The sequence below is a fragment of the Budorcas taxicolor genome, chromosome 6 (assembly GCF_023091745.1).
Source record: "Budorcas taxicolor isolate Tak-1 chromosome 6, Takin1.1, whole genome shotgun sequence".
NCBI classification, from domain to species: Eukaryota; Metazoa; Chordata; class Mammalia; order Artiodactyla; family Bovidae; genus Budorcas; species Budorcas taxicolor.
The window spans coordinates 22,275,995-22,335,428 of NC_068915.1; the positions used below are offsets into that span (position 1 = coordinate 22,275,995).

The window sequence follows — 59,434 nt, forward strand, 5'->3', positions numbered from 1 at the left end:
CATTTCATTAAAAACTTTCATTATTAAAATTGTTTGCCTTTTAAAAAATAGATACTTGAAACACATTCTTATCAAGTACTTAAAATTAAAACTTGAAATCTTTAATTTTGTCCTCAACAGTAACTCAAGAATTGAAAGATACTTTTAAGGCAAAGATACTCTCCCTCAAAGAAGCAAAGATCACAGAGAAGGTAGAAACAACAGATATTTTAAAATAAGCTTTTCCAGAAAAAATTCTTCCCTTGATGTGGTTCTAGTTCACTCTTTTTTTTCCTAGTTAATTCTTATTCAAAATAAAAGCTATTTTATTTTGCTTAAATGTTGGACCTACAGACCTTTCTAATGGACCATGTATAAAGACACTATGCTGATAGATGTAGGTTTTAAGTTTAAATCTTTTTGCAGGAGTTGACTGAGTGGAGTAAATCAATTATGGAAATTATCTCAAATGTACTAGTTCAGTGCATGAAATAAAGAACTGAGTTTTCTAATATATGCTTTTAAGATATGGCCCAGGATTATGAGCTACTGAGAAGTATTAAATTTTTTGTGTTACGATTTTTAAAACTCATGCACATGACTTTGGTTAATAACTTTAAAAATAACTATTTGGACTATTTAGCCTATTCAGATATCTGACTTGACTGTGATTAAACTTTATGATAACAAATTAATCCCACTTAACTGTGTTTGCTTTCAAATGGACTTATAGTATTTTTCTTTTCTTTTTTTTTCAAATTACTTTTAAATATTAGCATGTACACTGAAGAACCACAAAATGAACACTTGGAGGATGAAAATGTCCAGTCATCTACAACTCCTGAGGTAAAGGCTTAAAACTATATTGTAACATATGATATAAAAACCTATCTAACATTAAAATTTATTTTTAAAGTTAATAAGTTTTTTCATATATTTGGTTTAAAAATGAGAAGTGGTCATTTAAAAATAACTAGTTTTAATAGGCCCTAAGAAAAGAAATGAAAACATGATAAGAGGTGACTGTAGATTATTTTAGAACTAAAGCAGATTTTAGGAATAATAGAAATTCAGCTTATTATTTTTGCCATGTCCGGAATAAACTGAGTAGAGTATAAGAGGTAAAGAAAAATGTAAATTAATTAAAATGTTCTGCTGTACATTTGAAAAGACCCAGGTTTTCATATTTGCAAGTGTATAGAGTAAGTCATTAGAGTAAGTCATTAGACCAACTTTTGTTTTACTAAATAATAATTGGTCATAATTAGAATTATAAATTGTTTACTTTTAAAATCAGAGTTTCTACAGTTTTTAAGAGTCAAAAAAGTCCTTTTTAAAAATATTTAAAATACTCAGCATTGATTTTAATTACTTTTATCTATAAAGACTTCAAAATCACTGCAGATGGTGATTGCAGCCATGAAATTAAAAGACACTTACTCCTTGGAAGGAAAGTTATGACCAACCTAGACAGCATGTTAAAAAACAGAGACATTACTTTGCCAACAAAGGTCCGTCTAGTCAGGGCTATGGTTTTTCCAGTGGTCATGTATGGATGTGAAAGTTGGACTGTGAAGAAAGCTGAGCGCCGAAGAATTGATGCTTTTGAACTGTGGTGTAGGAGAAGACTCACGAGAGTCCCCTGGACTGCAAGGAGATCCAACCAGTCCATCCTAAAAGGAGATCAGTCCTGGGTATTCATTGGAAGGACTGATGCTGAAGCTGAAACTCCAATATTTTGGCCACCTCATGCGAAGAGTTAACTCATTGGAAAAGACCCTGATGCTGGGAGGGGTTGGGGGCAGGAGGAGAAGGGAACGACAGAGGATGAGATGGCTGGATAGCATCACTGACTCGATGGATATGAGTTTGAGTGAACTCCAGGAATTGGTGATGGACAGGGAGGCCTGGCGTGCTGTGATTCATGGGGTCACAAAGAGTCAGACACAACTGAGCGACTGAACTGAACTGATAAAGACTTCTTTCTAATCTATGTAAATTTATTATAAATTCTGAAATAAGAAAATTTAAAATAATATGGTTCTTCTATTGGACAGACTTCCAGAAAAAGATTTCTACGTCAGAACTCCAACAGATTAGTCGTGATCCAGTTTAAGTAACTTGGATATGTTCATTCTAGCTAACTTAAGGAACTATTTCCTTTGTCCACTTAGTGCTTGTAAATTGGGCTGCTCATCTAATTTTCCATGTTCACAATAATAATGTGAATTTAGTTATGAGATTTGGTGGTTTCTTACACTCATAAAATTGTACGAAAGTATATTTCTTTTTAGTTATTTATTTATTTATTTTAATTGGAGGCTAATTACTTTACAATATTGTGATGGGTTTTGCCATACATTCACATGAATCAGCCATGAGTGTACATGTGTTCCCCATCCTGCACCTCCCTCCCACCTCCCTCCCCATCCCATCCCTCAGGGTCATCCCAGTGCACCAGCCCTGAGCACCCTGCATCAAACCTGGACTGGCGATCTATTTCATGTAATATAATACACATGTTTCAATGCTATTTTCTCAAATCATCCCACCCTCGCCTAGAAAGATGGTAATGATGAACCTATGTGTGAGACAGCAAAAGAGACACAGATGTAAAAAACAGACTTTTGCACTCTGTGGAGGAAAGTATATTTCTTTTTTTTTTAATATAAATTTATTTATTTTAATTGGAGGTTAATTACTTCACAATACTGTATTGGTTCTGCCATACATCAACATGAATCCGCCAGAGGTATACATGTGTTCCCCATCCTGAACCCCCCTCCCTCCCCCCTCTCCATACAACCGCTCCAGGTCATCCCAGTGCACCAGCCCCAAGCATCCTGTATCATGCATCGAACCTGGACTGGCAATTCATTTCATATATGATATTATACATGTTTCAATGCCATTCTCCCAAATCATCCCACCCTCTCCCTCTCCCACAGAGTCCAAAAGACTGTTCTATACATCTGTGTCTCTTTTGCTGTCTTGCATACAGGGTTATTGTTACCATCTTTCTAAATTCCATATATATGTGTTAGTATACTGTATTGGTGTTTTTCTTTCTGGCTTACTTCACTCTGTATAATAGGCTCCAGTTTCATCCACCTCATTAGAACTGATTCAAATGTATTCTTTTTAATGGCTGAGTAATACTCCATTGTGTATATGTACCACAGCTTTCTTTTCCATTCATCTGCTGATGGACATCTAGGTTGCTTCCATGTCCTGGCTATTATAAACAGTGCTGCGATGAACATTGGAGTACACGTGTCTCTTTCAATTCTGGTTTCCTCGGTGTGTATGCCCAGCAGTGGGATTGCTGGGTCGTGTGGCAGTCCTATTTGCAGTTTTTTAAGGAATCTTCACACTGTTCTCCATAGTGGCTGTACTAGTTTGCATTCCCACCAACAGTGTAAGAGAAAAGAAAGTATATTTCTTAAAAAGTTTTTTTGTTTTACTTCAGATCCTCAAAGCTACCAGTGCTAATGAACATGAAGAAACTAAGGAAACCATCTTTCCAGAAACAGAGGAAACAAAACCACAGATGGAAAAGAAGGGCTCTTGTCCTCCACAAGGAACACTGAATAAAGCTATTACAAATGGTATGTGAAAGAAGAAATGTAAATGGATAGAAAATGGAAATGTGGATTTGATAAATATTAGAATATAAGCCAACAAAATGAAGGGAAATGAAAGTCACTCAGTTGTGTCCAACTCTTGGCGACCCCATGGACGGTAGCCTGCCAGGCTCCTCTGTCCATGGGGATTCTCCAGGCAAGAATACTGGAGTGTGTTGCCATTTCCTTCTCCAATAAGCCAACAAAGCCACTGCTTAATCTATACACTCCAAATCAGATGAGCAGCTCTACTTATAAGCAATATGTGGACTAGGAGGAAATAGTTCCTTGAATGTGTCAAATATAATAACTGCTTAACAGATCCTATATTTTAGTATTTGTCATGACTGTTAATGTCAAATTTTGGAAATTAGAAACAATTAATAGATTTTTATTTAAAACCTACTTTTGACATTTAGTTTTATGGTAGCTAGAAGGAACATTATACTTCTGGCAATATTAATGTTCTTATTAAACTTAAGCCCCAAATTTTCAAACAGCTGTTGCCTTTAAAAGTTGTATAAAACTTAGCTTCCCTACTAAAACTTTAGAGCGTTTCATTGTCACCAAATATTTGTAAAAGGTTAAGATCCCAGATACTTCCAGTTTCTGGTCCAACATCATCACTCTATCCTAACAACAAATAAAGAGCTGAACAAATTGAAAATTCAACAAATCAACTCTTCTTAGTTCCATCCAAGAACTGAGGTCACAGGGCAAATCACTGCCCCCCAAATTAGGGATAGTCAGATTGATACAGATAGGAGGAGCGAAAATGTGTTTAGAATCAAACTCCATACCTGCCAGAAACACGCAGAGGGCTCAGACAAACCTTGTGCACACCAGGACCCAGAGACCCCACAGAGACTGAGACAACTGTGTGTGAGTGTCTCCTGTGGAGGTACAGGTCAAAAGTGGACTGCTGCAGGGGCAGGGGCTCTGGGTGCAGCAGACCTGGGTATGGGATAACCCCCTTGGAGGAGGTTGCCATTAACCCCACCATAGAGCCACCAGAACTTACACAGGACTGGGGAAACAGATTCTTGGAGGGCACAAACAGAACCATGTGCACTCCAGGACCCAGGAGAAAGGAGCAGTGACCCCACAAGAGACTGACCCAGACTTGCCCGTGAGTATCTAGGAGTCTCTGGTTGTGGCGTGGGTCAGCAGTGGCCTGCTGCAGGGCTAAGGGCACCGAGTATAGCAATGCATGCATGGGACCTTTTGAAGGAAGTCACCATTATCTTCATTACCTCCACCATAGTTTGAGAGTGAAAGTGAAGTCTCTCAGTCATGTCTGACTCTTTGCGACGCCATGGACTGTAGCCTACTAGGCTCCTCCATCCATGAAATTTTCTAGGCAAGAGTACTGGAGTGGGTTGCTATTTCCTTCTCCAGGGGATCTTCCCGACCCAGGGATTGAACCCAGGTCTCCCGCATTGCAGGCAGATGCTTTACCATCTGAGCCACCAGGGAAGCCACCATGGTTTGGCCTCTGGTAAATAACAGAGAGGGAACACAGGCCCACCCATCAATAGAAAATTGGATTAAAGATTTGCTGAACTTAGCCCCGCCCATCAGAACAAGACCCAGTTTCCCCCTCAGTCAGTCTCTCCCATCTGGAAGCTTCCATAGCCTCTTATCCTTCTCCATCAGAGGGCAGACAGAATGAAAACCACAGTCACAGGAAACTAAATAATCTGATCACATGGACCACAGCCTTGTCTAACTCAGTGAAACTATGAGCCATGCAGTGTAGGGCCACCCAAGACGGACGGGTCATGGTGGAGAGCTCTGACAAAACGTGGTCCACTGGAGAAGGAAATGGCAAACCACTTCAGTACTCTTGCCTTGAGAACCCCATGAACAGTATGAATAGGCAAAAAGATAGGACACTGAAAGATGATAGACTGAAAGGTCGATAGGTGCCCAATGTGCTACTGGAGATCAGTGGAGAAATAACTCCAGAAAGAATGAAGAGACAGAGCCAAAGCAAAAACAACACCCAGTTGTGGATGTGACTGGTGATGGAAGTAAAGTCTGATGCTGTAAAGAGCAGTATTGCATAGGAACCTGGAATGTTAGGTCCATGAATCAAGGCAAATTGGAAGTGATCTAACAGGAGATGGCAAGAGTGAACATCAACATTTCAGGAATCAGCAAACTAAAATGGACCAGAATGGGTGAATTTAACTCAGATGACCATTATATCTACTACTGTGGGCAAGAATCCCTTAGAAGAAATGGAGTAGCCATCACGGTCAACAAAACAGTCTGAAATGCAGTACTTGGATGCATTTCAAAAATGACAGAATGATTTCTGTTCGTCTTCAAGGCAAACCATTCAATATCACAGTAATCCAAGTCTATGCCCCAACCAGTAATGCTGAAGAAGCCGAAGTTGAACGGTTCTATGAAAACCCCCAAGACCTTCTAGAACTAATACCCCCCAAAAGATGTCCTTTTCATTATAGGGGACTGGAATACAAAAGTACGAAGTCAAGAATTACCTGGAGTAACAGGCAAATTTGGCCTTGGAATACAGAATGAAGCAGGGCAAAGGCTAATAGAGTTTTGCCAAGAGAACGCACTGGTTATAGGAAACACCCTCTTCCAACAACACAAGAGAAAACTCTACACATGGACATCACCAGATGGTCAACACCAAAATCAGATTGATTATATTATTTGCAGCCAAAGATGGAGAAGTTCTACACAGCAAAAACAAGACCAGGAGCTGACTGTGGTTCAGATCATGAACCCCCTACTGGCAAATTCAGACTTAAACTGAAGAAAGTAGGGAAAACCACTTTACCATTGAGGTATGACCTAAGTCAAATCCCTTACAATTATACAGTGGAAGTGAGAAATAGATCCAAGGGATTAGATCTGATAGACAGATTGCCTGAAGAACTATGGACAGAGGTTCATGACATTGTACAGGAGACAGGGATCAAGACCATCTCTAAGGAAAAGAAATGCAAAAAGGCAAAATAGTTGTCTGAGGAGGCTTTACAAATAGCTCTGAATAGAAGAGAAGCAAATGGCAAAGAAAACGAAAGATATACGCATTTAAATGCGGCATTCCAAAGAATAGCAAGGAGAGATAAGAAAGCCTTCCTCAGTGATCAGTGCAAAGAAATAGAGGAAAACAATGGAATGAGAAAGTCTAGAGATCTTTTCAAGAAAACTAGAGATACCAAGGGAACATTTCATGCAAAGATGGGCACAATAAAGCACAGAAATGGTATGGACCTAACAGAAGCAGAAGATATTAAGAAGAGGTGGCAGGAATACACAGAAGAACTGTACAAAAAAGATCTTCATTCATGACCCAGATAGTCATGATGGTGTGATCACTCACCTAGAGCCAGACATCCTGGAATAAGAAGTCAAGTGGGTCTTAGGAAGCATCACTATGAACAAAGCTAGTGGAGGCAATAGAATTCCAGTTGAGCTATTTCAAATCCTAAGAGATGATGCTGTGAAAGTGCTGCACTCAGATTTGGAAAACTCAGCAGTGGCCACAGGACTAGAAAAGGTCAGTTTTCATTCCAGTCCCACAAAAAAGGCAATGCCAAAGAATGTTCAAACTACCACACAATTACACTCATCTCTCATACACAACGTAATGCTCAAAATTCTCCAAGCCAGGCTTCAGCAGTACATGAACCAAGAATTTCCAGATGTTCAAGCTGGGTTTAGAAAAGGCAGAGAAATTAGGGATCAAATTGAATCATCAAAAGAGCATGAGAGTTCCAGAAAAACATCTATATCTGCTTTACTGACTATGCCAAAGCCTTTGACTGTGTGGACCACAACAAATTATGGAAAATTCTTCAAGATATGGGAATACCAGGCCACCTGACGTGTCTCTTGAGAAATCTGTATGCAGGTCAGAAAGCAACAGTTAGAACTGGACATGGAACAAAAGACTGGTTCCAAATAGGAAAAGGAGTATGTCAAGGCTGTATATTGTCACCCTGCTTATTTAACTTCTATGCAGAGTACATCATGAGAAACACGGGGTTGGGGAAGCACAAGCTAGAATCAAGATTGCTGGGAGAAATATCAATAACCTCAGATATGCAGATGATACCACCCTTATGGCAGAAAGTGAAGATGAACTAAAGAGCCTCTTGATCAAAGTGAAAGAAGAGAGTGGCAAAGTTGGCTTAAAGCTCAACATTCAGAAAACTAAGATCATGGCATCCGGTCCCATCACTTCATGGGCAATAGATGGGGAAACAGTGGAAACAGTGGGTGACTTTATTTTCTTGTGCTCCAAAATCACTGCAAATGGTGATTGCAGCCATGAGATTAAAAGACGCTTACTCCTTGGGAGAAAAGTTATGACCAACCTAGACAGCATATTAAAAACCAGAGACATTACTTTGCCAACAAGGTCTGTCTAGTCAGGGCTATGATTTTTCCAGTAGTCATGTATGGATGTGAGAGTTGGACTGTAAAGAAAGCTGAGCACCGAAGAAGTGATGCTTTTGAACTGTGGTGTTAGAGAAGACTCTTGAGAGTCCCTTGGACTGCAAGGAGATCCAACCAGTCCATCCTAAAGGAGATCAGTTCTGAATATTCATTGGAAGGACTGATGCTGAAGCTGAAACTCCAATACTTTGGCCACCTGATGCGAAGAACTGACTCATTTGAAAAGACCCTGATGCTGGCAAAGATTGAAGGCAGGAGGAGAAGGGGACAACAGAGGATGAGATAGTTGGATGGCATCACTGACTCAATGGACATGAGTTTGAGTAAACTCTGGGAGTTGGCAATGGACAGGGAGGCTTGGCGTGCTGCAGTCCATGAGGTCACAAAGAGTCGGACATGACTGAGGAACTGAACTGAACTGAGGTTGATACAGAGAATCATAATTTAACAGAGCAGAAACCTCTTTAGCTGAGGGTAGGAAAACATAAAATGTAATTAACAAATTAGCTGGAGGCTCAATGTGGGCAAGTCTGAGAGTTAATGACTCCAAGGGTAGCCCTGTTGTGGTGTTGGGGGAATATTCTTATGTGAGTTTTACCTCCAAGATCTTTCTGTCAAGGGGAGAGAAAAGGTAACTACTTTGAGCAATAGAGCATTCTGTGCTAAACAAGAACTGCCCTCAGAGAAATTATTTTATCAGAGTATAACCTCTAGGGACTTTATTAGCCTAACCAACTGAGAAGAAAAATACCCAACTTCAGCCCTTTCTAGCCATCCCACACAACCTAAGGAGATGAGAAAAGAAAAAAAAAAAAAAACAAACCCTGAGGAGCACTTGTGAAATTTCTAGCCCAGTAGGCACAGGCTCACTAAAAGACTGAGGCCTAATCATAGGACTAGAGAACTCTTCTTCTTCCCCTACAACTAACCACCATGTTACCACTGGTCCTTTTATATAGGACATCATGTTCCCCTTTAAACAAAAATATATAGCATGTATTAAAAAGCACAGAACACAGTCGGAAGAGACAGAGAAAGCATCAGAACCAGACCCAGATATGCTAAGGGTATTGGCATTATCAGACCATGAATTTAAAACAACTCTGACTGATACACTAAGGGCTCCAATGGAAAGGTAGACAACATGTAAATAAAGATGGGTAATACAAACAGAGAGATGGAAATTCTAAGAATCGAAACAGAAATGCTAGAAGCTAAAAACACTAACAGGAATGAATGCCTTCGATGGGTTCATTAGGAGATTGTACACAGCTGAGGAAAGAATCCCTGAGCTTTGGGATTTGTCAGTAGAAACTTTCAAAACTGGTAAGCAGAGAAAAAATTGGGGAAAAAAATACAAATATCCAAGAACGATGGGACAACTACAAAAGTTGTGACATATGGGTAATAGGAATGCCAGAAAGAAAACAACAGAAGAGATATTTGAAGTAATAATGACTGAGAATTTCCTCCAAATTAATGTCAAATAGCAAACCATAGATCCAGGAAGCTTGAGTACATGAAGCAGAATAAGTTATTTTTAAAAAAACTTCAAAAACTATACTTAACTGTGTAGTATACTCAAACTGGAGAAAATGAAATTTATCTTTCATCTTGAAAGAAGCTAGAGGAAAAAACACCTTACCTATAGAGAAACAAAGGTAAAAGTTACATCCAGTTTATTCTCAGAAACTATGTAAGCAAAAAAGAGAGTGAAATATTTAAAGTGTTGAGACAAAACACACATACATACCAACTGTATTCTATGAAATTATCCTGCAAAAGTGAAAGATAAATAAAGGCATTCTCAGATTAACAAAACTGAGAGAATTGTTGCCAGTATACCTGCCTTGCAAAAGTTTTAAAAGTTTTTCAGAGAGAAGGAAATGATATAGGTCAGAAACTCAGATGTACAAAACTAGTATTCACAGCATTTTCACCAGGAGTAGTTTCCATCTTAAGAATCAACCCCACCCTCCCACCCCCCACTTTTTTTTTTGCTCATTCATAAGGAGCAACTCCTCATCTGTTCAAGTTTTATCAGGAAATTGTAGCAATTCCTTCACATCTTCAGGCTCCACTTCTAGCTCTCTTGCTATTTCCACCACAAATGCAGTTCCTTTCCCCACTAAAGTCTTGAACCCCTCAAAGTCATCGATTTAAAGCTATAATCAACTTCTTCCAAACTCCTGTGAATGTTAATATGTTGACCTTTCCCAGTGAATCATGAATGTTCTTAATGGCATCTAGAATGGTGAATCCTTTTTAGGAATAGAAGCTTTTCAATTTACTTTGCCCAGATCCATCAGAGAAATCACTATAAATGACATCAATAAAATGTGTTTCTTAAATAAGAAGAAATTTTCTCTTGAAAAGAGAAATTACTCCTTGATACATGAGCTGCAGAATGGATGTTATATGGGGAGGCATGAATACATTTTATCTCTCCAACTGAGCTCTTGGGTGACCATTTGCATTGTCAATGGACAGTATTATTTTGAAATCTTTTCTGAGCAGTTGGTCTTAACAGGGGACTTAAAATGTTGAGTAAACAAAAAACATGTTATAAACAAATGTGCTGTCATCCAGGCCTTGTTGTTCAGGATTAGATTTAGCATTATTCTTAAGGGCCCTAGGACTTTTGGAATGGTAAATGAAAATTGGCTTCAACTTAAGGTCACCGGCTGCATTAGCCCTTAAGTTACTCCTGTCCTTTGAAGTCAGGTATTGACTTCTCCTCTGTAACCATGAAAGTGCTAGATGATGTCTTCTTCCAATAGAAGACTGTTTTATGTGCACTGTAAATCTGTTGTTTCATTTAGTCATTGTCATTTAATTATTTTAGCTCGATAGTCTGCATAACTTGCAGCAGCTTCTATATCAGCATTACCTCGCACTTTGATGTGATGGAGATGGTGTCTTTCCTTAAAAGTCATGAACCAACCTCTACTAGCTTCAGAATTTTCTTCTGCAGCTTTCTCATCTCTCTCAGCTTTCATAGACTTGGAAAGAGATAGGGTCTTGCTCTACTAGGTTTTGGTTTATGGAAATGTTGTGGCTTGTTTGAGGGCTCCTAGGTGGCACAGTGGTAAAGAATCTGCCTGCCAGTGCAGGAGGCACAAGAGACACAGTTTTGATTCCTGGGTTGGGAAGATCCCCTGGAGTAGGAAATGGCAACCCACTGCAATATTCTTGCCTGGAAAATTCCATGGATAGAGGAGCCTGGAGGGCTACAGTCCATGGGGCTGCAAAGAGTCAGACAGGACTAAGCACCGACACACACACACGTGGCTGGTTTCATCTTCTATCCAGACCATTAAAACCTTCTCCACATAAGCAATAAGGTTGTTTAATTTCCTTATCAACATATTTTTTGTTGTTTAGAAAAATCTGAAAATCCATCTAAGCTTCCACCTTGTTGCTGTTTAGTTGCTAAGTCGTGTCCAACCCTTTGTGACCCCATGGATTGTAACCCATCAGGCTCCTCTGTCCATGGGATTTCCCAGGCAGGAATCCTGGAGTGGGTTGCCATTTCCTTCTCTAGGGTATCTTCCTTGGCATGTTTGCTGGAATAGCACTTTTAATTTCCTTCAAAAACCTTTCCTTCGCATTTAGAACGTGGCTAACTGGTAAAAGAGGCCCATCATGGGCCTTCATGGGTTAGGCTTTCAACGTGCCTTCCTCTCTAAGCTTAATCATTTCTAACTTTTGATTTAAAATGGGAGACCTGTGACTCTTCCTTTCACTTAAGTACTTGGAGATTATTGTAGAGTTATTAGTTGGCCTAATTTCAGTAATGCTGTGTCTCAAAATAGGGAGGCTGAAGAAGCCCCACATTCTGGGACATACAATGCACCTTAATAAACTTAAAAGATAAAAATCATACAATGTATGCTCTCAGACCAAAGTAGACTTAAAGTATAATTTGTAAACAGAAAGGCAGGTGGAAAATCCCCAAATACTTGGAGATTAACCAATAACATGTGTTCTAAACAACACATGAGTCAAAAAAGAAACCTCGTGAGACATTTCTGAATATTTTGAGCTAAATTACAGTGAAGCTATAACTTACCAAAGTTTGTGGGATACACTGAAAACAGTGCTAAGAGGGAAAAGTATAGCATTTAATGCATATATTAGAAAAGAAGAAAAATCTAAAAATCCATCGAAGCTTCCACCTTGTTGCTGTTTAGTTGCTGTCGTGTCCCACTCTTTGTGACCCCATGGATTGTAACCATCAGGCTCCTCTGTCCATGGGATTTTCCAGGCAAGAATACTGGAGTGGGTTGCCATTTCCTTCTCCAAAAAAAAAGAAAATACAATCATTAATATCAGAGAAATGGAACATCACTATAGATCCTATGGGCATTGAAACGTTAATAAAGGAATACTACAGACAACTTTGTGTCCACAAATTTGATAATTTAGAAGAAGTGGACTAGTGCCTTGAAGGACACGTTTGCCAAAACGTACACAAAAAGAAATAGGTAATCGGAATAAGACTATGTCAATTAAAGAAATTGAATCAACAATTAATAACCTTCCCAAATAGTATCAGGCTCAGATGATTTCACTGGTGAATTCTACTAAACATTTAAGGAAGAAATTATACCTATTTTCTACAGTCTTTTCCAGAATATAGAAGCAGAAGGAAGCTTGCCAACTCATGAGTCTAGCAGTACTCTCCTACCAAAACCAAAGACATTACAGGGAAAAAAAAAAAACGCTGTAGACCAGTACCTCTGATGAACATAGATGCAGAAATTCTCAATGATGTAATTCTCTATTAACAAATAGAGCTCAACAACATATAAAAGGAATTATGCTTCACAACCATGTGGGATTTATCCTAGGTATGCAAGTTTGGCTCACATTTGAAAATGACTTAATGTAATCCATCACATCAAAAAGATAAAGAAGAAAAATCACATGATCATATCAATAGATGTGGGAAAAGCATTTGACAAAATCCAGCATTCATTCATGATAAAAACTTTCAGCAAATTACAGAGGAGAACTTCCTCAATTTGACAAAGAACATCAACTAAAATTCTACAGCTGCCATCATAATTAATCTTGAGAAAACAGCTCTCCCTGTAAGAATGCCCTCTTACCACTCCTTTTCAATATTGTATCGGAAGTCCTAGCTAATACAATAAGACAAGAAAAGTGTTAAAAGGGTATACAAGGCATACAGATTGGGAAAGAAGAAATAAAACAGCCTTTGTTCACAGATGCCATGATCATCTGTGTAGAAAATCCAAAGAATAAAGGGAAAAAACCTCCTGTAACAACTAAATAGCGAGTGTAATAAGATTGCAGGATACAGGGTTAATATGCAAAATTCAAGGGTTTTTTTCCTAATTACCAACAATGAACAAATGGAATTTGAAGTGAAAAACATACCACCATTTACACTAGTATTCCCCAAAATGAAATACCTTCATATAAATCTAACAAATATGTATAATAGTTACATGAGGAAAACTGCAAAATTCTGAAGAGAGAATTTAAAGAAAAAGCTAAATGTATACAGATTTTCCATGTTGATGGAAGACTCAATATTGTCAAGATGTTAGCTCATCTCAACTTGATCTATAGATTCTATGTAACTCCAGTCAAAATTCCTACATGTTATTCCATGGATATCAACAGGCTCATTCTAAAATTTATATAGATATGCAAAAGACCAAGAACAACTAGCTCAGTATTGAAGGAGAAAAATTAAAAATTGGAGAACAGACCCTACTCACTTACAAGACTTACTATAAACCTGAAGTAATCAAGACAGTGTGATTTGGTTAACATGAAGTCCATATATTAATGGAACAGAATAGAGGGCTCAGAAATAGTTCCACATAAACATAGTCAACTGGTATTTGACCAAGCAGCAAAGGCAACCCAGTGGAAGAAGGATAGTCTGATGGTAGGTCTACTATTGGACATACATATGCAAAACACATTAATCTAGATCAGACCTTGTGCCCTTGATAAAAATTAACTCAAAGTGGATCATAGACCTAAATGTAAAATGCAAAACAATGAGACTCATAGAAGGTAACATAGGAGAAAATCTAGATGACCTTAGTTATGGTGATTACTTAGGAAAAACAGGAAATCCATGAATAATTGGTAAGTTGAACTTCTTTAACATTGAAAACTTCTGCTCTGTGAAAACAATGTCAAGAGATTGAGCACACAAGCCACAAACTGGGAAAAAAATATTTACAAAACACATCTGTTTTGTAACAAATAACTATATAAAATATACCAAGAACTTACTTTTTTAACTTTTATTGGGTTATAGTTGATTTACCATGTTCTGTTGGTTTCATATATACAACAGAGTGAATCTGTTATACATATACATGTATCCCCTCTTTTAAAAATTGTTTTCTTGTATGGGCCATTATAGAGTATTGAGTAGAGTTCCCTGTGCTATACTGTAGGTCCTTATTAGTTATTTATTTTATGTCTATTAATAGTAGTATGTGTATATCAATCCTAATCTTACAGTTTATCCCTCCCCACACCCTTACTCCCCGGTAACCACAAGTTTATTTTCTACATCTATAACTCTGTTTCTCTTTTGTGCTTGCATGTGTGCTAAGCCTCTTCAGTCGTGTCTGACTGCAGCCCACCAGGCTTCTCTGTCCATGGGACTCTCCAGGCCAGAACACTCGAGTGGGTTGCCATCCCCTCCTCTTTCTGTTTTGTAGATAAGTTCATTTGTAGACTTTAAGATTCTACATATAAGTAATATCATATGATATTTGTCTTTCTCTGTCTGGCTCACTTCATTATGACATTCTTTAGGCCCATCCATGTTGCTGCAAATGGCATTATTTCATTCTTTTCTATGGCTGAATACTATTTCATCGTGTATATGTACTACATCTTCTTTATCTGTTCCTCTGTTGAAGGACATTTAGATTGCTTCCATATCCTGGCTGTTATAAATAGTGCTGCAGTGAACACTGGGGTGCATGTATCTTTTCAATTATGGTTTTCTCTAGATATATGCCTAGGAGTGGGATTGCGGGATTGTATGGTAGCTCTTTTTTTAGTTTTTTAAGGAACCTCCATACTGTTCTCCATAGTGACTTTACCAGTTTGCATTCCCACTACCAGTGTGGGAGGCTTTTCTTTTCTCCACAGCCTCTCTAGCATTTACTATTTGTAAATAAAATATACTAAGAACTTTAAAAACTCAGTAATAAGAAAACAGACAACCTGATTAAAAATGGATGAAAGACCTTAAAAGGCACCTCGCTGAAGAAAATATACAGATGGCAAATAAGTATATAATAATGTTCCCAACATCATATGTCATTACTGAATTGCAAATTACAACAATAAAATACCACTATACATCCATTAGAATAGCCAGAAATCCAAAACACTGTCACCAGATGCTGGTGAGGAGATAGAACTACAGGAACTCTCATTCATCACTGCTAAGAACACAAAATGGTGCAGCCAATTTGGAAGACAGTTTGGCAGTTTTTTACAAAACTTAATATACTCTAACTATATGATTCAGCAGTCACTCTCCTTGGTATTTTTTTTACACAAATGGGCTGAAACATTTTGCCCACAAAAACCTGCACACAAATGTTTATAACAGCTTTGTCCATAACTGCCAGAATTTTGGGGAGTCCTTTGGACTGCAAGGAGATCCAACCAGTCCATTCTAAAGGAGATCAGCCCTGGGTGTTCTTTGGAAGGAATGATGCTAGCTGAAACTCCAATACTTTGGCCACCTCATGCGAAGAGTTGACTCATTGGAAAAGACTCTGATGCTGGGAGGGATTGGGGGCAGGAGGAGAAGGGGATGACAGAGGATGAGATGGCTGGATGGCATCACCGACTCAATTGACACGGGTTTGGGTGAACTCCGGGAGTTGGTGATGGACAGGGAGGCCTGGTGTGCTGCAATTCATGGGGTTGCAAAGAGTCAGACACGACTGAGCGACTGAACTGGACTGAATGCTTAACCTATTTGTGAGTATCATACTCCTGCTTCTTCCAAACTCTCCATCATCTCATAAGCTTTACTGAATTATAGTCAACATTCCAGAAAGTGCACAAATCTTTGAAGCATACACAGTTCCATGAATGTAGACAAATATATGCACTGGAAAGCCATAACTCAAGATGAAAATAATATAAAAGAGCTTTGCACAATATGACTTCACTGATTCCTCTTCTGCTCTTTGGCATAGTCAATAAGGCAGAAATAGATGTTTTTCTGGAACTCTTGCTTTACCGATGATACAGTGGATGTTGGCAATTTGATCTCTGGTCTGGTTCCTCTGACTTTTCTAAAACCAGCTTGAACATCTGGAAGTTCATGGTTCACGTATTGCTGATGACTGGCTTGGAGAATTTTGAGCATTACTTTACTAGTGTGTGAGATGAGTGTAATTGTGCGGTGTTTTGAGCATTCTTTGGTATTGTTCTTCTTTGAGATTAAAATGAAAACTGACCTTTTCCAGTCCTGTGGCCACTGCTGAGTTTTCCAAATTTGCTGACATATTGAGTACAGCACTTTCACAGCATCATCTTCCAGGATTTGAAATAGCTCAACTGGAATTCCATCACCTCCACTAGCTTTGTTCATAGTGATGCTTCCTAAGGTCCCCTTGACTTCGCATTCCAGGATGTCTGGCTCTAGGTGAGTGATCACACAATCGTGATTATCTGGGTCATGAAGATCTTTTTTGTACAGTTCTTCTGTGTATTCCTGCCACCTCTTCTTATTATCTTCTGCTTCTGTTAGGTCCCTACCATTTCTGTGCTTTATTGTGCCCATCTTTGCATGAAATGTTCCCTTGGTATCTCTTAATTTTCTTGAAGAGATCTCTAGTCTTCCCCATTCTGTTGTTTTCCTCTATTTCTTTGCATTGATTGCTGAGGAAGGCTTCACTGAAGAAGGCTTTCTTATCTCTCCTTGCTATTCTTTGGAACTCTGCATTCAGATGCTTATAGCTTTCCTTTTCTCCTTTGCTTTTTGATTCTCCTTGGAAGAAAAGTTATGACCAACCTAGACAGCATATTAAAAAGCAGAGACTTTTTAACTTTGTTGACAAAGGTCCATCTAGTCAAGGCTATGGTTTTTCCAGTAGTCATGTATGGATGTGAGAGTTGGACTGTAAAGAAAGCTGAGCACAGAAGAATTGATGCTTTTGAACTGTGGTGTTGGAGAAGACTCTTGAGAGTCCCTTGGACTGCAAGGAGATCCAACCAGTCCATCCTAAAGGAGATCAGTCCTGGGTGTTCATTGGTACAACTGATGTTGAAGCTGAAACTCCAGTACTTTGGCTACCTGATGTGAAGAACTGACTCATTTGAAAAGACCCTGATGCTGGGAAAGACTGAGGGCAGGAGGAGAAGCCGACAGCAGTGGATGAGACAGTTGGACGGCATCACCGACTCAATGGACATGAGTTTGGTAAACTGGAGTTGGTGATGGACAGGGAGGCCTGGCGTGCTGCGGTTCATGGGATTGCAAAGAGTCGGACACGACTGAGCAACTAAAATGAACTGCATTTCTGCTCTTGTGCTAGATTTATCATATATTTTACTTCTACATTTGTATTATTTTTACTTAAAAGGCAAAAGTCTTTTCATTTTTTTCAGTTAAAACAATCCCTTATATTTTTCCACATATTCTCTGATTCTCTACATTTCTTTCTGGCAATCTGAGCTTCCATGTGGTATACTTTACCTTCAGCCTAAAAACCTTCCTTTAGTATTTCTTGTTGTGTAGTTATTCTAGCAGTTAATTCTCCCAGCTTTTATTTGTCTGAAAATGTCTAAAAATTGAAGTACATTTAACATATAACATTAGATTAGTTTCAGGTGCATAACAGTGATTTGATATTTGTACATATTGCAAAATTATCACCACAATACATCTGTAACCATGTAATACATGGTTAAAATATTTTTTCTTGTGATGAAAACTTTTAAGATCTATTCTCTAAGCAGTTTTCAAAAAGGCAATACTGTGTGACTTACTGTAGTCACCATGCTGTACGTTACCTTCACATGACTTATAACCCTAACCCTAACTCTTCATATTGTACATTCTTTGGGTTTTAACATATGTATTTAATGATATGCATACATAATAATTTCAGTGCTCTAAAATTTTCCTGTGCTCTACTTATTCATTCCTCCTTCATCCTGGAATCCCCTGGCAACCACTGATTTGTTCCATAGTTTTGTAAACTTTAAAAAATTCCTCCTTATTCTTGGAGACCTTCCTCCCAGAGACTTCATTTTTCTGCTTCCATCTTTGTGCTTGTTTTCTAGGTCTGTGGAAAACTGTATTCTAGAGCTTTCAATGCTCTCCTGATTTCAGTCCCCTGTTTCAAAGATTAAAATCTTTCACCTTTGCTGGTTTCCTCCTGGTTTTGTTAGTGTACATCCTCAAGTAACTGCCTGAAAGAAAGGACACATGAGAGCTAAACTTGCAGTGTATGTGTCTGACTCTTTGCGACCCTATGGACTGGCCTGCCAGGCTTCTCTGTCCTTGGGATTCTCCAGGCAAGAGTACTGGAGTGGATTGGCATATCTCCTCCAGGGGAATCTTCCTGACCCAGGGATCAAAGCTGGGTCTCCTGCATTGCAGGTGGGTTCTTTACTGTCTGAGCCACCAGGGGAGCCCAGCCCTTAGACCTCACATATTATCCCCTTTAATAATTTGTATCAAACACCGACTGAGTTATCCATTCAATATAGATATTTAGTTTGCTGCCATTAAAAAATGTGGCACCATGCCACTGTGAGTTTCAGTAAATTTGAGAATTCATATTATGACCAATCACCTTATTCCTCGTGAAAAACTACTGTAAGATATAAAATGAAGTAAACCTCATCATATTGCTATGACATTTTTAAAAAGTGATATGGGAAAGTTTATCACTTTTAAGTATTCACATATAGTTTTAAAATATTTCTTAATAAAAATACTTCTTTTAAGTTGACAAAGAGTTTGTAATATATAATTCATGTCTAATTGTATATTATCTATGTCTAGATAGATATATCAATATGTGCTTTTTTATATTTCAGGAGGTATACTTTTTATGATATGGTGTGTAGTCTGGGCATTCTCAGGCCCTGAAGTTCTTCCTAATGGAAGTTTATTTGGACTATTAGTTATCTTTTATTGTGCCCTTATTGGGGGGAAACTTGTGGAAAACATTAGACTACCTTCAGTGCCTGAAATTCCTCCTCTCCTTGGTAAGTGAATAATTAGCTTTTATTTGTCATTAACTATATGTAAATTATGACTATATTCTAGTCAGAGTAGATATAATTTAGAAGTATTTCAATGTAATATGATCTATATAGCTTTTTTATATTTGTACTTACTATATATGTGTATATATAGCTTGCTTATAGAAGTATTTCTTCTCTATACACAGATTTTTCCTGAAATATATTTTTAAATAATTTAAATATGCTCAATATATGATTGTTGTTGCTTTATCATTTAATAGGACATTTTTAAATTAACTTTTACATGTTTTATAGAAAAGGGAAAATTTGAAAGAAACTGAATTTTTCTATAGATAACCTAATTCAAATAAAATTTGTTATTGTTTAGTCACTAAGTCATGTTCAACTCTTTGCAATCCCATGGACTGTAGCCCACAAGCCTTCTCTGTCCATGCGATTTCCCAGGCAAGAATACTGGAGTGGGTTGCCATTTCCTACTGCAGGGGATCTTCCCAACCCTGGGATTGAACCTGCGTTTCCTGATTGGCAGGTGTATTCTTTACCACTGAGCCACCTGGGAAGCCCTCAAATACCATTACAAGATTCAAATACTATCGTGACTAGGGCACCAAAATGTTTTATAGTTCTTGGGTGAGTTCCTTGGGCATCTCCACTATGTATATTCACTGGTATATCATCTGCCTAAACAATGTTATACTGTATTTCTTCATCACCATTGTTATGTAACTCTCCAGGTAGACAAGAGGAAAATTAGCAGAAAAACATCTTTTAGAGGTATTTTATATCTTCTAAGTATTCAATACATTCTAATATATAGTTACTGCCAAAAGAGGTAATCACTCCATCTCTAACACCCTTTCTGTGTTCATAACATGCTTCAGCACCTCACAAGTATTTACTGGATCTCTTTTCCACTTCTCCAAAGCTTCCACTCTAGTCCTAGCTCAGGCTGTTAGTTTCTAACCATGCCACGAACTATGGCAGAGCCTTTTTTCTGGTCCCTCCTTAGTTTTATGTCTATCTCATTTACCAATACCATCACATAGACAATGCAACACTCGTTATCTCACTTCCTGCCTTAAACTTACCCGCAGTGCTTTACTCTGCCAAAACTGGGGAAAGTAGAAAGTACTCTGCCAAAGAAAGCTTTCCATGATCTGGCCCCTCCTGCCCATTCCCCACTCCCAACTAGTCCTTAATGTTCCATCGATACTGAATTACTTGTTTCACACCATTGAGATATATCATTTCTATCTCCATTCCTTTATGCTGTCTCCTCTACTTGTATGTAACCTATCCTTCACCAAAGTAATGAGAGATACAGTGTGTTTGAAGAAGGGATGTTAAACATTTCTGTTTTCTGTCTTAGAAAAATGAACTGAATCAGACATGGTTTATTTTTTTTCTTCTAAGGGATGTTACTGGCTGGTTTTGGCGTTAAGAATGTTCCATTCCTCAGTGATATCACCTATATTAGTAATGAACTGTCTTCGACTTTAAGAAATACTGCCCTCACCATTATTCTAGTACGAGCTGGGCTTGGACTCGATCCACAGGTAGATTTCCAATTACACCTTGAATATGGTTACTTTAAATATTAGAGGCTGATGGAAAAGAAAAATAGGCAAAATTTTTCTTATAGTTGTTTCAGGTAGAGCAAAACTAAGACAAAGAACACAGATTTTGCAGAAATATTGGTGCCTTAGCGTCTACATCTGATCATATTACTAATATGAAATCACTGTGATGTAAGATCTCTATTAGTAATAGTCTTTAATTATTTACCTAGAGATAGATGTCCCTTATGCAACATTTGTATTATTTTGGAGTTGTGGCTTTTCTGTGGAGAGCTCTTTACTTTTCAGTTAACAGAGGATAAGGTCATCCCATAAAATGTTATTGCTTCTGTTTTGTTTTTTCAGAATGATTATGAATTTCAATAATATTATTCTTTCAGGAATTTTTCCCACAGAACTATGTTCCTGATTATATTTTTATAAAAGCTAATCTTTTAAAATATTTCTTAAAATATTACTATCAAGGAATCATAAATTAGTTTTTTAAAGATGGATATTCACAAATATAACAGCTATCCAGGATATAACAAATGTGGCAAATATATAAGATTGGTGAAAGTATTTGAAGAGCATAAATAATTATAGACAGTGATAATTTATTATATTATCCAGTAAAAAATTTGAACCAATGAGAAAATTTGAAAATTTTCCCTTTTAGTTAATTATGCATTTTTTATGTGATTTTCTCCTTTGGCATGTTATAATTATGACACTAATCACACAATTCATCCCTAAAAGTTAACTGATGGAAACAAACCTATAGGATACTTTCATTATACTATTTACTAGGAAGATTAAAGAAGGTAGAAATATTTATTTAATCACAGAAAACTGAGTCATTTTAATAATAGAACAGCATTTTATAATATATGAAGTAGTTTATAATCCAATATATGATGACATATAAAATGAGCTGTATTAGCATTTAAAGCACATGGAATATCTGGGAGATTTAATTTAATAAGATTATCACTCAAAAAAGATTATATAATTCAATATTTGCTTAAAATAATTTTCCTATTGGCCACTACAAGCTTGTCTAAGTGTGACTATGTTTATATTTCAGGCTTTGAAGAATTTGAAGCGAGTTTGTTTCAGATTGTCTATGGGTCCATGTCTAATGGAGGCTTGTTCAACTGCTGTTATTTCCCACTTCCTTATGAATTTTCCCTGGCAGTGGGGATTTCTGTTGGGGTAACTTTTTCTCAGTTTTCTCTATGAAAATATTCAGTTAAAATGCTTGGTTATTGAAATATTCAGAATACTGTATAGAAAAGTTTATCATTAAAATTCTTTTTACTGTGGTAGAGAATCTTGGAAATCAATTTGTCAGAAATAGATTCATGTCCTAAATCTACTATATCCTTGATAAATATTCATAGTTCCTAAGTGTTTAATGCTAAGATAATTCACTTTATCAGTTTATTTTTTCTCCTATATTGTAATCTATCTCCAGTTTTTTGTTTATTTGTTTTGGTTGTGCTGGATCTTCATTGCTGTGTGGGTTTTTCTCTAGCTGCAGTGCACAGGCTTCTTATTGCAGTGGCTTCTCTTGTTGCTGAGCACAGGCTCTAGGGTGAACAGGCTTCAGTAATTGTGGTACAAGGGCTCAGTAGCTGTGGTTCTCAGGCTCTCAAGCACAAGCTCAGTAGTTATGGTGCGTGGGCTTAGTTGCTCCGTGGCATGTGGGATCTTCCAGACCAGGGATCAAACCCATGTCTCCTGCATTGGCAGATGGATTCTTTACCACTGAGCCACCAGAGAATCCCTGTTTTTTTTTTAATTTTTATCTTTTGGCTTTGCTGGGTCTTCCTTGCTGTGTGTAGTCTTTCTCAAGTTACAGCGATTGGCGACTGATCTCTAGTTGTAGTGCACAGGCTTCATTGCTGTGGTTTCTCTTATTGCAGAACACAGGCTGTAAGTGTGTGGGCTTCAGTAGTAGAAGCACGCAGCCTCAGTAGTTGTGCTGCACAGGCTTAGTTGCTCTGTGGCATTTGGGATCTTTGAGACCAGAATTCAAGCCCTTGTCCCCTGCATTGGCAGATGGATTCCTAACCACTGGACCACCAGGAAAGTCCCTATCTCTATTTTTTAATTAATCTAATGGCCTTTTCCTTGTATACTATATGTGCACATATATATAATATGTATGTATTATGTATAACATATGTATTTTATGTATGTGAAAAATATTTTATGTAGATATTATAACTAAAACGAGCAAACACTATTTTCCTAGATCCTATGTCCCATCTATTATTATCTATTATCTATTTCTTTTCATGTCCAAGTTCTTCAGAATAATAGTCTATGATCACTATCTCTATATCTTCAATTTGTTTTCACTTTTCAATCCATTTAATTTTTGCCTCCACTTACCCATTCCAGTGGATCCCAGTATGCATTTTCTAACTAAATTAACAATTTTTTGGTATCCTTAGGTGACTCTTTTAAAATTTTGATCTACTCAATATTTAGTCGGATCTTTCAATCAATCAAAGTATTGTATATCTGTTTTTTTTCCAGGTCTTAAATATATCTTTTATCTCTCCTCAGTTCTCTTTTATTTTGTCCTTTTGTAACTCCCTTCTCCCTATCTATTAGTTTTTCTTTATACTTTTCATCTATTTGCCTTTGCAGTACACAGTGGAAAATGTTCTCTGCTTAGTTCTCTAGCCTTTTCAGTCACTCTACTGTTATGTCTGTATCACCTATTTATTTATTTAATTTTGAGAATTAATTTCTAAGAATAATAGTTAAATGTTATGAACAGATACAGTGTAATTTCATTATTCTGAGGATATTTATAGTTATTCTGAAGTCACATTCTTGTTCACTTTTTAGTATATCTCTTTCCTCAGGTGTAAATTTTTCCGTTTAATTAATACGGTGCCTCAATTCAAAGTATTGACTTTCCCCAAATATTTGGTGATAATTTAATGGGTACTAATTTTTTAAGTTGAAACTTACTGTTAATTTGTGATTATTTTACCTGTTGGCTGTTGCCTTCTTGCAGAGAACAGGCCACTCATGCTACCAAGCAAGTTTCCTTAGAAGATCAAACTGAGATTAAGATTCTTGTTTTTTTTAAGTTGTACCACATGGCTTTCAGGATCTTAGTTCTCCAACCAGGTATTGAACGCAGGCCACTGCAGCAAAAGAAAGCACTGAGTCCTAACCACAGGATTGCCAGAGAATTCACAAAGATTATTATGCAGATTATTTATTAAGGGAGCTCTCAGTAGAAACTTCTGAATAAAGAAAGCCAGATAGGAGTGTAGGAAAAGTCTGTTGTTCCAAAACTTTGCTACCCATTAAAATCACCGGGGGAGCTTTTGAAAATCTGAGTAATAAGAGGAGTGATGTTGGGAAGATGGCAGAATAGGAAACTCCAGCCTCACTTTCCCACATGAAGACAGTATCATAGCAATGTGAGGGCCAGATTACCTTTATGTAACTCCAGAAACCGCTTGAGAGGTTATAGCTTTCCATGCAAGCACAAGGCCAAGAAAAGGCACATTGGAGCAATTAGAACATTATATTGCACTTAACCATCATACCCCATGCCCCTCTTGCTCAGCAAAGGGCAATCAGGAGGAAACACCCAACATTTGGCTTCTCCCTCAAGAGGAAAGGAAAAAGCTGGAACATTTGTTCTGCATTCTGGCTTTTTAAGAGGCAACCAAGGGACTGGGTTCTGTCTCATCTGACTTGGAGCACTGACAGAAAAGAGTGGCACATTTTAGATGCCTGAGGTCCACTGAGAACAGAGGTAAGTGCTGTGTGCTGCTATACTCCAGAGATATTGCAGTACTGCTAATAGACACTTGGGATACTCTGGAGTAAGAAAAGGCCAAAGTCCAGCTGGATATAAGGCACCAAAGCCCAGAGAAGGCACATTCCAGAAAAGTTTGAGAGACTTCCAAAATCTTTAGCTGGGTTGATTGATGAAGGTCTTTCCCTAGTGATGAAGTCCATAAAGACCAGGAGAGATGGCTGTTTTTTCAAAACCCAAATTTCAATAAAAAATAACAAGACATACAAAGCAACAGGGAATTAGGGCTCAATCAAAGGAACAAAATAAAACTCCAGACACCAGCCTTAAACAAATAGAAATGTATCAGTTACTCAACAAAGAATTCAAAATAACTATCATAAAGAGGCCCAGTAAGCTCAAAGATGTCACAGACATCTAAAAGAAATCAGGAAAATAATGCATGAACAAAGTGAGAATACCAACAAACATATAGAAATGGTAAAAAAAAGAACCAAAAATAAATTCTGGACCTGTAGAATAATACAATTAAATGAGACATTGACTATAGGAGATCAACTGCAGACTAAATCAGACAGAAAAAAGAATTTGTGAACTTGAAGATAGGTCATTTGAAATTACAGAATCAGAGGAGCAAAATGAAAAACAAGGAGAGTAAAGAGATACTGAGGAACTTGCGGGATGCCATTTAATGGGCCAGTTACACATTATGGGAGTTTCAGAAAGAGAAGAGAGAAATAAATGGTTTGAAGCCTATTTGAAGCAATAATAGCCCCAAGCTTCCAAATTTGAGGGAGGAAATGGACATACAAATTCAAAATGATCAAAAAACTCCCATTAAAATAAAACCAAAGAGACCTACACTGAGAAACATACTCAAGCTGTCAAAAATCACAGCAAGTGAGAATCTTAAAAACAATGAAAGAAAAGCAAGAACTCCTTAAGATAATAGTTGAATTTCTCAATGGAAACCTTGCAAGCCAGAAGGGAATGGGATGATATATTCAAAATGCTAAAAGAAAAAGAAAAAAGCCCCAGCCAACCAAGAATATTATATCTAGCATACCATATGTAAAAACTTCATGACATTGAATTTGGCAATGATTTCTCGGATATGACACTAAAAGCACAAGCAACAAAAGTGAAAATAGATGGAACTGCATGAAACTTAAAATTTTTTGCATGCAAAGGAAACAAAATGAAAAGGCAGCACACAGAATGGAAGAAAATAACTATAAACCATATATCTGGAGAGAGATCAATATTCAAAATATGTTAAAAAAAAAACCCTATAACAGTAAATTTTAAAAACCTGACTATATAATGGGCAAAAAAACTTACATAGACATTTCTACAAAGAAGATATACAAATAGCCAATAAGCATATGAAAGTGCTCAACATTTATAATCATCAGACAAAGGCAAATAAGGAAATAGCACCTCAAGGAAATAGCACCTCATACTCATTAGGATGGTTACTATTAAAAAAAAAAAAACTAGAAAATAACAAGCATTGACACAGATGTGGAGAAATTGGAATATTCATACAATGCTATTGGGTATATAAAATGGACTATTCCTATGGAAAATAGTCTGGAGGTTTCTCAAAACACTTAAAGTAAAACTACCATTTAATCCAGCAATGCCACTTCTGGGTATATATCCCAAACAACTGGAAGTAGTATCAGTTCAGTTCAGTTCAGTTCAGTTGCTCAGTCGTGCACACTCACATTCATTGCAACATAATTCACAGTAGCCAAGAGGTAGAGGCAGCTCAAATATCCATGGACAGATGAATGGATAAAGAAAATACACACACACAGAAATATTACTCAGCTGTAAAAGAGGAAATCCTGTCACATTCTACAGCAGGGATAAACCTTGAGGATACTATGTTGGGTGAAGTAAGTCAGAACAAACACTGTACGATTCCACTGGTATATCTGGAGTCTTCAAAATCATCTTAACAGAAAATAGAATGGTGGTTGTCAGGGGCTTGGGTGAGAGGGGAAAGGGTACCGTTCAGTTATAGAGTTTTGATTTTGCAAGATGAAAATGTTCTAAGTTAAACAATAATGTGAATATCATTAGCACTACTGAAATGTACACATAAAAATAGCTAAGAAGGTTAACTTTATATTATGTATTTTTTACAATTAAAAAAACTTTACAGTATCCCAGTATTCAGATCAAACTCCATCCTAAATCAGATCAGAGTGTCTTAGAATGTGACTCAGGCATCAGCATTTTTTTTTTTAATCCCCAAGTAAATGGTAAGAGAACTCTCAGATATCACTGATTTCTGATATTTAAACTTTTGTGTAATACCCTCTTCCTAAATGTGCGCTGAACTTACTGACTTGCTTCTAACCAATGGAATACTGAAGAAGAGATAGGACATTACTTTTATGATTAGGTCATAAGACGATGGCTTCTGTCTTCCTTGTTGTCTCTTGCACTCTCTTGAATTGCTTTCTTGGGGGGAGGTAAGCTTCCATGTTGGGTGCAGCCCTGTGGAGAAGCCCCCATGGCAAGAGACTGAAGACCTATCAACAACCATGTGAATAAACTTGAGATCAGGGTTTCTCCTACTCACCTCATGAGAGAAGAGGTATACAGCTCTTGAGTAGGAAGAGGTATACAGCTAATTCATATCCAGATTGCTGAGCCACAGAGGTTGTGAGTTAATATGTGTTGTTTTGAGCTTCTAGATTTGGGCATGATTTGTTAAGCAGCAACAGAGAAATAGTAGACCAGGTTGTTCCAATGTGCAGTAAAGTTCAGGAACCACTGAATTAGGCAAATACGTTTTTTCAGAGAATTCTAAGTGCTTCCTGAGTCCCTCAGGAAATCTTGCCTGTAAACCAGGGAGGTTGTACAGCCAGAGGCAAAGGACCTGAACTGTTAGACCCTCACGTCAGTCAGTCACTGGCAGGAGCTGTCTGCAACGGGGAAGTGGGGCATCTCTTCAGCATTAGTGGGCAAGCTTCTGTTAGGAGTGCAAGGCTCCCACAAAGCTGCTGGTGTTAGTGGTTAGGAGTCAACAAGCAGCAGCTGGGGAATGTGTGCACTGGCCTGATTAGCGGGTTCTGGTAGGGACCACGTAAATCACTCCACATAGTTAGTGCAGCATTGAGGAGGTGAAAGTGGAAGAGACAAGGCAGGGCTGTAGATGGGATGTACCAACAAAGTATCCTGAGCAGGAATGTCTCCATTCCTCACAGGTGTCATCAGCCTAGAAATTTTCCCATTTGCCTTTGTAACTTAGGTGCTCATACTATTCCTTCTTTTGGACAGATATCTTCCTACTGACTTGTTCAAGACATAGAAGTGGTGTGGAGACTACATCTTACTGACCATTCTTATAGCAATACTCTACATAATCACCATTCAGTTTCCTCAGAGGTCCCTCCTACTCCCAGCATCTGCCATTTCTGGGCTTGGGGTCTTTTTAGAATACACCATATCTTCTGTAGCAGGCTTATATGCATTTTGGCCTATGGTTTCCTTTTTCAACCCTAAACCACCTGTCTTTTATCTTCCTGGGATACACTTAGTTTCTTGTCCACTGAAGATTCCCATTTTGTTTTCTAGCTAGCTTATGGACTTTCCTATTATTTTCATATCTTTATTTCAAATGTTTTTGAGATGGAGGTAGAGACAGCAATTTGTGCTTGACCTAACATCTTGAACAGAATTTCTGTAAAATTTCAACAGCACTAAAGAATATGTGAGTATTTTTGTGTGTGTGCTCAGTCATGTCCAACTCTGCGACCCTGTGGACTATAGCCTGCCAGGCTCCTCTGTCCGTGGGATTTTCCCAGCAAGAATACTGGGTGGGTAGCCATTTCCTCCTCCAGGGGATCTTCCAGACTCAGGGATCAAACCCACATCTCCTGCCTCTCCTGCATTGCAGGAAGATTCTTTACCACTGAGCCACTGGGGAATTTTTTCCATTGTTAAATGACATTTACTCGAAAGCAGAACTTTTACTTTCAAAGTCATCATAAAGATTAATATATTGGTTGTACAATTTACTATAAAGCACTGTTTCATTAAAAGGATGTTTTTAAATTGGTTTTCAAAGATTTTTCTCTCAGTTTTGTAGTTGGTGCAGTTTCTCCTGCTGTTGTTGTCCCTTCCATGCTACATTTGCAAGAAAATGGATATGGTGTTGAGAAAGGCATTCCAACCTTATTAATAGCTGCCAGCAGTTTGGATGACATCTTGGCTATCACTGGATTCAATGCATGCTTCAGCATAGTTTTCTCCTCAGGTAAACAAAACAGCTACAATATAATTCAGTGCTGTCTTTATTCTTTAAACAAGTTTTCTAGCTTTCCATCATTTATTGATGAAGACTTTTCAATTTAACATGTTTTTATTCTTCATGGAAAGCTCGTTCCAGACCACAAAAGGAATTTCAGTGGGTTAAGATACCACTACTTAATACAAATGATTTCCTTTTAATAACCAAATATTCCAATTAATTTTATAATCCATATTATTACCATTTATCTGCTCATTTTGCTTTGGAATTTTATCAGTTTTCAGTAGAAAAATTTAGGCCACAATATTATTAGTGCTACTAATATATCTAGTAGATAATTTGGAGATGTACCTTTCTGGCTATCATTTTAAATAACTGGTTGTTCTGCTATTAAGACAACTTAAATGTGTGGAGTATGGACAACTGTGTGTCCTTTTGGTAGTGATGGGACAAGATCCTGTGCCAATTCTAAATCCCAGGGAGACATTTGGTGTTGAATGTCACTCAGAGATTGCAGAAATGAACATTCCACATTTAATAATACTCTAATTATCTGCCAATATATGAACTCCAGTCTTCTGTATTATTAACCAAAGCACCAAAACATTTTAAAGTTGAAAGGTTATATATATATAGGTTCTCTTAAAATCATAAGATATAAATGACTAAGAAGAAAAAAAGAAAATATAAGAATGAAATCTGTTATAGTCATGTGTGCATGTGTGTGCTCAGTCGTGTCTGATTCTTTGTGACCGCATGGACTGTAGCCCAGCGCCAGGCTCCTTAGTCCATGGGATTTCTCAGGCAAGAACACAGGAGTGGGTTGCCGTTTCATACTCTAGAGAATCTTCCCAACCCAGAGATCGAACCCACATCACTTGTGTCTCTTGCACTGGCAGACGGATTCTTTACCACTTTGCCACCTGGGAAGACCCCCAGGAATAATATTCTTAATCTTCTGATGTACCTCCACCCAGACTTCTCCTTTTCTCCCTCTCCACATCTATCTCTAGCTTGCTTTCTCTCCCTCCCAAAATTCTTATAAAATTAGTGAACATTAACCATACTTACTTATAACTTGTTGTTTTCAATTTAACTGTGTATTACTGACATCTAATTTATTGGTAAATATGTTTCTATGACATTTTTATTGGTTCCATCATATTTGCGTGGCTGCATGACTTTCAACTTGACATGTTGAAAATTTAAATTGACACCACTATCTGCTATTAAAATGCTTGGTTGAACATCTTACAGCTGAATAGTTGTGCTTAATATTTTATTAACCTTACAAAAGAAACTGTTAAGTTAAAAAGGATATAACACAATAAGATTTTTGAAATATATTGCCACAATATCATGTCCCACCAGGATGCACAAGCATGCCACTTTCTCTTCACCTTCTTCAAAATTAGATATTTACTAGTCCTTTTTACCTTAGCCACTTTGATAGGTCTCTTTAAATGAAGTACTTTGAATACTAGTGATGTTTAATGTTCATGCTTATTGTCTATTATCATTTTGAAATTTCTTAGAGATTACTTTTCTTGAAATGTTTTGCCTATATCTTGTAAGCATGTTCATCTTTTGTTGTTTTGATTTGTTAAGACTCTGATTATGCATAAAATTAAGAATGATAAATCATTTGTTTTATATCCTGTGCTTTTTGTAATTTAACTTTATCTCTCTTTTTTTTTTTTTTTTTGCCATTCAGAAGACCTAAATTTTTTATTGTCACATCTGGCAATCTTCTCCTTCATGACTGATATCAGTCATTCTTTCAAAAAATATTTTTTGTGCTCCTCTTCCATTCCACCAGCTACTGTATCAAATGCTGAGGATAAACAGTGAATAACAGTATTAGTTTTTATTGAGCAATTGCTTGGTACTTGCTATAAGTTCTGTAGATGTTTCAGCTCACTAATCACAACAGTGTTATGCTCATTTTACTGATAAGGAAACTAAGGAACAGAGATTAAGTAACTTGCTTGACGTCAGAGTAGGGAACCAGTATGGAAATCTCGCAGTCTGACCTCAGACCCACACTTTTAAGTACTATTCTATACTGCCTCCCAACACAGCAAACAGAAAAGGCCATGTAGCCTGTGTTCTCAAGGAAATTATCTTAAACAAATAATTAAAGATGGGATAAATATTACATAGTATAAGATGCTGGGGGAATAGGCTACAGGAGACCAAACCTAATTTGAAGAGGACCAAAAAAGTGAAAACCAAGCAGGTATATGCTTTAAAAAATCCTCTTGGACCACATGACTGTAAAGTGTCTCTTGAAATTTTAAGAACTCTTTAAGTTTTATTATATACATTAGATCTTCAAAACATCTATGTTTAGGAACTTGGTAGATGCTGAGATCTCACTTTACCTTTTGAGTCAATTGGCCCTTTTACCATTATGCAGTATCCTGTATTTATCTCTTGTGACAGTATTTGACCTAAAATCTGTCTTGGCTGGTAAAAGTATGACTGCTCCTGCTGTCTTTGAGGTACCATTTGCATGGAATATCTTTTTCCACCTTTAAAGTTATAGTAATCTATTTAAAATGATAGTGACTTCAGTTGCATACAAAAAAATCTACTTTTCTACTCCTCTCTCATCCTCCTCACCTTTTGTTACCAGTGTCACAAATTACACATTTTATTGTATATACATTAAAATAATTTTATAATTAGTTATTTTTTGTGCTTCTATCTTCAGTTCTCTAACAGAATTAAAAGTTATTTCCTCACCACCATTACAGTGTTACTGGATTCTTAATTCATCTATCTATTTAACTTTACTGGAGGTTTATATTTACATGCTTTTGTGTTCAGTTCAGTTGCTCAGTCATGTCCGACTCTTTTTTGACCCCATGGACTGTCCATCACCAACTCCTGGAGCTTACTCAAACTCATGTCCATTGAGTCAGTGTTGCCATCCAACCATCTCATCCTTTGTCATCCCCTTCTCCTCCCACCTTCAGTCTTTTCCCAGCATCAGGGTCTTTCAAATGAGTCAGTTCTTCGCATCAGGTGGCCAAAGTATTGGAATTTCAGCTTTAGCATCAGTTCTTCCAATGAATATTCAGGACTGATTTTCTTTAGGATGGAGTGGTTGGATTTCCTTGCAGTCCAAGGGACTCTCAAGAGTCTTCTCCATCACCACAGTTCAAAAGCATCAATTCTTTGGTGCTCAGCCTTCTTTATAGTCCAACTCTCAGATCCATACATGACTACTGGAAAAACCATAGCCTTGACTAGGCAAACCTCTGTTGGCAAAGTAATGCCTCTGCTTTTTAATATGCGGTCTACATTGGTCATACCTTTCCTTCCAAGGAGTAAGCATCTTTTAATTTCATGGATGCTGTCACCATCTGCAGTGATTTTGGAGCCCAAAAAAATAAAGTCTGCCACTGTTTCCCCATCTATTTGCCATGAAGTGATGGGACTGGATGCCATGATCTTAGTTTTTGGATTGTTGAGTTTTAAGCCAACCTTTTCACTCTCCTCTTTCACTTTCATCAAGAGGCTCTTTAGTCCTTCTTCGCTTCCTGGCATAAGGGTGGTGTCATCTGCATACCTAAGGTTATTGATATTTCTCCCAGCAATCTTGATTCCAGCTTGTGCTTCATCCAGTCCAGCATTTCTCATGGTGTACTCTGCATATAAGTTAAATAAGCAGGGTGACAATATACAGCCTTAACGTACTCTTTTCCTGATTTGGAACCAGTCTGTTTTTCCATGTCCAGTTCTAACTGTTGCTTCTTGACCTGCTTACAGATTTCTCAGGAGGCAGGTATGGTGGTCTGGTATTCTCATCTCTTTAAGAATTTTCCATAGATGGCTGTGATCCACACGGTCAAAGGCTTTGGCATAGTCAATAAAGCAGAAATATATGGTTTTCTGGAACTCTCTCGCTTTTTCAGTGATCCAACAGATGTTGGCAATTTGATCTCTGTTCCTCTGCCTTTTCTGAATCCATCTGGAACATCTGGAAATTCACAGTTTATGTACTGTTGAAGCCTGGCTTGGAGAATTTTGAGCATTACTTTGCTAGCATGTGAGATAAGTGCAACTGTGTGGTAGTTTTGTGTGTTGCTAACATCTTTTTATTTACACTTGAAGGATTCCCTTTAAGATTTCTTGTTAGGAGGTCTAGTGGTGATGAACTCCATCAACCTTTGTTTATCTGAGAAAGTCTTAATTTCACCTTCACTTTGGAGGACAGTTTTGTGGGATATTATTCTTGATTGGCATTTTTTTCTTTCAACACTTTGGATATGTCATCCTGCCTTCTTCTGACCTATAAGGTTTCTGCTGTGTAAAGTGTTAGTTGCTCAGTTGTGCGTGACCCTTTGTGACCCCCATGGACTGTAGTCCCGTAGGCTCCTCTGTCCATGGAATTCTCTAGGCAAGAATACTGGAGTGGATTGGCATTTTCTTCTCCAGGGGATTTTCCCAACCCAGGGATCAAACCCAGGTCTTCTGCATTGGAGGCAGATTCTTTACCATCTGAGCCAGCAGAGAAGTTCTTCTGCTCTGTAAGCCTCTGATAATTTTATGGGCATTCTCTTTTATGTGATGAGTTGCTTTTCTCTTGCTGTAACTTTTTAAATGAGCATAAAGCCTTTTAGACTGTATGTTGGTGTTAAATTTGTGTCTCTGTGGGGGATCACGATTCTGGAGTTCCCATTCTACTATCATGCTGTTGTCACCCTACACTTTTGTTATTTTTAATGGGAAAATATTTCTAAAATATGTATATTCAATACTTTTTTGTATTGAGCTGAAAACACAGAACACAACTAGATTTTTTTGTGTGACTCTAGATCATTTTTTAAAATGTATTACAATAAAACTACATGTATGCATAAAACATAAAATATATTGGAAAATCAGTTGATCCTTGAATATTCCTAGGATTGATCCTGGGATAAATCTTTTTTTATGTTGTTATTATTAAATTGTCCTTTTTATGTTTAAATCATTTGCCATAATAGAATAGCAGAGAATAACATTATTAGCCATCTATTAGGTGCCAGAGATACTCCTCTGCCAGTCTCTATGCATTCTTCTACCTGACCTGATTCTTTTAGGTTGGGTGTGTAAGGGGAGAACATTGTGGTTTCTTCTTTGTTTTCTGGCCTATTTATTCAATGAACATTTCTGAGTTGTGTATACATATTAAATCACTGGAGAGTACACTATCAAATAAATCTGCATGTTTTCATGAGTGTGAACTTTAAAGGTCCATTTTTGTGTATTCTGTAATAACATACCTTTCTTTATGAATCACCTACATTTGATTTCCTACTTTGTTGGCTATATGAAAATACCTCTCTATGACATGTTTTTCTTATTGTGTGCCCTTACAGGTAACATATCTAGTAACATCCTATCCTCTCTTCGGGATGTAATTCTTGGTGCGCTTTTAGGAATTGTTTTGGGAATGTTTGCTCGACATTTTCCAGGTATCGATCAGGTAAATAAAAAATAATCTTTATTTGGAAGTACAGTATTAGACATTTCTCTCAAAAATTTGAACTTTTGATCCATGAAATACTTTAATCTTTAGTTTTCTTTCTCCAAAAGTAGCCTCCAATGCCTATTCCCTGCTTAAAACTGAGCATAGTTGTCATTGATCCAGGTCAGTGGCCCTAATCTGAAGTCTCCGCTTCCTTATTACACAGAGAATATCAGAAAAATGTACTTAGTTCAGAGGAACTTCTGCATTTTGTCCTGCTTCTTTCTTCACCAAATTGCCTGTTGACTCCTGACTTTTTTCCTTATCTTTTTCCCTCAGACATTCCATTGAACATTTTGGGGGAAATATATTCCCATTTATTTCTGCATATTTTCTGACTTCAATTTTCTCCCTCTCCCTTTGAATAAGGCAACACTATCAACTCTTTCCTGCCCTAAAAGACATGCCATTACTCTTTGATTTCTGTAACTTCCATCTTAATTTCCCTGTAGTTATTGTTTCAGCTAAAAAGATACTCAGACATTTATTTTTAAGAATTCTTTAGATTTGTTGTGTGGAACTACAGATTATATGGGTCTCTTTTCTTTGCTTCTTCTCTTACAGTTAAAGTATTATAACCATTTTACTGATGGTAGTATCAGAGATGTGGCAGAAAATGAAACTTAATAGTTGCAAATTTTGTCACAAGTCTGCTAAAATATGTGGTGAGAAATAAAGTCAAACTTTAGATGTTATTTGATATAGCATATAAAGACATGGTATCAAAGGGTCAGTAATAAATGATAGATAACATAATAATTATATATTTAATGTAAATTAATTTCCGAATATCTATCTAATTCTAGGAAAAACTTGAAGTGAAGAGAGCATTTTTTATTTTGAGTATGTCTATTTCTGCTGTCTTAGCCAGCCATCAATTTGGTATGAATACAGCTGGAGGATTGTGCACACTAGTATTGAGTTTCACTGCAGGGACAGGTTGGTCTAAAGAAAAGGTGAATATTTTTATACACCATTTTTTAAAAGATAAAATAACTGTACTTTTTATATCTGAAATGGACATTTAAGAAATCTTACTGTATTAAAAAATATATGCCATTTTGATTCCAATTGTTTGACTTAATATGAATAGAATGCTAGATTTCTGATTAAAAGATAGATATGCAACAAAGGCTTACTGTATAGCACAGGAAACTATAGTCAATATCTTGTAATAACCTATAATGGAAAATAATTTGAAAAATAATGTATGTGTATATGTCTAACTGAATCACCTTGCTGTGTACCTGAAACATTGTAAGTCAACTATGCTTCAGTAAAATATGTCTATTCAGAAAAAAACTAAAAAAGAAATATTAATTCTAGGAAGATGTTCTATAAGTTTGTATCTTCAAGGTGAATGAATCAATCAAGGAAATAAAATACTCAAGAAAAGGAACTGGAAATACACTAAAATGCAATCAGAAGTTGAGTGATCACATTAGTCTTTTTCCCAAGTTTAATGCAATTTGATTATATAACTTTTATTTTAATTATGCAATTAATATGTGAAACTATGCTCATAAAATATTAAGAATAATGTCTGTTTAGTTCTTTGGCCCATTTTTTGATTGGGTCGTTTATTTTTCTGGAATTGAGCTGAAGGAGTTGCGTGTATATTTTTGAGATTAGTCCTTTCTCAGTTGCTTCATTTGCTATTATTTTCTCCCATTCTGAAGGCTGTCTTTTCACCTTGCCTATGGTTTACTTTGTTGTGCAGAAGCTTTTAAGTTTAATTAGATCCCATTTGCTTATTTTTGCTTTTATTTCCAATATTCTGGGAGATGGGAGATGGGTCCTGCTGTGATGTATGTCGGAGAGTGTTTTGCCTATGTTCTCCTCTAGGAGTTTTATAGTTTCTGGTCTTACATTTAGATCTTTAATCCATTTTGAGTTTATTTTTGTGTATGGTGTTAGAAAGTTCTAGTTTCATTCTTTTACAAGTGGTTGACCAGTTTTCCCAGCACCACTTGTTAAAGAGACTATCTTTTCTCCATTGTATATTCTTGCCTCCTTTGTCAAAGATAAGGTGTCCATAGGTGCATTGATTTATCTCTGGGCTTTCTGTTTTGTTCCATTGATCTATATTTCTGTCTCTGTGCCAGTACCATACTGTTTTGATGACTGTGGCTTTGTAGTAGAGCCTGAAGTCAGGCAGGTTGATTCCTCCAGTTCCATTCTTCTTTCTCAAGATTGCTTTGGCTATTTGAGGTTTTTTGTATTTCCATACAAATTGTGAAATTATTTGTTCTAGCTCTGTGAAAAATACTATTGGTAGCTTGATAGGGATTGCATTGAATCTATAGATTGCTTTGGGTAGTATACTCATTTGCACTATTGATTCTTCTGATCCATGAACATGGTATATTTCTCCATCTATTAGTGTCCTGTTTGATTTCTTTCACCAATGTTTTATAGTTTTCTATATATAGGTCTTTAGTTTCTTTAGGTAAATATATTCCTAAGTATTTTATTATTTTCGTTGCAATGGTGAATGGAATTGTTTCCTTAATTTCTCTTTCTATTTTCTCATTATTTTTCTCCCTCATTTCTGTGTGTTGATTTTATATCCTGCAACTTTACTATATTCATTGATTAGCTCTAGTAATTTTCTGGTGGAGTCTTTACAGATGGCTAACAAACACATGAAAAATGCTCAACATCACTCAGTATCAGAGAAATGCAAATCAAAACCACAATGAGGTACCATTTCACGCCAGTCAGAATGGCTGCTATCCAAAAGTCTACAAGCAATAAAAGCTGGAGAGGGTATGGAGAAAAGGGAACCCTCTTACACTGTTGGTGGGAATGCAAACTAGTACAGCCACTATGGAGAACAGTGTGAAGATTCCTTTAAAAACTGCAAATAGAACTGCCTTATGACCCAGCAATCTCACTACTGGGCATACACACTGAGGAAACCAGAATTGAAAGAGACACATGTACTCCAGTGTTCATCACAGCACTGTTTATACATGGAAGCAACCTAGATGTCCATCAGCAGATGAATGGATAAGAAATCTATGATACATGTACACAATGGAGTATTTCTCAGCCATTAAAAAGAATACATTTGAATTCGTTCTAATGAGGTGGATGAAACTGGAGCCTATTATACAGAGTGAAGTAAGCCAGAAAGAAAAATACCAATACAGTATACTAACGCATATATATGGAATTTAGAAAGATGGTAACGATAACCCTGTATGCGAGACAGCAAAAGAGACACAGATGTATAGAACAGTCTTTTGGACTCTGTGGGAGAGGGCAAGGGTGGGATGATTTGGGAGAATGGCATTGAAACATGTATAATATCATATATGAAATGAATCGCCAGTCCAGGTTCGATGCATGATACAGGATGCTTGGGGCTGGTGCACTGGGATGACCCAGAGGGATGGTACGGGGAGGGAGGTGGGTGGGGTTTCAGGATGGGGAACATGTGTATACCCGTGGCGGATTTATGTTGATGTATGGCAAAACCAATACAATATTGTAGTTAACCTCCAATTAAAATAAATAAATTTATATTTTTTAAAAAAAATTAAGAATAAGAAGGTACACATATGTAATAAAATGAGAAATACTCCTTTTCCCTCACCATCCCCAAATATCAAATCCCCTTCCCAGGTCATTTCCTCTAAACACTCTTCTAATGTAGATCACTTCCATTTTTTGTTATTACAAACAGCACAACCATGAACAGTCTTATTCATATGTGGTTTTGCAAATGTATAAATACTTCTGTAGGAATAGATTTCTAGAAATGGAATGACTGAATTTAAAAATGGTACATTTCTATTTTGGTGATTACTGCCAAATTAGGCTTTTCACGTAGCACTAGTGGTAAAGAACCTGCCTGCCAGGGCAGGAGACACTGGACATGTGGGTTCAGTTCTTGGGTGAGGAAGATCTCCTGGAGTAGGAAATGGCAGCCCACTCTAGTATTCTTACCTGGAGAATCCCATGAACAGAGGAGCCTGGCAGGCTATAGTCCATAGGGTCACAAACAGTTGGACATGACTGAAGTGACTTAGCACATTGCCAAATTATCCCTTAAAAGATTTTATTTATACCAACAATTATTTTATTTATACCAACCAATTTATTTTGTTTACTACCAACAGTATAGGAGAGTCCCTTAATACCTAAACCCATCAACAATTTTGGATATTATCAATGATTTTCTTAACAACCTGATGGGTAAGAAACTTTATAACATTGTTATTCTTTATATTTCTCTGATTAGTAGTGAAGTAAACTTCTATTTTGGGATTTCTTTGGAAGGAATGATGCTAAAGCTGAAGCTCCAGTACTTCAGCCACCTCATACGAAGAGTTGACTCATTGGAAAAGACTCTGATGCTGGGAGGGATTGGGGGCAGTAGGAGAAGGGGACGACAGAGGATGAGATGGCTGGGTGGCATCACGGACTCAATGGACGTGAGTCTGAGTGAACTCCGGGAGATAGTGATGGACAGGGAGGCCTGGCATGCTGCGATTCATGGGGTCGCAAAGAGTTGGACAAGACTGAGCGACTGAACTGAACTGAACTGACTGAAACTTCTATTCAGACTTCTCTGGTGGTTCAGTGGTGAAGAATCCACCTGCCAATGCAGGAGACAGAGATTCAGTCCCTAGGTCAAGAAGATCCCCCGGAGAAGAAAATGGTAACCCACTCCAGTGTTTTTGTTGGGAAAGCCCATGGACAGGGCAGCCTGTCAGGTTACAGTCCACGGGTCACAAAAGAGTTAGACATGACTTAGTGGCTAAACAATGACAACAAGCTTCTATTCATATATTCTTTTATAACCACCTATTCATATTCTTTGCCCATTATTAACTGCTTTATTTGCCTTTTTGTTCCTAATTTATAGAGTTTCTTTTTATGTTAGGGCTACTAATTCTTTGTTATCTACATGTTGTGTTTAATTTTTGCTTATCTTCATTTATGATGTCTTTTGTATGGCAGTAAAATTTCCTATAGTCAAGTCTGTCAGTTTTTTCTTTTTGGTTTTGGGTCTTTATCTTGTTTAAGAAGGACTTTTTCACCCAAGATCATGAGGTTATGAACATTATATCATCTTATATATTATCATTTAATATACTAGACCATTCAGGTATGACCTAAATCAAATCCCTTATAACTATACAGTGGAAGTGAGAAATAGATTTAAGGGACTAGATCTGATAGATAGAGTGCCTGGTGAACTATGGGCAGAGGTTCGTGACATTGTACAGGAGACAGGGATCAAGACCATCCCCATGGAAAAGAAATGCAAAAAAGCAAAATGGCTGTCTGGGGAGGCCTTACAAATAGCTGTGAAGAGAAGAGAAGTGAAAAGCAAAGGAGAAAAGGAAAGATATCAGCATCTGAATGCAGAATTCCAAAGAATAGCAAGGAAAGATAAGAAAGCCTTCTTCAGCAATCAATGCAAAGAAATAGAGGAAAAGAACAGAATGGGAAAGACTAGAGATCTCTTCAAGAAAATCAGAGATACCAAGGGAACATTTCATGCAAAGATGGGCTCGATAAAGGACAGAAATGGTATGGACCTAACAGAAGCAGAAAATATTAAGAAGAGGTGGCAAGAATACACAGAAGAACTCTACAAAAAAGATCTTCATGACCCAGATAATCACGATGGTGTGATCACTCACCTAGAGCCAGACATCCTGGAATGTGAAGTCAAGTGGGCCTTAGGAAGCATCACTACGAACAAAGCTAGTGGAGGTGATGGAATTCCAGTTGAGCTCTTTCAAATGAAAGATGATGCTGTGAAAGTGCTGCACTCAATATGCCAGCAAATTTGGAAAACTCAGCAGTGGCCACAGGACTGGAAAAGGTCCGTTTTCATTCCAATCCCAAAGAAAGGCAATGCCAAGGAATGCTCAAACTACCACAAAATTGCACTCATGTCACACACTAGTAAAGTAATGCTCAAAATTCTCCAAGCCAGACTTCAGCAGTACATGAACTGAGAACTTCCAGATGTTCAAGCTGGTTTTAGAAAAGGCAGAGGAATCAGAGATCAAACTGCCAACATCCACTGATCATCAACAAAGCAAGAGAGTTCCAGAAAAACATCTATTTCTGCTTTATTGACTATGCCAAAACCTTTGACTGTGTGGACCACATTAACTGTGGAAAATTCTGAAAGAGATGGGACTACCAGACCACCTGACCTGCCTCTTGAGAAACCTATATGCAGGTCAGGCAGCAACAGTTAGAACTGGACATGGAACAACAGACTGGTTCCAAATAGGAAAAGGAGTACGTCAAGGCTGTATATTGTCACCCTGCTTATTTAACTTATATGCAGAGTACATCATGAGAAACGCTGGGGTGGAAGAAACACAAGCTGGAATCAAGATTGCCAGGAGAAATATCAATAACCTCAGATATACAGATGACACCACCCTTATGGCAGAACGTGAAGAGCAACTAAAAAGCCTCTTGATGAAAGGGAAAGAGGAGAGTGAAAAAGTTGGCTTAAAGCTCAACATTCAGAAAACTAAGATTATGGCATCCGGTCCCATCACTTCATGGCAGATAGATGGGGAAACAGTGGAAACAGTGTCAGACTTTATTTTGGGGGGCTCCAAAATCACTGCAGATGGTGATTGCAGCTATGAAATTAAAAGACGCTTATTCCTTAGAAGAAAAGTTATGACCAACCTAGATAGCATATTGAAAAGCAGAGACATTACTTTGCCAACAAAGGTCCGTCTAGTCAAGGCTATGGTTTTTCCAGTGGTCGTGTATGGACATAAGAGTTGGACTGTGAAGAAAGCTGAGTGCTGAAGAATTGATGCTTTTGAACTGTGGTGTAGGAGAAGACTCTTGAGAGTCCCCTGGACTGCAAGGAGATCCAACCAGTCCATTCTGAAGGAGATCAACCCTGGGATTTCTTTGGAAGGAATGATGCTACAGTTGAAACTTCAGTACTTTGGCCACCTCATGTGAAGAGTTGACTCATTGGAAAAGACCCTGATGCTGGGAGGGTTTGGGAGCAGGAGGAGAAGGAGACGACAGAGGATGAGATGGCTGGATGACATCACCGACTCCATGGACATGAGTTTAAGTGAACTCTGGGAGTTGGTGATTGACAGGGAGGCCTGGCGTGCTGTGATTCATGGGGTCGCAGAGTCGGACACGACTGAGCGACTGAACTGAACTGATTGAATACTTTGGTAGTTTTGCTTTGCATTTAGTTCTCTACTTCATCTGGAATTTATTTTTGTGAATGTTGTGAGGTAAGGATGTACATGCATCTGTTTACATATATATATATTCATAGACATACATATATACATACATATATGCATGTGAATTGCATAGTCAATTTTGTTAAATTATTTATTGATTAATCCAATAATTCACTGATATATATATATATTTACTTCTGAAGTCTCTTTAAACACCTATTCCTATGCAATAGCACTCTCAATCATTGTGGTTTTATGTCTCAGAATCTAGTATAGAAGATTCCCTCTTATTGTACCTATTTTTAGAGTATTTCTTAACTGTTCCTGTCCATATTCTTTTTTAGATAAATTTTAGAATCAGCTTAAGAAGTTCCCAATCTGTTTAGTATTCTGATAAAGTCATAATTATAGAGGAAATTAAATGACTAATAATAAATTACAAATAAAATGAAAACTACTTGATCTCTTTACATGATAAAGAAAATCAAAGAGTAAAGAATAAATAGATTTTAAAGGTTAAATAAGTAACAAATAGGATAATGTGCTGTGAAGAAGACAGAATACTGGTTTTCTTTTGTTATTTCATTTTTCAAGCTTACTTTTATAAGCAGTAACCAGAAAACCGAGTCATAAGGGGAGTAGTTATGAAAATAGTTTTTGCTTCAAAGGATATGAATGTTTCATGAATCTCCTCCTGTTTGGGAAAAAAAGAAAAAGGATAAACATAGACTGAGACTAAAATCTCCTCATCCGACTTCCTGGAAAAGAGCCAGAGTACTTTTATGTCAGTGGGAGTGTTTCCTGTAACCATGTAATTGTGGAAGCAGCAATGGGAGGGATTCCTTCCCAGAAAGGGAAGTCAGGGAGGCAACCAGTGAGAATCTATCACCTATTTTGGTTTGGTTCATGTTTTTAATATGGGTCATTTGGAAGCAGGCCTAACAGATTACCAGAATTTTTTTCCTAGTAGTTTAGGACATATCAGGATTCATTTTCATGGGATTTGGTCCCAGAATAACTGAGTGGAGCTCTTCCCCAACTCACTTTTGAGAACTAAAATATTTGAATGAGCTTGAATATGTTCTCATCAGGCATGATATAGTTCTATCCCTGCTCAGTTGCCTTTCAAACAAAACATAAAACTCTTACTGCACCATCAGAACATGTATGGAACTCCAAGGATAAAATTGCCAAATAATATCTTTTTTGTTCCGTGACAAAATTACCAACTAATATTTTTATTGTGTTGTATATGTCTTTTAATCAAATTCTGTTCGTATAAAAGAGTTAACCTACTTGTTTAATTTTTATTGTTTTAAAATTTCTTCTACAGATAAAATATCTTAAGTTTATTAAATGTTGAGAACCTTTACATGTCTGAAATGCAAATACTTTTATTCATCACAATAACTGAAAATGTATTACTCTTCTCTACAGGTTAGAGTCCAAAAAATTATTGGAACTGCGTGGGATATTTTCCAACCTCTTCTTTTTGGTTTGGTTGGAGCAGAAGTATCTGTTGCATCTCTTAAATCAAATGCTATTGGTAAGAATGATTAGAGGCACAAAAATGTAAGATTTAAAAATATTTAAGAAAACAGAGTAATTTTTATTTTTACTTACAATATGTCTTTGAATGCTACAAGGTCCTTTAGAAGCTCATGTTGTAATATGCATTTATTCTTCCTTTACCCTGTATGGTCTTTGTAACCAAAGACAACCTTGAATATCTTCCCTGAGTGATCTGAGGAAATAGAAATTAGAATTTTTTTCTGAAGGGAAATATTAGATACCAGCAGCACCTTCTAAATACTTTCATTTATAGTAAAAGTTCAAAGCCTGTTAGCTCAGAATTAAATAAATGTAATTTATCTTACTTTTCATCATACCTCCATCATCAGATTATCTCTTGTACTTTACATAGAAGCCTCAATCACATTTGTATTTTTATAATTATTATTTTTACTTAATACAGATATAGAGAGACAGTAGCCCTAAAAAATGTTTTCAGCACTTTTGCAAATTATGTTTCTAGGCATAAAGAACCACTTCTTCCCAAATACTGTTCGTCTTTTTCTGTTGCAGGCCTTTTTGTTGGTACCATGAGTTTGGCATTATTGGTGAGAATTTCGTTTACATTTGTATTGATGTCTTGTGCTGGTTTTAATTTTAAGGAGAAAATATTTATTGCTTTATCATGGATGCCAAAAGCTACAGTCCAGGTAAGAGTATATTAAGATATTCTAATTATTTTTAATGTTGATTTTTAAAATTCTAAGTAAAAAAAAAAACTAGTCACAAAATTTGGGCTATTATTAGTCTTTTTAAATGCTTGATTGATCATAAGTACTCATTAAAAGTAACATAATCTTTAAAACATTGTGCTTTTAATGACAAATACTTGCTAAACTTATGAAAACATTTTTCTGTTTTCCCAAAATTTAAAATAAGAGTATTTCTGAAAACTGGATTTTTACGTTTTGCTGAATGTTATAGAGCTAAGTGTTAGGATTTTAAAGTAGAGACACATTGATTCTTTTTAAAATATATCTTTCCTACCCCTGCCACTCACTCTACCATACATAAATGCATATGTATTATTTTTAATTATATATTTAATTTGCATGACTGAATCTCTCAACTAGAATATATAGGAAGGATAAGAAGTGTTTGTTTGTTTGTTTTTGTTGTTATTTTCCCCTAATACTTAACACTTAGCATGCAGTAGGTATACAGTAAATAAGCTCTGTATGCCTACAAAAATTAATGCTGAATGATGAGTGAAAGAGAGAAAGAGAAAAAGGAGACTTTGTAGTTATGCTCTCTGATTTCCTAAAATTCTTTTCTCTACTGTTACTCCAAAACAGAAGCTTGTGAGTTTCCATGCAACACAAATCTATGTCATGATAAGCAAAGCAGGTCCTTGGGACAAGGCTGCCTGTTTTGAATAACAAGTTACTTGCCTACAACTTTAGGCAAGTTATAAATTCCAAAACTCTTTTCAGTTTTACTATATCACACTGCTCCCAGTAGGAAGAACAAGGAGAAGATGGATGACAAAATCCTAAAGAACCATAAGAAATCTTAGCATTTTATATTGTCTTTTTGTAGCCAGGAACCTAGTGGTTCATGGTAAAGACAAATATGCAAAACTCTGGTTCATCTGAACTCCTAAGATTCCAAAAGTATTGTGAGCACTCAAAAAAAGATACTTAAACAGGGGAAAGCTGAGATGATAAGAACACAAAATCAGCCGTTTGTCACTACTTCACTTTCCTTCCAGATATATTTGCTAAGAAGAACATAGAATTGATGAGTCATTTACCAAAATTCCTTAACATTTGTCTTTTTTCTAGTAGTCTAGTACTAGGTGGTATTTGTTTTAACAGAGCTCTTTATTTTTACTATATGTTAACTCCATTTAGCATTTTTCTTTATGCCTCATCTTTTTCTCCTCTAAATATAGGCTGTATTAGGTCCTCTGGCTCTTGAAAAAGCAAGAATGAGTGCACCCCATTTGGAATCATATTCGAAGGATGTGATGACAGTAGCCTTTTTAGCCATCTTGATCACAGCTCCAAATGGAGCTCTAATTATTGGCATTCTGGGACCTAAAGTACTCACTCGCTATGATAAAAGCAAAGTGAAAATGGAGTTATCAGGACTAGAACTTCATTAAAAAGTTGATTTGCCATCACTTGCCTGCTTCTCTTAATGAATTCTCTTACATAAGAGAAAAATTAAAAGGTACACATATGTGAAAAATGTACATAGAAGCAAAGCTTTAATAAATATATGATTTGACTACAGAAGATTCCTATGATTTTTTATCCCAAAGTTAATTTAATAAAGATAATATAAAATAGAATACCTTCTTAGTATTTATGTATTTCAAGAACAAAGCATAAATACCCTAGGAAAGTTAAAGAAATCTGTCAAGTTGGATTTACAACATATAATACAAACTATTTTAGTTTGTCATAATACAAACTAAAAACAATAAAAATTAAATGAACTTAATGTAGGAAAGATAAGATAGCATAAGTCTCTAAATAGGACAACTCTTCATCAGGTTAGTAATTCAGTTAGAAAAGATTATCAGAAAAAGGAAAAAGAATTGACAAAAATAAAACAAAGCAACTTTAAGTGGGTCAACTAAATGAATTTTAATTTCTAGTTTTAGTGACCGATTGAATTAATAAAAGAATCAAAGTTAGACTTACATTTCTTCTGCAATACTCTTACATTTCTTCTGCAGTACCCTTAAAATGACCTGGGGAAAGGTCAGTTTTCATTCCAGTCCCAAAGAAAGTCAAAGCCAAAGAAAGTTCAAACAAATGGACAATTGCGCTCATCTCATGCACTAGCAAAGTAGTGCTCAAAATTCTCCAAGCTGGGCTTCAACAGTACGTGAACTGGGAACTTCCAGATGTTCAAGCTGGATTTAGAAAAGGCAGAAGAACCAGAGATCAAATTGCCAACATCTGTTGGAGCATTGAAAAAGCAAGAGAATTCCAGAAAAACATCTACTTCTTCTTCATTGACTACGCCAAAGCCTTTGACTGTGTGGATCACAACAAATTGTGGAAAATTCTTAAAGAGATGAGAATACCAGACCACCTTACCTGCCTCCTGGCCTGTACGCAGGTCAAGAAGTAGCAGTTAGAATCAGACATCGAACAATGGACTGGTTCCAAATTGGGAAAGGAGTACATCAAGGCTATATATTGTCACCCTACTGATTTAATGTCTGTGCAGAGTACATCATGCAAAATGCCAGGCTGAATGAAGCACAAGCTGGAATCAAGACTGCAACAAGAAATATCAATAACCTCAGATATGCAGATGAACCACCCTTAAGGCAGAAAGTGAAGAGGAACTGAAGAACATCTTGATGAAGGTAAAAGAGGAGAGTGAAAAAGCTGACTTAAAATTCAACATTCCAAAAACTAAGATTATTGCATCCGGTCCCATCACTTCATGGCAAATAAATGGGGAAACAATGGAAACAGTGACAGACTTTATTTTCTTGGGCCCCAAAATCACTGCAGATAGTGACTCCAGCCATGAAATTAGAAGACACTTGCTCCTTGGAAGAAAAGCTATGACCAACATAGACAGCATATTAAAAAGTAGAGACATTACTTTGCCAACAAAGGTCCATCTAGTCAAAACTATGGTTTTTTCCAGTAGTCATGTATGGATGGAAGAGTCAGACTATAATGAAAACTGAGTGCCAAAGAATTGATGCTTTGAACTGTGGTGCTGGAGAAGACTCTTGAGAGTCCCTTGGACTGCAAGGAGATCAAACCAGTCAATCCTAAAGGAAATCAGTCCTGAATATTCATTGGAAGGACTGATGCTGAAGCTGAAGCTCCAATACATTGGCCACCTGATGCAAAGAACTAACTTATTAGAAGAGACCCTGATGCAGGGAATGATTGAAGGCAGGAAGAAAAGTGTATGACAGAGGACAAGATGGTTGGATGGCACCACCGACTCAATGGACATGAGTTTGAGGAAGCTCCGGGAGTTAGTGATGGACAGGGAAACCTGGTGTGCTGCAATCCATGGGGCTGCAGAGACTCAGACAGGACTGTGACTAAACTGAAAGTGAAAGTGGCTCAGTTGTGTCCGACTCTTTGAGATCCCACGGACTATACAGTCCATGGAATTCTCCAGGCCAGAATACTGGAGCGGGTAGCCGTTCCCTTCTCCAGGGGATCTTCCCAACCCAGTGATCAAACCCAGGTCTCCCGCATTGCAGGCGGATTCTTTACCAACTGAGCTATCACGGAAGCCTGACTAACTGAACTGACCCATAAAACGACAGTCTGTTTTAATAGTTTTTAAATGAAACACTGTGTGTAATACTTATTTACAGATATAAAATTAAATCCTAATGGAAATAAACTGTTGATTTTTCAGTTAGTATAAACAATGTAGAAGTTGAAGTCAGCCTGCAGAAATGAAAGATTAGTGGACCATTCTTCACATGAGATTTTCTTTTCATCAGTAATACAGAATAATCTTTCAACTGTAGCAACTAAGGAAGTCTGCTATATAGAGAACCCATCACAATCAACATACAGTTTCAATTGATTTTCAAGGTTTTCCATTTTAAAATTTAAAGGATCATATAAAATCTTCTCAAACAGCCTTTATAAATAACCTTTAAGAAATTGTTCACATTTCTTTGGCAAAAGCCAAATATAGGGACTAAACATTACTTTGGTTTCCCTCCTCCCTCATCTATATAAGCAAGGTATTAAATAGCACAGAATATGAAATTTACCCATAAATTTACAAAGTGAAGCAACTGTAATTTAAGGCAACCAAAACTATGTATCTGTTCCTACTGAGACTTTTCATAAAATATATCACTAAAGCTGCCCAAAGTGGAAACACACCCAGATAATTTTGGGAGAAGATAATAGCTACTGTTCTAGTAGCATCTTCTATACTTTGGCATGTTAGCACACTTATGACTCCATGCCTCATTTTTAACTATTTTAATTCTAGTGAAGAAGTGAAGTGAAGTTGCTCAGTCGTGTCCGACTCTTTGTAACCCCATGGACTGTAGCTTCCCAGGCTCCTCCGTCCATGAGATTTTCCAGGCAAGAGTACTGCAGTGGGTTGCCATTTCCTTCTCCAGGAGATCTTCGCAACCCAGGGATTGAACCCAGATCTCCCGCATTGTAGGCAGACGCTTTACCGTCTGAGCCACCAGGGAAGTAATTCTAGTATTAACATTTTAAAAATGTAAACTGCACCAGTATTTTGATTAATGTTTAAATCATGAGGGCATATCATTTTTACTAGTAAGAAAATGAAAATATATCCATAAGATAGTATTTTATATTTATATGAAAATGAGACTTTAAAATAGAAAGTTGACCTTAGTAAAAAATAAAGATATAATAAACCATTTTCAGAATGAGGACATGTTTTTAATTAAGGGGAAAACTGTCATTTTTTGATTTATAGGTTTTTCTATAGATTTAGTGTATCATGTGTTTTATGTGTTCATTAGACCAAAACATTCTACTTTTTAAGACAATCTTGCAGATATTCATATATAATTTGAATTTAAAATTTTCTATTTAGAAAAATAAAAACTTACTTTATTAATGTCATTTAAAAGTTGCAACCAGTTAACCATGTACACATTATTGTTTATATAAATAAATATAAGAATATTGTTCCTTATAGATTTACAGTATTTTTATTTATTCATTAATTTTTTTTTTGCTGTTTAAGGAATTTTTATTAAATTTAAAGAATTTTTTCATCCAAATTACATTTCCTTGCTTCATCATCAATTCTGTTATTTAAAACAGAAGCAACTATTTCACAGTAAAAAAATTATAAAATTAGAGGAATGCTTAAAATTTTGTGTTTTGCTGAAAATTATTTCTCCCAGGGTTTTATAGAACATTCACTTGTTTTTATATTTTGCTAATTTCTTTCCCAGTTTTGTGTGTGTTTGTGGCTGATGAGTGTTTGGGAGGTTTTGTTGTTTTTGTTTTAATTTTTATTGGGATATCCAATGATAACATTTACAATGTTGTGTTAGCTTGTACTGTACAGTGAAGTGAATCAGCTGTTCAGTTCAGTTCAGTCGCTCAGTTGTGTCCGACTCTTTGCGACCCCATGAACCACAGCATGCCAGACCTCCCTGTCCATCACCAACTCCAGGAGTCCACCCAAACCCATGTCCATTGAGTCGGTGATGCCATCCAACCATCTCATCTTCTGTTGTCCCCTTCTCCTCCTGCCCTCAATCTTTCCCAGTACCAGAGTCTTTTCCAATGAGTCAGCTCTTCGCATCAGGTGACCAAAGTATTGGAGTTTCAACTTCAACGTCAGTCCTTCCAGTGAACACCCAGGACTGATTTCCTTTAGGATGGACTGGTTGGATCTCCTTGCAGTCCAAGGGACTCTCAAGAGTCTTCTCCGACACCACAATTCAACAGCAACAATTCTGCAGCACTCAGCTTTCTTCACAGTCCAACTTTCACATCCATACATGACCACTGGAAAACCACAGCCTTGACTAGACGGACCTTAAGCTGTACCTATGTGTATATCCTCTCTTTTCTGGATTTCCTTTCGATGCAGGTTGTGGCTGATGATTGTTTGGCACTTGCTGCTATATCATCATCACTAGAGCCAGAAGTCCTCTGTATTCTTTTCATGTCAACTCACAATTTTTAAATATGCAGTGTGTTTCATTCACCCCATCATTATTTTTTTATTTTCAAATTGTCCCAAATAATGGTCCTTGGGTCCCTTCACACTTGTTTCTGCACTCTTAAGACATGGTACCATAATGTTTGAATGCTTTCTTCCTTTCAAGCATAACAATCTGTCTAGATTTATATTGCATTTTCCCTACTCCAGACCTGGAATCAACTATTCTCCAAAAGACACTGGTATCTTTCCATGAGGATGGGTATGTTGAAAAACAAAGTCTGGAGACCAAAGATGTTCACTATTACTAGAGTATCATTGCATCTAGACCTCCACAGTAAACAATGCTAAGGAATATATGTTTTAGAAATCATTATACTTTTAATATGAACTATCGAATAAAAGTGTTTTTTAATATTATTGATGATTTTAGAATATAGTTCATAGCACTGGTTATATTTAGTCAAAATCCTTTCAATACTGGTTAATGGAATTTAGAAAGATGGTAGTGATGACCCTGTATGCGAGACAGCAAAAGAGACACAGATGTGTAGAACGGACTTTTGGACTCAGAGGGAGAGGGAGAGGGAGAAGGTGGGATGATTTGGGAGAATGGTACTGAAACATGTATACTATGATGTAAGAAACGGATCGCCAGTCTGTGTTTGATACAGGATACAGGATGCTTGCGACTGGTGCATGGGGATGATCCAGAGAGATGATATGGGGTGGGAGGTGGGAGGGGGGTTCATGATTGGGAACTCAGGTACACCCGTGGCGGATTCATGTCAATGTATGGCAAAACCAATACAGTATTGTACAGTAAAATAGAGTAAAAATAAAAATTAAATATATATATATAATTCTAGGACATAGACCTGAGTCAGGCATGGTTCAGATGGTAAAGAATCTGCCTTCAGTGCAAGAGACTCAGCTTCTATTGCTGGATCGGGAAGATTCTCTGGAGGAGGGCATGGCAACCCAGTTTTCTTGCCTGGAGAATCCCATGGACAGAGGAGCTTGGTAGGCTACAGTCCATAGGGTCGCAAAGAATCAGACATGACTGAAGTGACTTAGCATGCCTGCACATGTGGCTAGCATACATAGGACATAGGTCCCATAAGATGACTAGATATGTTAATGTTTCCTGTCATCATAGTTTCAAATCATTAAAAAAAATAAAGCTATAGAAGAGATCAGTTTGATATTTCTAATTCAAATGTACCTTTATAAGGGCTTTTGCCTAACTTACCTTTTTTCTCTTATACTGAATATCTTGATTTTTAATAATATTAACATAATATTAATTAGTTTCATCTTATTAAAATTTTTCAAAATTACAATACCAGTATTATTACTTACAATAAAATCATGAATGAAGTTTAAGATATTTTGTAGTTTATTTTGTTCCTTTCCTGGACTATATCTCATCAAAGATATTCAGTAAGAGTACTGTATTTTAAAATCATTTGATGTAATTCCTAAAGAGTTGGGTGCCATCGCCTTCTCCGAAGGCAAGTGTATGTATAGGTGTGTATATATATACACACTTTGATTCATTTATTTCCATTTGCTTCCTGTTCTAAGATTTCCTTTTAAACAAAATTTAAATACAGTTTTGACATATATGGTTTAAAAAGTCAAAACTGTCTAAATAGGCTTTTTGAGAGAACTCTTGCTTCTTTTCCTATCCTTAAGAATTCCACTATATTTCATTTATTTAGTTTTTGGTTTCTTCTTCCAGTATTTCATCAAATATAAACAAATATGTATTTATCTTTGAAATATATCTCCCTCTTATTATACAAATGGCAGCATACTTTTCTGTCCCACATCAGTACATAGAAATTATCCTCATTTCTATTTACTGCTAAATAGAACTGCACTGTGACTCGGTCATAATTGGTTTAAGGAGCCCTCTACTGATGGTAGTTCTTTCCAGTTTTTTGCTATTATAAATAATCCCACAATGATGAATACAAGCATATATGCATGTGTGTGTGTGTGTGTGTGTGCGTGCGCGCGCGCACACACACACACTTGGGCAATCTTTTCTGGGGTCATACCAAGAGCATTTATTTTCAAACTTTGAGATTTTTGCCAATCTGTTAAATGACAGATGGTATTTCAGTATAACTTTAAGTCTCTGGTTATGAATGGGCATCATTTCATAGGTTCAAAGGCTGTTTGCCTTTCTTTTTTTGGTAAACTATCTGTTCATTTCCTGTGTCCATTCATCAGACTCTGAGCAAACGCTCTTTTCTATTTTAAAAGATCTTTACATGGAGAAAATAACCAACTGTCTGTGATATAAATTACAGATATTTTTCCAGGTGTTTTTTTTTAATCTTTTGCTAATGGTGCATTTTGCTGTTGTTAAGCCAAAGAGTTTTCTTTCATACAGTTGAATATATGAATCTTTTCTTATTTGCCATAACCCTGTTTCCAAATAAGGTCATGTTCTGAGACACTTAATGTTAGGATTTAACACATCTCTTGAGGGGACACAATTCAACCATAATAAGTACCATTTATTAAAATACCCCTTTCTGCCTGTGACTTGGGATATCTTCTTTTTTTTATCATATATTAATGTTAAATTTCCATATATACATGAGTCTTTTTCTGCAGTTTTATTCTACTCCATTGATTTATTTGTTTATCTACTAATGCCAAAATATTTTAGTAGTTTTATAGCCTTTTTTTTTTTTTGCAAAAATGTCCTCTTAATGATTGTGCCATGAAAGTCAAAAGCAAAATCAAAGACATTATATCACACAATTAAACAATCTATTCAGTAAAATTATGCCTGCCAACTTAACATTTGATTTATTCTTTGTTCAAAGGGTTTAAAAAGAGTTGTATTTGCAGCCTACTCTAAATATAAGCTAAAACAAACTTTTTCATAATTTGTCATTTCTTTTTAAATATAAAGATTACAAATATTCATTTCTTTCCATCTTCTTATATGGCTTCACTTCGTGAATTTTTTAAATCCTAGTTTTCCACGTGTAATGAAGACCTTTGATATCAGTTTGGTCTCTTTCGGGCTTCCCTCGTGGCTCAGAGGTTAAAGCGTCTGCCTCCAATGCGGGAGACCCGGGTTCCATCCCTGGGTCGGGAAGATCCCCTGGAGAAGGAAATGGCAATCCACTCCAGTATTCTTGCCTGGAGGATGCCATGGATGGAGAAGCCTAGTAGGTTACAGTCCACGGGGTCACAAAGAGTCGGACACGACTGAGCGACTTCACCTCACCTCACCTCACCTCACCTCACCTTGGTCTCTTTCATAACAAAGATGTTTGCTTCCCTCTGTCCCCAGTTCCAGGTACTGTAGAGTACCCCAGTTCAGCCCCAAAGTTCCAGTGCAGGGGTCTTCTCTCAGGCAATCCCTCTGGTGCCTAGTGGTCTCCTTAGGCACCACCTGTGGGACTTGGGATTTGATAGCATCTTTCCTAGAGACCAAACAGTTTGACATGTGAAGGCTCAGAGCACTGACCATGCAGGTTCCCCTTAATATGATGGCTGGGTCATTGCTGGGCAAGACTCTGAGGTAAGACACAGCTGTTCTGACTCAAATCTATGCTTGTGGAGGAAACAGTTCTGTGTCAAACAGGAGACACAGGTAGTGTCTTTGCCATAGTTCTGAGCTGGGACTGCATCCTACATTGAATTCTAACCTTGTAAGATGCATTCTTCCCTCCTTTCTCTCCTTGGGGGCCCTGTTCTATCTCTTCTTGACCCTAGAAGTTGCTTTTATTTCCTCCTGACATCCTGAGGGCTGTCTGAAATATTCTCCCACCACTCTGCCAAGGGTTCAGTTCAGTCACTCAGTCGTGTCCAACTCTTTGCGACCCCATGAATCACAGCACGCCAGGCCTCCCTGTCCATCACCAACTCTCGGAGTTCACTCAAACTCATGTCCATCAAGTCGGTGATGCCATTCAGCCATCTCATCCTCTGTCGTCCCCTTCTTCTCCTGCCCCCAATCCCTCCCAGCATCAGAGTCTTTTCCAATGAGTCAACTCTTCACATGAGGTGGCCAAAGTATTGGAGTTTCAGCTTCAGCATCAGTCCTTCCAATGAATATTCAGGACTGATTTCCTTTAGGATGGACTGGTTGGATCTCCTTGCAGTCCAGGGGACTCTCAAGAGTCTTCTCCAGCACCACAGTTAAAAAGCAGCAATTCTTCGGTGCTCACCTTTCTTCACAGTCCAATTCTCATATCCATACATGACACATGACCTCTGGAAAAACCATAGCCTTGACTAGACGGACCTTTGTTGCCAAAGTAATATCTCTGCTTTTTAATATGCTATCTAGGTTGGTCATAACTTTCCTTCCAAGGAGTAAGTGTCTTTTAATTTCATGGCTGCAGTCACCATCTGCAGTGATTTTGGAGCCCAAAAAAATAAAGTCTGACACTGTTTCCACTGCCAAGGGTAGCCTCCCTAAATTCCTACATACATCCCATGGATAGGGTGTTAGCTTTAGTGTCTTAAAAGAAAAGGGACAAAAATTAAAATGAGTTTTTAAGAGATATTACATTTTCTTTTCTTTGGAATATAGTTTTCCAGCATTTCTTTTTTTTTATTATTCAGGCACAGTTGATTTACAGTATTTGTTTCAGATATACAGCATAGCGATTCAAAACTTTAAAGCTAACACTCCATTTATAATGATTATAAAATGTTGCTCACTGTGCTGTACAATAATCCTTGTAGCACATTTATTTTATAGATAGTTGTTTGAACTTCTTAATCCCATATCCCTATCTTGCTCCTCTCTGCTTTCTTCTCCCCGCTGATAACCACTAGTTTGTGCTCTTTGTGAGTCTGTTACTTACTTTCTTGTTGTATTCACTGGTTTATTTTTTTAATTCCACATATACATGATAATGTACAGTATTTGTCTTTCTCTTCCTGCCTTCGTAGCATAATACCATCCAGGTCCATCCATGTTGTTGCAAGTGGAAAATTTTCATTCTTTCATGGCTGAGTAGTACCCCATTGCATGTATGTACATTTTCTTTATCTCTTCATCTGTTGGTAGACACTTAGGTTGCTTCTGTATCTTGGCTGTTATAAATAATGCTGCTGTGAACACTGGGGTAGTGTTCAAGTTAGTGTTTTCGTTTTCTTCAGGTATATACGCAGGAGTGGAATTGCTGGGTTATATGTACGATAGCTCTATTTTTAGATTTTTGAGGGGCCTCCATACTGTTTTCCACAGTGGCTGCACCAATTTACCTTCCCACCAACCATGTACATCCGTTCTCTTTTCTCCATATCCTATTCAACATGTGTTATTTGTGGTCTTTATTATGATAGCTGTTCTGACAGGTATGAGGTAATATTTCACTGTGGTTTTGATTTGCATTTCTCTGGAGATTAGTTATGTTGACCATATTTTCATGTGCCTTTTGGCCATCTACATCTACATCTTTGGGAAAATGTCTGTTTAGGTCTCCTGCCCACATGTTGCATGAGCTGTTTATGTATTTTTAATATTAACCCCTTATCAGTCATATCATTTGCAAGTATTTTCTCCAAGTCAATAGGTTGTCTTTTTGTTTAATCAATCATTTCCTTTGCTGTGCAAAAGCTTTTCAGTTAGGTCCCGTTTATTTATTTTTGCTTTTGCTTCCTTTGCCATAGGAGACAGATCCAGAAAAGCACGCCTACAATTTATGTTAAGAATGTTCTGCCTATGTTTTCCTCTAGGGGTTTTACGGTTCTGGCCTTATATTTAGGTCTTTAATCAGTTTTCATTTATTGTGTACATGCTGTGCAAAAATATTCTAATTTCATTTTTTTACATGTTCAGTTCAGTTCAGTCACTCAGTCGTGTCCGACTCTTTGCGACCCCATGAATCGCAGCACACCAGGCCTCCCTGTCCACCACCAACTCCCGGACTTCACTCAGACTCACGTCCATCAAGTCAGTGATGCCATCCAGCCATCTCATCCTCTGTCGTCCCCTTCTCCTCCTGCCCCCAATCCCTCCCAGCATCAGAGTCTTTTCCAATGATTCAACTCTTCACATGAGGTGGCCAAAGTACTGGAGTTTCAGCTTTAGCATCATTCCTTCCAAAGAAATCCCAGGGCTGATCTCCTTCAGAATGGACTGGTTGGATCTCCTTGCAGTCCAAGGGACTCTCAAGAGTCTTCTCCAACACCACAGTTCAAAAGCATCAATTCTTCGGGGCTCAGCATTCTTCACAGTCCAACTCTCACATCCATACATGACCACAGGAAAAACCATAGCCTTGACTAGACGGACCTTAGTCAGCAAAGTAATGTAGCTATCCAGTTTTCCTGGCACCACTTTTTTACAATACAAATATAGTTAATTTACAATATTGTGTTTTCTGTATATAGCAAAATAATTCTGTTTTATTTACATATGTATATTTATACATATAGCTGTTGTTCAGTCACTAATTCTGACGTGTCAGACTCTTTGCGACCCCGTGGACTGCAGCACGCCAAGCTCCCCTGTCCTCCTGTCTCTTGGAGTTTGTTCAGATTCATGCCCATTGATCTCCTTTAGAATTGACTGGTTTGATCTTGCCGTCCAAGGGACTCTCAAGAGTCTCTTCCAGCACCACAATTCGAAAGCATAAATTCTTAGTGCTCAGCCTTATTTTCAGTCCAGCTCTCACATCTGTACATGACTCCTGGAAAAAAACATAGCTTTGACTATACAGGCCTTTGTCAGCAAAGTGATGTCTCTGCTTTTTAATATTCTGTCTAGATTTGTCATAGCTTTCCTTCCAAGGAGTGTCTTTAATTTCATGGCTGCAGACACCATCTACAGTGATTTTGGAGCCCAAGAAAGTAAAATCAGTCACTGCTTCAACATTTTCTGCTTCTATTTGCCATGAAGTGATGTCACTAGATGCCATGAACTTAGTTTCTTAAATGTTGAGTTTCAAGCCACCTTTTTCACTCTCCTCATTTACCATTGTCAAAAGGTTCCTCTTCACTTTCTGCCATTAGAGTGATATCATTTGCATGTCTGAGTTTGCGGATATTTCCCTGGCAATCTTCATTCCAGTTTCATCCAGCCGGGCATTTTTCATGATGTACTCTGCATGTAAATTAAATAAGCAGGGTGACAATATACAGCCTTGATGTACTCCTTTCCCAATTTTGAACCAGTCTGTTGTTCCATGTAAGATTCTAACTGTTGCTTCTTGACTCTCACACAGGTTTCTCAGGAGACAGGTAAGGTGGCCTAGTATTCCCATCTCTTCAAGAATTTACCACAGTTTGTTGTGATCCACACAGTCAAGGCTTTAGAATAGTCAATGAAGCAAAACTATATATTTTTCTGAAATTCCCTTGCTTTCTCTATGAGCCAAAGAATGTTGGCAATTTGATCTCTGGTTCCTCTGCCTTTTCAAAACCCAGTACATCTGGAACTTCTCAGTTTATGTACAGCTGGAGCCTAGCTTGAAGGATTTTGAGCATAACCTTACTAGCATGCAAAATGAGCAAAATTGTCCGGCAGTTTGAACATCGTTTGGCACTGCCATTATTTGGGATTGGAATGAAAGTTGACCTTTTCCAGTCCTGTGGCCACTGCTGAGTCTTCCAAATATGCTGACATATTGAATGCAGCACTTTCACAGCATCATGTTTTAGGATTTGAAATAGCTCAGCTGGAATTCTATCACCTCTACTAGTTTAGTTCATAGTAATGCTTCCAAAGGCCCACTTGACTTCACATTCCAGAAAGTCTGGCTCTAGGTGAGTAACCACACCATCATGGTTATCCAGGTCACTAAGACCTTTTTGTATAGTTTGTCTATGTATTCTTGCCACCTCTTCTTAATCTCTTCTGCTTCTGTTACTTCTTCCTTACCATTTTTGTCCTTTTTCGTGCCCATCCTTGCATGAAATGTTCCCTTGATATCTCCGGTTTTCTTAAAGAGATCTCTAGCCTTTCCCATCCTGTTGTTTCCCTCTATTTCTTTGCATTGTTCATTTAAGAAGGCCTTCTTATCTCTCCTTGTTACTCTCTGGAATTCTGCATTCAGTTGGGTTTATCTTTCCTTTTCTCCTTTGCCTTTTGCTTCTCTTCTTTCCTCAGCTATTTGAAAGGCCTCCTCAGACAAACACTTTGCCTTCTTGCATTTCTTTTCTTGGGGATGGTTTTGGTCATTGCCTCCTGTACAATGTTATGAACCTTCATCCACAATTCTTCAGGGACTATGTCTACCAGATCTAATCCCTTGAATCTATTCCTCACCTCCACTGTATAATCATAAGAGATTTGACTTAGGTCATACCTGAAGAGCCTAGTGGTTTTCCCTACTGGCCTCAGTTTAAGCCTGAATTTTACAATAAGGAGCTCATGATCTGAGCCACATTCAGCTCCAGGTCCTGTTTATATTTATTTAACTACAATCAATATTTTATAATAACCTGTAAGGGAAAATAATATATATATGTATATTTATTTATTATATTTAAGAAATTACAGAGAAGTTTGGCAGGCTGCAGTCTCACAAAGAGTCAGACATGACTGAAGCAACTTAGCATACATGCATGCGTGTGTATATATATATTTATTTATATTAGAATGTATATATATATGTATATACATTTATTTCCCTTATAGGTTATTATAAAATAGCCTATGATTATTAACTACAATACTATGATTGTAGTTCCCTGTGCTATTTATTAGATCCTTGTTGTTTATCTATTTTATATGTAGTACTGTCTGTTGCTATTCCCAAACTCAACTTTTCATTCTTAAGTATGATATTAGCTATGGATTTATCATTGTTGTTGTTGTTTAGTCACTAAGTCATGTCTGACTCTTTGCAACTCTGTGGACTTGGCCTGCCAGGCTCCTCTATATATGGCATTTTTAACATTGAGTTATGTTTCCTCTATTGTCACTTTCTGGAGAGTTTTATCTTAAATATTGAGTTTTGTGAAAACCCTTTTCTGCATTTATTGAGATGATCGTATAATTTTTATTCTTCAGTTTGTTAATGTGGTATATCACCTTGATTGATTTGCAGATTTTGAACCATCCTTTCATCCCTGGAATAAATCCCAGTTGATCATGGTGTATGTCTTTTTAATGTATTGTTTAATTATCGTATGTATAGTATGTTTTAATATCTGGTTGAGCCAGCTACCCTCAATGCCTTTTTTCCCCTAGTACTTTACTTGATTATTTTCCTTGTGAATTTTGAGATGAACTGTTTAGATCCAGAACATAACTCTGGCATGTTACTCTGCTTGCATCTTGAGTATAGCAGTGTATACTACTCAATCCAACATCCACTGCAGAAGGAAAGACATATGGAAGGAGTGTGTGGATCAAGGAAAACAAATGCTTTTCATGAAGGAATGGACGAGGTGATGTTCAGTTGTATCAGGGAAGGAATGACTATTACATTTAATACTATTGCTACTGTTAATTTATACATTATACTCCATTGGTAAGAGCATTGTTGTTAATGCCATATTATTTTTTAATACAAGCTAAATATTAAGTTTTTGCTGTGCTTCTTCATATGAGTTACTGTGAACTGAAATTTACAGATAAGAATTATTTACCATGTAG

General features: G+C 37.1%; 1 protein-coding gene across 1 annotated transcript; it reads left to right on the top strand.

The window, feature by feature from the left end:
• Positions 1-756: 756 nt before the first annotated feature.
• Positions 757-45,328, top strand: SLC9B1 (solute carrier family 9 member B1). Its single transcript, XM_052642313.1, has 11 exons — positions 757-825; positions 3,449-3,587; positions 19,128-19,298; positions 20,712-20,854; positions 21,942-22,069; positions 28,751-28,926; positions 34,293-34,399; positions 35,248-35,397; positions 43,087-43,195; positions 43,735-43,871; positions 45,116-45,328. The coding sequence occupies exons 1-11, from the start codon at positions 757-759 to the stop codon at positions 45,326-45,328; spliced, it is 1,542 nt and encodes a 513-aa protein (XP_052498273.1).
• The last annotated feature ends 14,106 nt before the right edge of the window (positions 45,329-59,434 follow it).

Bases quoted from the DNA above. Each gene is read 5' to 3' on its own strand.
- SLC9B1 (XM_052642313.1), top strand. From the start codon at position 757: ATGTACACTGAAGAACCACAAAATGAACACTTGGAGGATGAAAATGTC. The intron at 43,196-43,734 runs GTAAGAATGATT...TTTCTGTTGCAG, and splicing joins TCTTAAATCAAATGCTATTG to GCCTTTTTGTTGGTACCATG. The intron at 43,872-45,115 runs GTAAGAGTATAT...CTCTAAATATAG, and splicing joins TGCCAAAAGCTACAGTCCAG to GCTGTATTAGGTCCTCTGGC.